This window comes from Sceloporus occidentalis, unplaced genomic scaffold (assembly GCF_023333645.1).
Source record: "Sceloporus occidentalis isolate IW3139 unplaced genomic scaffold, rSceOcc1.0.p SCAF_3, whole genome shotgun sequence".
NCBI lineage: Eukaryota > Metazoa > Chordata > Lepidosauria > Squamata > Phrynosomatidae > Sceloporus > Sceloporus occidentalis.
In genome coordinates, this window is record NW_028316983.1 from 146209004 (window position 1) to 146281092 (window position 72089).

The window sequence follows — 72089 nt, forward strand, 5'->3', positions numbered from 1 at the left end:
ATAGCCACACCTTTCTACCAGTTCAGACTGGAACTTCTGTAGACTGAAGGTCTTGGGAAGGTGCTAGTCCACTCATCTGGAGCTGGCAAAGAGGTCAGCTGGGATTCTGTAGGATGCCACAGTGAACTCCTGGAGTCCCCTCCCACTGTCAAATGGTGCTTGGACTCCTTTGGGACTTGTGAACAAGGTGTATAGACCAGAACAACCTGGAAGATGGATAGTTCCTTTTGGTGCTTCAGTCCACCAGCCATTGGAGGCAAGTAAACCAGAGCCTTTTTATTCCACAGTGTTCTGATCTACTCCTGAGGGACCATTGGCCTGATAGCTCTGAACCTAGGGTGGACATAATGAAATGAGGTGACACCAACTCTAGTGGTATCACTGGCTGTAGGGTTTATACATATAGGGGTAGGGAGGAAAGTTTTTAGGTGTAAGTTTTATCCTGAAAACGTTTTGTCTCTAGCCAGGCTTGGGAAGTTATTTTTTACAACTAACTTCTTAGCTATTTACATTATTTTAAAATATTATTTTACTCATTATGAATAATTTGTTATGCTAAATTAATAACATGTTCCTATTTTTTTTAAAAAAAAAATGGGTCTTAATCCCTGCCGATGGTCCTTCCAACAATATTTTCCTAATTACACATAAATATTATTTGTTATGAAAGTATAAACTAACATTGTTTCGTTAACGCACTTCTAGGCCTGTGAGATAGCATTACAAGTAACACCATTACTTATAACACACTATCTCTAAGAGTTGGGCCCTGTCCAGATGGGCCCTTTGCGGCGCGTCCACAACAACCCGCAACCCTAGCACATCATGCACACACCACAGTTGCGCAGTGCCATACATATGGTGTGCACAATGATTACGTTGCAGCTGCACCACCCCTAAACAGCGCGGTGCAGCTGCAACGTAACCACACCATCTTTGGTGCTTTGCAGTGCTGCAAATAGGAGCCACTTTTCGGAGCTCCTCCTTTGCTGTGCAGCAGCGCTGCGCAATTTGTATGGTGCAGCGCTCCTGCGCAACAGAGAGAGGCGCTGAGGAGGCACCTCTTTTTGGCAGTCTGTACCCCACCTTAGTCTTTACTGCTGACCTATCTATATACTTCTTAGAATCATAGAATCATAGAGTTGGAAGAGACCACAAGGGCCATCCAGTCCAACCCCCCTGCCATGCAGGAAATCTAAATCAAAACATCCCTGACAGATGGCCATCCACCTGCGTTTAACGACCTCCAAGGAAGGAGACTCCACTACATTCCGAGGGAGTGTGTTCTACTGTCGAACAGCCCTTACTGTCAGGAAGTTCCTCCTAATGTTGAGGTGGAATCTCTTTTCCTGTAGCTTGCATTCATTGCTATGCGTTCTAGTCTCTGGAGCAGCAGAGAACAAGCTAGCTCCCTCCTCAATATGATATCCCTTCAAGTATTTAAACAGGGCTATTCTTGGTGATGGGCCCATGGTTAGGGCTTCAAAGGTCTGTCTCACAGGTGCTAGTGTTCCTTCAAAGAACTTGATCCCAAATCATTCAGCTGATTTACAGGTAACAATCTTTCAAATTGTTTTAACTATCAGAGAAGTAGTGACTACCATTTTTATATGTCTGCTTTTTTTTCAGGGGGTGGCACTGGTAGAAGAATTTTTCACCCTCTCTTTTGGCTGGTTGTGTTACAATGGTTTCAAAGTCTGCATGGAAACATCTTTGTTTTGTTTGTTTGTTTTACTGATCCTCTTAGGAGAATGGGGCATTAGATTGGCTCTGTCCCTGAAAGAGTATATATTTCTCAGACATGACACCTTCTCTCTCAAGTTTCTAGTGGTCTTTCTCACCTATAGCTCAGTTCAGAAGGTGGGAAAGGTGGGTGCATTCTCTCTGAAATGTTGAAAACATATCAGTATGTTGTAGTGATATTCTCATAGTGATGTTCTGCTTCATTCCTTCATACTGGAAGTATATCTGTTCTTATCTTGATTGTACTTCACAGCAAAAGAGGAGGGTCTAGGGATTACTCAAGTGTGTCTCACATTTCTTTTCAACTCAAGCATTCCTTGTTCAGGGATTTTATGGTTCAAAGTTCACTGAAGAAAGACAGTTACAGAAGAGACTAGATAACTGAGCTTGCATTTTTTTATTTTCTATTTTTTTGAAATGTTTCTGGATCACTTTCTTATCAAACATAGTCCCACGAATATTTGACACACCGCTCTGCCACAGCATTGCAACTATGCTTGCCAATTTATGGCAGTAACAAGATGCATTTACCAGATGAAGTCATTCATCTAGTCAGGCTAGAGAGGACATGAAATGATAGGGAGAGCATTTAGTTGCAAGGGTACTGCTTGCCAGGCTGCTGGTAAAGGCACAAGAGTCTCTCTTGCCCAGTCTTCTGCTACCTGATCTCTCTTCCTCTTACTTCCTTGTCACCTGATCTCTCTTCCTCCAGCCTCTACACCCCACATTCTCTCTTCATCTTGGTCAGACTGATCTGCACACCCAAAATAAGGCAATAAAGGGGAGGAAGCAGGGCATTGCATATAGTAATGCACCATATCGGAATTGTAGTGGAGGTGCAATAAAGATTGCCTTAATGCTGTTTTCTATGTGGTTCAAGTATGTGATTGCTGTGCTGTAGAAGCCTTGCATGATAACCCTCTATGAGAATGAATTTCCTGGTTTTCTCTAGTTTATCTCTTGTTTAAATCCCATTTGCCTTAAAACAACAGTAGTTTCTTGGTTTTCTCTAGTTTTACTCTTGTTTAAATCCAGTTAGTCCACTAGTATGATAAAGCATCTAGAGAACATTAACTTATCCCTGAGAGGCATAATATGTAGAGAGGGGGGATACTATCACTCTTAAGTCTCCATACCAAGTAGTGCTTCAGTGTGTCAAAGCATAATATCAGAATAGTACAGGTTGCGTTTCCCTTATCTGAAATGTTTGAAATCAGATATATTTTGGATTTCAGATACAGTAGGACCTTGGTATACATAGGGGATACGTTCTGGACCCCTCCCCCCCCGCGCATACCAAAATCCGTGTATGCTCAAGTCCCATTGTCCCCAATGATGGCACATGTGCATGCGCACCACCATTGGAGACAAAAGTCCCCCTACTCCCCTCCTCTCCTCTTTCCCTCACTTCTTCCTTCCTTCCTTCATTGCCTCCCTGTCTCCCTTGTTCCTTCCCTCCCTGCTTACTGCTTCCTCGCTGCCACCACGGAAGCTCATTCTTGCCACTGCCACCACCTCAGCCTTCTCACTACTGCTGCCACCATGGGAAAGGCCGGGTAGTGGTGTTGGACGCAAAGAGGCCTCCAGGCCACCACCTGCCCCTTCTGTGGTAGGGAGGGAACAAAGGGAAGGAAAGAAGAGGAGAGGGACTTTTCTCTCCAATATGGGTTTGCCATCCATGGATGCTCAAATCCACGCATGGCAAATCCTCGTATAAGGAGGGCTCGCTGTATTTTGGAATACCTGTATTTGCATATACATACATAATGAGATACCTTGAAAATGGGACCCAAGTTTAAACACAAAATTTATTCATGTTTCATGTATGCCTTATACACAAAGCCTGAAGGTAATTTTATACAATATTTTTTAATAATCTTGTGTGTGAAACAATGTTCATGTATACTGAACACAAAGCTGTTTAAATCGTGTTTGCCTTAAAACAACAGTCTGAGCCACCCATTTAAAAAGTTTTGTTTTTTGGAATATTTTGAATTTTGCAATTCCGGATGAAGGAGACTCAACCTGTAGTAAAAGAACAGAAAATCCTCCTTTCTTTTGGCATTTCTGTAATCTTTTCCAAGGAGTTTATCGCACATACATTTAATCCGACTGCACCCTAATGGGATGCAGGTGGGACGTGAGATGCAGGCAGGAATTATCGCATGTAATTCACCACCGATTCCACTGGCTGAGTACAGCTTGGCTGTATCTCGGCTCCCAGGTGCATTTCAGAGGCCACTTTTCAAAGCCCGGAGCTTTCTGACTTGGAAAAGTGGCCACTGAAGCATGCAGTCAGGCTGTACTCAGTTGGTGAAATCAATGGCAGATTACATGTCCTGGCTGCATCCCGTTTGGGTGCAGTCAGGTTAAATGTGTGTGTTACCTTCTAGTTCATTACACATGAACACACATAGTGTATCCCAAAAACAGATACTCTTTTCATTCAAGAGCTCTTTCCCATTTTTTGACTAAATATGTGACTTGTTTTGTAAAAAATAAATGCATTCTTTACTTTGTATATGCTTATTATCAAAAATTCCTATTCCCATCTTACAGAATGTATGTTATATAGAATGTTACACAGAGTAACTCATATCAAATTGAATGGGACTTACTCCCACATAAATATATCTAAGATGACAGTCTTAAAGAACTATTATAGATTCTTCTTCTATTAATCCTCAATTACATTCCAAACAATGGCTCATGTGTATGAGCTGCAAGGAGTGGGTGGGTGGGACATTCTCCATTAGATGCTGAGAATGTCTTCTACCTGCAAGTTAAAAGAACAAAAAAAGTTGCACTTTAAAGGGTTGTTTATCTTCTCAAAGGGCTGCAGGAGGCAGCTTTGTGGAAATTGTATAGAATTTCAAAAAGCTTGTTTTAAAAGGCTTTTTTTTTTTTGTACTGGGACTTTGTCCTACTGGTTCCTTTATGTAGAAAGGCTTGTTTAAAATAGAAGAAAGGGGACTTTTTAAAGGTTTTATATGTAGTAGGTTTCACTTTTTTTCCCCATGGAGAATTATATATATATATATATATATATATATATATATATATATATATTACTTATTTTATTTTTATTTTTTATTTAGCTTTCCTCTCCTACCCAGTTGCATTGCATGGTCCCTGGATGATATCAAAGAAAGCTCTGAGATGACCAGTCAATGCTAGGTCAGATGGTTAATGGGAATTAGACTGAGACTAGATTTGTTGATTATCCTTCCTATTTTGCATTTATATAAGATATTTTTTGGAAAGGCTTGTTGCCTAATTGCAAGCTTGTTGACTTTGAAAGCTTTTTGGGGAGGGGGAAGCTGAAATGATGATTGGTTTTTTATCCCATCCCATACCCAACTGTACACATAAACAAGATGATTTTTCTTAATTGCTTTCTGCAGAGTAGCCTACTGACTCCAGTGATCTACTCGGCAGCTTGCATTTTCAGACTCCATCCAGCTGAACTTGATGATCTTAACTAATTGGGCCTGTAATGTTTCCATATTATAGTCAATCTTTTTTAGTGAGCAAGAGAAATGTTTTCTATAAACTCGGCAGTATTTTTGAACAACTCTGTGTGAAGACTTTCATTAGATCATCTGCAAAAGTAGTAGCAACATGATTGAGTGAATATTAGATGTAATTAGGAAGTGCATTATATGTATTCCTGTTAATACTTTCTAATTGATCTCTGCCAAATGAAATGCAAAATGCAGTGCCAATTACAATCACTCAATTACAGATGCATTCATTGCAGACACAAACACATCCAAAAAATGCCATTGTGATGACATACTCATCTGACATTATGATTATACAGTTGAAGTTTCACATGTTAAACATTCCCAAACTGGGCTGAGTTCCAAGTATGTTAAGCTTTGAACACAGTGAGATATAATTTTGCTTTCAAAAATGATATGGAAATGATTGTAGTTTTCTGCACAAACTCAAGAAAAGTTCTGTTTATTGATAAGATAAACATAGAAGATGAGTGCAGATTTTGTTATCAGTTTTCTACATCTACTTTATTTACAGCAGGAGTGGCCTCCACATACTATTTGGTTGTACCAGCCATCAGCCCTAGTCAACACAGTGGATAGCGACGGATCATGGAAGTTTGAATCAAACAATATATGATAGGCCACACACTCCCCTCCTCAATTACAGCTTTAAGTCCCTGCCATTCTTAAGAGGTAAGCAAAATTTAATGTGAAGTCGAAGGTTTTCATGGCCAGCATCTATAGTTTTTTTGCGGGTTTTTCAGGCTATTTGAAGGACCATTTGTATGAACCCCCAAGAATATTGAAGTCATCAAGAGAGACCCTTCTCTTAGTCCCACTATGCTCTCAGGCCTATTTGGTGTGAACAAGAGAGAGGGCCTTTTCAGTGGCTGCTGTCCAGTTCTGGAATTCCCTCCCTAGGAAGGCAAGGAAGACTCCATCCCTGCTGTCCTTCTAGCAACAGGTAAAGACGTTTCTATGCTGCCAGGCCTTCGCATGACAGGGATGCTGTTTTGTTTTGTTTTGTTTTGTTTTAAAGAGTTTTAAACTTTAAATTTTAATAATGTAATGTTTTTAATTGTTTTATTTGATTGTTTTTAAACCTGTATTTTATGTATTTATAGTGTTTTAACTTGGATTGTTTTAGATCTGTAAGCCGCCTTGAGTCCCTGTACTGGGAGGAAGGTAGGATATAAGTAAACATTATAATAATATAATAATAGTAATAATTAACAGGGAGGTCCCATGAATGGCCCCCCAATCACATTTGCTAAGAAAATAAAAGCTGCTTTGCTGTGATTGGGCAGTCATTAGGTGCCAGTCTCCTCCTCACTTGCTCTTCCCCGTGTTCCCAATAATCCCAAGCAGCCTCTTCTTCTTCTTCTTCTTCTTCTTCTTCTTCTTCTTTTGACTTTCTTTTCTCCCCCCCCCCCCAACCACATCTGTATCACATTGCCATAATTGCTGAATTTAGTAAAAAGTGGAAATAAACAGGAAAAAGGGGGATCATTGGTAAGTCAATGGCAAGGCAATGGAGAAAGTGGGAAAGTGAATTCATACCAGGAAACAGCTTCAATAACATTAATGGAGGACATGTGATGAGGAAAACTTCCAAACCGGTATGTATCCTGTTCCTCTCGCTAACATGGTTGCAGTGAGATTGTAGTAATATTGAAGCTTATGCGATAAAGTCCTTAAAACACAGAGATTGTTTCTCTGATTCTTTTTATCACCAGCATTGCTAACTAAAGTTTTGGAATATCAATGATTTAAAAGCTGTCCAAGAATCTAGTAATTACTAAGTTATTATTGGATAATGTGGCATGTTCCAAGCAGTGCCACTTTTTGTAACTTTAGTATTGTGGTCTTATCTATCAATCTTATTTCTCTGTCTAAGTTCCTAGTTGTGGTTGTTCTGGCAGTTGCTGTTTTTACTATTGCCTCTATTACTATTACTACTAAAACTATAGTATGGCAGCAGTGCCAAATATTAAAACTAGAGAATAGCTTGATGTCATTGTTGTTAAAACTCAGCAGGAAATTATAGTTCTCTTCTTGGCCATTGCTAGGTTCCTGTCATTCAGCCTGGCAATCTTTCAGTTTTAGTAAACTCCAAGTTAACACCACAGTTTTTTGATGAGAGATAAAACAAGCATTCCTTTTAAACAATCTAGGAATTGCAAGTGGCCCATTAAGACTTTGCTTTAAGTGACTTCATAAATTCATTTGTTCTTTTAAAAATAAGAAAAGCTTGGAACAAAAATGTGGATCAAAACTGAATCCAGAGAGAAGTTTATGTGTATGTTGTTGTTGTTGTTTTGACAAACAGACATATACACAGTTGATCTTGCAATGTCAGTATGTACTATAAAATAAAACACTGCAGAAGGAGAACATGCACAGTGCTTACATGAATAATCACCAAGAGAAGTCAGACTCTTTTGTCATTGTGGATAAATAGAACAAAGACTGCTTCAAGAAGGGCAAAATAAAATAGGTATTAGAAAACAAAACATCAAAGGGCATAAGCAGTAAAAAAAAAAAGCAATTCAGCCATTTACCATCCAATAAAGGCCAAATAATACCAACAGTGAAATGGAAATCCATCAGCTTTCCAGACAAGAACATTGCAATGTGCTAATTTCTATGGAGCAAGATAGAAAGTGTACCTAGTCCTCCTGCTCCTTGGGGAGACAATATATTTATTCATATTTCCACTGGTATTTTTATTGGCCAAAACAGTGACACTGCATGCTAGGGATATTTACCTGTCAAGTAAGTATGTCATTTTCACATGTGTGGGATTTTCTGAATGGTTAATATGCATTGCAGTTTTCACAGAGATAACTTTTTTGGAATGATTAATAATATCAGCACTGGGGAAAGTTATCTTTGGATTAAAGTTCCCATAATCACCCAGCAAGCATAGTCAATGGCCATGCTAGCAAGACTATTTAAGGAGGTGTAGACCAAAATAAACTTTTCCAAACTTTGCCGAAAGTCCATGGTTATTCAGCACCCTACCATAAGTGTACACTGTCCCATCTGTACAAAGTCCCGATGGTTTGCTATTATGGCAACATATGCATGGAAATGTACCATAGAGAATGGAAAAGATGATGGCATCTCCAGCTTCGCCAAAATATGCTGGCTGAGCTCATAAGGCTTGGAACAAGCTCTCCTGGGGCACTGTTAGGCATACCTAAGTTGAAACACATCCAAATTAATTTCTCTCTCATCTCCCACATCTCTCACAAGCAATAATAATAATAATAATAATAATAATAATAATAATAATAATAATAATAACTTTTTTTGTCTCTTGATGCTTATTTTCAGTGTGTCATAACCTAGGGTATATTGTCTCCAGGCTCCATTTACTTACCTTGGCCAATAGCCATCAAAAGACATACATCCCTAAAGCATCTGTGGGGAAGTGGGAAAGCCCTGAAGATGTTTTGGACATCTTCGACAATCCCACTGTCTGTGCTGTGTGCATTTGATGGAAAATGCAAGTAGCTGATGGGGACTTTCTAGAGGGACAAAAGTTCTCCAACTTGGCTCTGATAGGTAATGAGAAAACTATCTCTGTGTGAGAAGAAGGGCAGAGATTGTTTTCATATAGGTCAAGCAAGTAATAAGCAAGAGGTGGCATTATGACATATAATAAAACCCAAATACCTGTACTTTATATTTTCGCTTAACGATTTAACATTCTGTTTGCTTTAGTTCTTAATGTGTTCATCCCGAGAGCCAGGATGCACTTGAAATTCTTTTTCTTGTTGCCTCAAAGCAGCCTACATTATTGCAGGACTTGACTTATTATTGTTTGATCCTACAAACCCCTTAAGGCCAGCATTAACAGTTGGTGTCAGGAAATCCCAGCTGCCAATGCCAAGGGGTTAATTGTATTTTACTGTTTCATCTTTTCCTATCCATTTTAAATGCTGCTTGACCCTTTTCCTTTTCCTTTTCCTCCCTCCCAATACTGTCGGAAGGAGGTGCCTATACTTCCTTCTTGGCCTAGTTCCTGAATCCCCTCATGGCTCTCCCTCAAGGCTGGCTCTACGGTTTCAGTATTCCTCAATACCCCCTCGAAATGAGAGATGACCTATTTTCTTACTTTTTAAAAACATATTCCTCCACATATGCACAGCACCAATACTATTAAATAGTTTAGATGGCACTTACAGCAAGTACTCTGAAAGGCATATGTGGCATATAAATGATATACAGCTTTGAGGTCAACCAGATGTATGCTCAATTGTATAGATGTTCCCCCAAGGCATGTCCAAGGTACAGAAGTGCCCATCTGTCAAGTCTACTCTGGTTGAAGTTCTTAGCTTCCCAGCACTGGTTTTATTTTTCTTTCCATCCATATCAGATTGTGACCCTTATTTCCCTGCATGAGAATTCATACATATTTCTCTGTGTATCTTTTCCAATATGAGCACATTTTTAAAATTCATATTGTTCAGATATGCATGCTTCTATATATGTTTGCCCACTGGCCAAAGAAAGTTTGTATGGAATTTACCACACAAATTTTGCAAAAATGCACATATTTAACCTCACTTTTATTTTGTTTTGAGAACTGTATTGCAATTGCATGAATCATGTTCAGGTTTACAGGACGTACAAACTGAGTAACCTCAAATTAAAATTTGAACAAATTGTTCACTGATCATAAATCATATGAGAAAATCTAAAGCACTGGTTCCCAGACTTGGGTTGTCCAGGAGTTTTGGACCTCAACTTCCAGAGGTCTTAGCTAACCTGGCCAACATTCAGGAATTCTGGAAGGTGAAGTCCAAAACACCTGGGCTGCATCCATACTACAGTAAATAATCCAGGTTGACACTACTTTAATTGTCATGGCTCAATGCTATGAAAATCTGGGAATTGTAGTTTGTTGTGGCACCCGAGCTCTCTGACAAAGAAGACTAAATATCTCACAAAACTACAGTTCTCAAAAATCCATAGCATTAAGCCATGGCAGTTAAAGTAGTGTCAACCTGGATTATTTCTGCAGTGTGGACAACCAAAGTTTGGGAACCACTGGTCTAAAGGCACATGATATTGAAAGTTAACAGGTCTGAGTCTTGATAATTGAGTGCCTGGAGACCTGGTCTACTCAGCCTTGATGCTGTGATTTGGGTTGCAATTCCCACTACCGATAGTAAGAAGAGGCATGCTGGGTGTCATAATCCGACAACATATGAAAGAAACATAATGTTTATTTCCCAGGAGTTCGCTATCAAAAGAGCAAAAGAGATGAGGAAAGGAAAGAAAGTTAGCAAATTGAAAATTCAAAAGACCTCAAAACCTGTACTTGAAATGTGTGTGAAGACCAGAGAGGGAGAGGGAGAGAAAGAGATGCCTTAAGATAACTTTAATTTCAGACAACTTTATTCACTGCTTTACAAATTCTCTTCTGTTTCAGACACATTTATTAAGTATTCTACGGCGGGTTACACACCGCCATGAAAGTACGCGCGGAGCACGTATTAGGGTTAGGGAGGTGCGGTGCTTCCGCACCTCCCTAACCCTAATATGCGCTCCGTGTGTAAAAAATGACGGCAGCCGTTCCAGATGGCCGCCGCCATGAGGACGTCATGGCCGTGCCGCCTCTATACGGGGCGGCGCGGACGTGACATCCTCGCTCCGCGCCAGGGTGCCTAGGGTGCCCTTAGCGCGAACCAGGAAGGAGCTCCGTTTCAGAGCTCCTTCCTGGTTTGCGGCGCCGCTTTGCTTCGCTGGGCACAGCTTTCAGACGGCTGCGCCCAGCGAAGCAAGGGAGAAAAGGGCCAAGCGGCCCCTTTCTCCCCCTCCCCACCGCTGCGGGGTGTCCTTGAGGCTTGAATCCCCAAGGACACCCCTTTTCAGGCTGCGGGGAAGTGGCGTTTTGCCGCTTCCCCACAGCCTGGAAAGCAGCAGATCAGGGCCTCAGCGGCTGCCGTTCTAGCCACTGAGGCCCCGATACACTGGGGAAAGGGGCGGGTACAGCCCACCCCAAATAGGCGGTCTGTAACCCGCCTTAGTCACTGAAATGTAATTATGAAAATATAACATTCTAGGTTAAACTGAGCTAAATATTCACTGTGATATATTTAATTTTAGTTACTATGAAAATGGAAGAATCACTACGACCTGATTTACTAAATCATGAAACAGATGGCTATGAACAGGCAAAATGAAATGTGTTACAAATTAGTTTTTGAAATGTGTTTATTTGATGTAAAATAAAATTTGGTAATGTTGGACTCTGATATAGGACATCCAGGCTCAAGCCCTGAAAATAATTGGGTGAGCTTGAGAAACTCAGCATTTTTCAGCTTGATCTACATTACAGGGTATTTGTGAGTGAGGATGAGTAAAACAGAACTGCGCATGCCACCCTGAATTCACTGAAGGAAAAAGGGTGTCTAAATATAAATAATAAATACATTTTAAAAATTCTCTCTAATGGAGACTTCCAGTGTGAGAGCTCTGTAGGAGGACGCAGGCACGAGAAGTTCATGGCCTTAACCTATCCTTAGCACAAATCTCCCATATTTATATTTAATATTTAAATTATTGTGCTATTACACTTGATAAAAATAATTGTTGTACCATGACTGACATTAGATCAAAATATTACTTTTGGTAACATTTTCAATGCCTGTTTGATATTTGAAATGACAAGTTGCCCCCTGCATGGAAGAACCTAAATAAATGGAAGACAATTAAAGTGGCTAATTTAAAACCTCTGGGGCTGGACATCTGTTTAATATATAAGCTACAGCCACAGTTTGGTAATGGACCACCTTAAAAGTGGCAAAGGTCTAAGTTAGCCTGTTTAAACAAGGTAATTATGAAGAATTGTGATATGGATGTAAATTTGGAAGCTTTCCAAATGGAGACATAAAATGTGCTAATTGGTCCTGAGAATTAGAATGCTGTAAAAGTCAAATTTACAACACAGACTGTTTTAGAAAGAAATTAACTTATTGACCCTAGAGCTTTTTTTAATGCACCTAGCCAGTAGGAAGGAAGTCACAGCATAATGGGAATTTTGTATGAACACCACGAGAGAGTGACAGATCCACTTTCATTGGCGGAGATTAATATGACATGTACAACCTAATTAACAAGTATTTAGTTAACTGAGAAGGTCTATACTATGTTATATATCTGGGTAATTGAGAAATACCTGTGGCCTTGATTGAGCATTTGTTGGAACTCTACCTGAATCTGAAGTAATGATTTAATTAAGCTATGTACTTGCTAATAGGTGAAATTATAATTAATTAGTTGTGCCATGTTTACTTAATCTAAGTGAGTGAGTTACTTAATAATATTAAATATCTGCACAACCCTGGCAACATAAGGGAGTCTAGCATGTGCCATTTAATCTTTTCAAAACTGCTCTATTCTTTTCGATTTTAAATCATAGATATTTTTGATGGCCTGTATCCAACTGCTGAGTCCCAACTAGAGAAGACTGGTTGGAGTAGACTAGTAACTATGGTTGGATTTAGGCTAGCAGGTTTTAGAAAATTATATAGGAAGCATTTTTAAACTCCAGATCTTCAAATAACTCATATTTGAAAACTACTAATAATGTCTCATGATGTACTTTGCAATTATATTGGCTGAGATCCTGTTTGACACTGATGTAATATGAAGGTCCATCAGTGTACTTACACAGAACTTCAGGAAGAGAGTGCCTACCATCCAGCTGATAGCCATGGTGAAAGACTTCCCAGAACTCTCAATGATCACTCAGTTGCCATTTTAGCCAGGGTTCAGAGCTGCATTCATCTGCCAATGCACAACATCAGGGAAAACCCTGTTGCACAGGAAGGTACTATGTACCTCTTTATGCAATGTTGTTAAAGGCTGTAGACACATAAATCACCAACAGATTACACCCATTGAGTCCTGAGAAAAACTTGTGTTATTTTAGTCAAAAGACTAAAGGCAAGACATGGCCTTTGGAATATTTAGTAAAAGTGTTTTTGTTAAGTTATTGTGTTACTGAGAGACAGTGTTGTGTCGCAGTTTGATCATTGGACTATGACTCTAGAAGCCAGGGTTTGAATCCCCATTCAGCCATGGAAATCTGTTGGGTAACCTTGAGCAAGTCATACTATCTCAGCCTCAGAGGGAGGCAAAGGCAAACCTCCTCGGAATACCTCTTTTCAAGAAAATCCATAAATTCAATCTAAGGTTGCCAGAAGTTGGGAATGACTCAAAGTCACAAAACAACCAAAAGCTATTTTGTTGATATTTTTAAAATTTCTTTTGAGAATTTTCTTTGGTAGTTCTGGATATACCCTTATGATTTATACATTCATTTCTTTATTTTCCACCTTCTACCCAGCATGGAACTCAAGATGACTTACAGCAGTTAAAACAAACATAATTAAAATTCACAGTATACAAAAATTTGCAAAAGCAAATAAACTATTATAAAATTAAAGCCAATTAAAAACAGCTACCATTTCAAGGCCAGGGAAAGTCTAAGCTTTCTGGAAAAGAAGTTCAGAGCAAAAGGAGCAGCCATGAAGAATACCCTTTCTTGTGTTTCCACCACATGTGTGTGTGGTGAAGGGAGAGAGAGAAATATCTCTCCAGAAGATCTCAAAACACAGGCAAACTCATATAGGAGAATATAATCCTTCAAGTAACCTGGACCAGGACTTTGAACTGTGCCTTGAAACCGACCAGTAGCCAGTGGAGCAATTGCAACAAGTACCAGTTAATAATCTGGCTGCAGCTCTTTGAAGTAGCTGAATTTTCTGAATACTACTCAGACAGTTCAACATAGAGCATATTACAATAATCCACATGGGAGGTATCTATGATATGTGTCACTTCAGCCCCCTCTAACATCTCAAGAAATGGTCCAGTTGGCATACTAGTTTGAACTGTACAAACTTGCTCCTGGTCACAGCTGAAATCTGGGCACCCAGGCTCAGTTTGGATTCAGGGGATGGAGCAGACAGAGGGGAAAAGCCAGTTTACCTCCAATTTCTCAGTTTGCTGGGAGAACCCGGTGACCATACCACTAGTTCCCACAATGGGCCAAACATCAATGGGCATTCTGCACCGTTCCTCTTTTCTACAAGGATAGACCTGTCAAAATGGGCCATTCATGAGTACAGGTTGCAATACCATTACATTTGTTTCTGTTATGCCACAAGCACATGTGCATGAGCACATAGACACACCACTAGTGGCCACCAATGGCCAACCTTACCCTGCCCACCTACCAGCCATTCAATGCTGTGTGAACCAGCTGTGTGAACAGTCACTTGATCACACAAGCAATCAACTGCTCATATATTGGATTGGCGTGTCTAGTGACACTCTGTACATTCCCCCTTTCCTGCCATTTCCTCTGTTGGACTGGCCAGTTCATTAATGCTGTATTTAAATCTACTGTATTGTTGGCAACATCCCATGTGCCAACATCAGTTTCACTTCATGGGATGTGTAATGGGTCAATGATGTGATGGATCGATGGTGCAGCTGATCATTCATGAACAGGTGCAAGTCAATTCATGGGAAGATGACAAAAAACTGGGTATAGAATCATAGAATCATAGAGTTGGAAGAGACCACAAGGGCCATCCAGTCCAACCCCCTGGCATGCAGGAACTCTCAATCGAAGCATTCCCAACAGATGGCCATCCAGCCTCTGCTTAAAGACCTCCAAGGAAGGAGACTCCACTACACTCCGAGGGAGTGTGTTCCACTGTCGAACAGCCCTGACTGTCAGGAAGTTCTTCCTAATGTTGAGGTGGAATCTCTTTTCCTGGAGCTTGCATCCATTGTTCCAGGTCCTAGTCTCTGGAGCAGCTGAAAACAAGTCAGCTCTCTCCTCAGTATGACATCCCTTCAAGTATTTAAACAGGGCTATCATATCACCTCTTAATTTTCTCTTCTCCAGGCTAAACATCCCCAGCTCCTTAAGTCGTTCCTCATAAGACATGGTTTCCAGACCTTTCACCATTTTAGTCGCCCTCCTTTGGACACATTCCTGTTTTTCAACATCCTTTTTAAATTGTGATGCCTAGAACTGGACGCAATATTCCAGGTGAGGCCTGACCAAAGCAGAATAGAGTGGCACTATTACTTACCTTGATCTAGATACTATACTTTTACTGATGAAGCCTAAAATCGCATTAGCCTCGTTAGCTGCCGCATCACACTGTTGACTCATGTTCAACTTGTGGTCTACTTGGACTCCCAGATCCCTTTCACACGTAGTCTCATTCAGCCATGTGTTCCCCATCCTATATCTGTGCATTTTATTTTTCCGCCCTAAGTGCAGTACCTTACATTTCTCCCTGTTGAAGTTCATTTTGTTAGCTGTGGCCCAACTTTCTAGTTTATTCAGGTCATTTTGAATTTTGATCCTGTCCTCTGGGGTGTTAGCTACTCCTCCTAATTTGGTGTCATCTGAAAATGTGATAAGTATGCTCCCAATTTTGTCATAACAATGGTGCCAGTCCCTTCCCCCATATCCACACTGGCATGCAATCAGCATGCTGGTGCAATAGTTGGCACTTTCCAACTTGAACCAGAGCAAACTGGCAGTTATTTTGCTCTGGTGTTTATCTCCGTAACACAGCTTGTTCTTGGATTCCTTCCATTGTAGCTACATGTATTGTTTAAACAGGTGGGTTATAAAATGGTGTGAAACCACTCATGCTGACAGCCCCCATGAGTACACCCAAGCTGTAATTTCAGGGAGAATGTAACCCCTTGCAGCAAAGGCTGAATCCTTAGTCTCTTATCTACCTTGCAACTGACAAGGAGCATAGTTTTTTGTGGGGTTTTGGGGCTATGTGGCCATATTCTAGAAGAGTTTCTTCCTGACATTTCACCAGCATTTGTGGCTGGCATCTTCAGAGAATGAAAGCGCGCTTCTGTCTTGCCTGGGTGAAGTTTGAATCTATTTGCCGTCAGCCAGTCCATTACTGTTGACAGATACTGGTTTAGGACAGAAACATCTTCCTTGGATTGAGTTGGAAAGGAGTAATAGAGCTGGGGGTCATTCACATATTGATAATACTTCACAAATATGGAAAATCAAGGGCTAAATGTTTATGTTGGGGACAGAGGGACATTTCTGTTTTGAGAAGGAGGAGGACTCCTCCATGTTGCATGCTTTGAAAAGAGCACATACAAATGGTACTGAAGCACCCCAGAATGAAATGTCTCTCTTCCCTGCCCTCCCCACACATACACAGGGCAAATAGAGGGAGGCAGCTGCAGCACATTTCCGTTGCACATTCTCCTGTGGAAAAAGATAGTCAATTTGTATCAATTTCCAACAACACAGGGTATCCACTGGTGGAAACTGATGCAAATAGCACTGCTTATCCACCCAGGATACTGGGATTTGTAGTCTGGTGTCTTCCTCTGCAGGAAAGATTGCTCCACAGCAGGCCCAACTTGACCTGAATATATTCACAGGACATCAAATAGGGGGGATTTTTTATATGTTCACCTTTTCCATTACTCAAATCATCCATAGTTCATGGAGATATGTTTTTTGTTTTGTTCTGTTGTTTTGTTTTCAAAAATAGGATTAGAAGAGACATATCTTTCAAAGCACCCAAATCTTACTCTTACAAATTATGAGTTGCTTTTCAAGATATAAAAAAGAGAAAAAAATAGATTCCATTATATATGGATTAAGTTTTGAGATTTGCTTTTGTAAGATGGACAAATAATAGAAAAATAACAGTAAACTATAATTACCTCAACAATTCACAGTCTAAACAGGTGTAGCTTCAACAGAATTTAAACTGAATTGGGAAGGATGGGTGTTAGCCTAATATCAATCAACAGCTGTGAAGCAATTGCCCTTTTAAAATTTAGTTATAAAATTGCTGGTAAGGAAAATATTACAGCAACTCTATTACAATGTTTGCTAATTTAATAGCTGAATCGCTAGCAGATGCTCAGCAAAACACATCTTTCATTGATAACTTCCCTTTCATTTTTCTTCCTCTCCATAAGCAAAACGGCAGAAGTGACCAAAGTGTCATGTATATTATTATTTTCTGCATAATGTGAGCATATGTTTATCTTGCAAAATTACTAAACTATTAGGAGAAGCATAGCTTTTAGAAAAAATGTACAAATTAAACAAAAAAGAATGTGCTGATCTTTAAAGAAATGATGTATTTTCTTCTTAATATTATACAGCCAACTAGGGTTGCATGTTCATTTTATAAAAAAATGACAAATAGAACTGAATAGATTCCTTTTGGTTGAATGTTAATTTAATTTTTAATTTAAATAAGCACACAGAATTATAAATGGGTACGACTTCCATTCTTACCTGTAATGCTGGCATTCAGATAGCTGAACTGGCACTGGGCAGAATGTGTGAACCACCATTTCTTTTTCTCAGAAGGGTCTGAAAGATACATCACGTGTGTGTATCATAGTCGCTACCAGCTACTGAATTTAGTCCATGTGTATTTTAAATTGAAGAAAGGGAGAGGGAAAATCAAACATGAATACAAAAGTCCAGTATAAAGTCTCCAAAGTAATAATAAAAACACATAATTTATTGAAATAAATAATACAAATCATATGAAAATAATAACATGAAATATATTATTAATTTTTTAGTAAAGAAAATGTGGGAGTCTACAAAACAAAATACAGTTTTGTCTTACGAAAGTTATAGCTATCTTGAGAGCTTCTAAACCTGCAATTCCAAAAAGCATGTCAGGGAGCTAGAGAATATTTCCAGAGTAATCCCATTCTGCTGGATGCATCCCACACTCAATGGCCATGGAGGATTTCTGACAGTAGCCATTCATTCTTGTCTGACATTCAGAACCTGTCAATGACATCATCTCAAGGGAGGCAATAAGAATTCACCTGTGTCACCTGATTCTGCCCCCACACAACAAACTGTGGTAATAGTCCTGCTTTTACTATTCTTGCTCAGAAATCAGTGATCAAAGAAGAGAGTAGGAGTTTGCAAAACAATTCCTCACTATCTGCATATTCTAAGAGCATACAAATTCTCATGAGAATGAGTAAATGAGAATGGCATATAAAATCCTATATGCCTCCAGTTTTATTCCAGTTTTTTAAAAATATTAGATATTAGATTGTGACCTTTATCCCTCCCCCTAAATGACCTGATAATGACCGGGGACAAGTTCCCATTTGCCAGCACCATGGAAGAACCGGGTTTTCTGAAAAGAAATGGGAAAAACCCTGATATCGCAAAACCCATGCTGAGGGGGATTTGCTCCAGTTTGGGTGTGCAAAACCCTGATCCAGGCGTGCAAAAATTGGTGCCAGTGGAAACAACCCACTTATAATCCAGTTTGAAATTTGGTCTGTACTGCAGTGTGAATGGCCCCAGTGTGGGTTAAAATAAGGTGGGGGTAATTCACAAAAGTCAAAACAAAACAAAAAAGTCAATGTGTCTAGCACAAATTCATCAGCATTATTGCATTTGAAACAACTTCCAGAAGAAAACTAACACATAAGAACAGTTTCTGATATATTAATTAATCACTAAAACACTGATTAGAGTGTCATGGGAAGGCATGTCCTGGTTGGAGACTTCACTGTCAGCCACAAAGCTGCTTTCTTTTCCCTATGATCTGGAATTTTTCATTTAGGGAAAACTTGGGGAAAGTTTAAAACATGTAATAACTGTATAGGGGGGAAAAATGTTAAGGAAAAGCTCACTTCACTGTAGAGACGTTCCAGATGCCCTCAAAGTGGCCAACCTCAGTTTTAGTTTCATGTTTTATCTAAAGCAGATGGTACACCTTAGAAGCTGCAGACTGTGAAATATCACACTAATGTGGGAGCCATCATTAACAATGGGAACAAAGGATTCAGATCAATTTAGAAAATATTCTGCTGCAATATATAATGCTACCTACCCTCTCAAAGCATATGAAATCTCAAATCTTAATACCAAGTCAAATATTTGTTTTGTTTTTATATAGCAACTCTGTGCCTAAGCTACTAATCCAGTTGCAAAGCACAATCTTTGCATCTGGATAGGATGCCTGCTGGGGAAAGAAGACTTTTTAGATAGAGCACTGTTCTCCCTTTCTTTCTCTATTCTTCTTTTGTTTCTTGTCCTTCACTTTCTATTTAAGAGCTGATTTCCTTACTGAGCTCCAAAGACTATGGGGCAAAATTGTGCAAACTAATGAAGATGAAATCATTTGCAGAAAAACACTTTCTGTCTATTTAATCAAACGTTTGCATTGTGGAAAAGAGCACTTTAATAACAAAGTTGTTAAAATATAACTTACATACTTGACAGCAAACTTGTGCCATGTTTACTTCCAAACATGCACCTTGAGGGTGGAAGAACATTTGCCAGAAAGAAACGGGAACAAGTGATATGAATAAGAAAGAATCAACAGATGGGGAAGAATTACTTAACCTTCTACTTGCCTCTCTCTTAAGGATGGTCAAACTATGACTGCTGACATGTTGCTGTGCTGCAACTGCCATTGACCCTAGACTGCATAACCACCTGCAAAGGATGGTGAACGTTGCAATCTAACCATTTTTATGTCTTTTCTGTTGCAAATCTTCTGTGTTTCCTACTTGGAAAACAGCTCCAAGAAACCGAACTGAAGAAAAATCAAACAATGGTTAGCTCTTAACCTTGATCCCTAGAAGATAAGTACACTGACAAACATGAAAAGTTTCCAAACAAAGTAGGATTCAGGCTTCATATCTGCACTGCAGAAATAATGCAGTTTCACATCACTTTAATTCTAATGGTTCCACCCTATGGAATCCTGGGATTTGTAGTTTGTCACGGCACAAGACCTCTCTGACAGAGAAGGGTAAATATCTCACAAAACTGCAAATCCCAGAATTTCTTATCATTCAGTCATGACAGTTAAACTGCTGCCAAATGGCATTATTTCTGCAGTGCAGATGCAGCCTTAGAAGCCAGCAAGTTCTTTAGTTTGGATTAAAACCAGAGATGGCGAAAAGGATGCATATCTTGAGTTGGTTCATATACACTCAGTAAACAAGACAATACTTACCTATGTATATCTCTGTTTTATCTACTCATTATGAGACTATGATTCCTCCCCCCACCCTGTTGTTGTTGGTCTCCCAGATATTTTGTATAATTCTGCAAAATAACCAACATAGAGAAATGTGATAAATGACATTTTGTGGAGTAGTAAGGTAGGAGCTTTTGAGATTTACGGCTGTGTGGTCAATCAGCTGCCCTTTTGCACTTTCCCTGTGTATTTGTAGTTAGGTTCACAAAAGAAGCATTTTTTGTACAAATTGAGGAAAACTTGACAAAAAGAGGAGGGAAGCTTTAGTATTTCAGTCTTGCACTGTTGATTAAATCTTGAAGGTTGTTGGGAGAATCCTTGGCAAAATATCTTGATATATTAACACAACCCATTCCAATCCAAATCAAGACAAGGAGGAGGAGTGTGCTTTCCCCCATATCTCTAGACAGAAGAGAACCTAAGACCGCTCTCTGTCTCATTCACTCATCTGTTCACTTATCACTTCTTCAGGGCTATTCATGGCTTCTTCTTTCCTTTTTTTGCTGTTCCAGTAGTGTAAAAAGACAAGCATGTCTCTATCTTAAATGCAAAAATATATTTTTCTGGGGCTGTTAGTCCATGTTAGTAGTGCTGGCAAAATATTATCTAGTCCTCTTTGTATTTGGCATGTAGATTTACCATTCAAAAGCAGTATATTGAATCCTTACTTTGCCCTTGAATGGACTAGATCTGGACTAATTAACACTATACTGAAATCTTTCTACCCGCCTCTCTCTTTCAAAAAAACATACCCTGACAACTTAATTTAATAATAGGCAAGTGTTCAAACCTTTAAATAAAATGTTTAGGACTCCTGTATCAATTTATACTTATCTTACTACCTAGGTAAGTAACTGCCTGGCCCAACCCTTCCCCTGAACCTGGCAAAACATCATTCAACCATGTTCTGATCATCAGTAGCAGGGGTAGGCAACCTTTTTGAGCCGGGGGCCGGGTTTCTGTCCCTCAGACAACTGGGGGGCCGAAGCCGGGGGGTGGAGCTTCCACCCTCCGGGGGCGGGGCCACACACTGGGGGTGGAGCTTCCACCCTCCAGGGGCGGGGCCAGTGCTGGAGGCCTCGCCCTCTTTCCGGGCCCCTAACGGGCCCCAGGCCCTGTCAGGGGCCCGCAAAAAAGCCAACGGCGGACACCAGCACTAGAGGCCTGGCCCTCTTTGCCAGACCTGCCACCCCCCATCTCACATTCATTCTCTTTTCTTCCTCCCTTTTCCTTCTTCCATCTCCTTTTCTCATTCTCCCACTTCCTTCCCTCACTCCCACTCTTTTTCCTTCCATCCGTCTCTCTCTTCCTCCCTTTTCCTTATTCTTCCCTTTCTATTTCCCTTTCACCTTCTTACTACCCTTCCATGCCTTTCTTCCTCCATTTCCTTTATTCCCTCTCTCACTCTCCCTTTTACTCTTTCTTTCTTTCCTTCCATTCATCTTTCTTCCTTTATTTCCCCTTTCTTCCTTCCCTCCATTCCACCTCTTCCTTTATTTCCCTCTCCCTTTCTCTTCCTCTTTCCTTCTTCCTTCCCTCCTGTCTTCCTAGCTCCCTTCCCTTCCCCCCATCTCTCTCTCTCCACACCTCTTTCCTTCCTTCCTTCTTTCCCTTCCTGCTGGAGGCAGAGGTCCATCCCTTCTTCCTTCCCATCTCCCCTTCTCTTTCTCCTTCCTTCCTGCCCTATGTCTCCCTTCACATCCACCTTTCCCTCATGTCTGTCTTCCTCCCTCCCTTCCCCATCTCTCCCTCCACACATATTTCAATCCCTCTTGCCTTCATTTCCCCCTTCCTTTCTTCTTTCTTCCTGGCTCTCTTCTCTTCATCTCTTCCTCCACACAGCTCTTTCTTTCTTTCCATCCCTTCCACTCTCTCTCCTTCCTTTCATCTCTTTCCTTCTTTCCACCCATCTTTCTCTTCCTTTTCCTTCCCCCTCCCTTTCTCATTCTCCCCTTTCCCTTTCTCTCCCTCCACCTCTGTTCCTTCCTTTCTTTCCTTCCATCTGTCTCTCTCTTCCTCCCTTTTCCTTATTCTTCCCTTTCTATTTCCCTTTCACCTTCTTACTACCCTTCCATGCCTTTCTTCCTCCATTTCCTTTCTTCCCCCTCTCTCACTCTCTCTTTTACTCTTTCTTTCTTTCCTTCCATTCATCTCTTTCTTCCTCCCTTTCCTTTATTTCCCCTTTCTTCCTTCCCTCCATCCCACCTCTTCCTTTATTTCCCTCTCCCTTTCTCTTCCCCTTTCCTTCTTCCTTCCCTCCCTCCTGTCTTCCTAGCTCCCTTCCCTTCTCCCCATCTCTCCCTCCACACCTCTTTCCTTCCTTCCTTCCTTCTTTCCCTTCCTGCTGGAGGCAGATGTCCATCCCTTCTTCCTTCCCATCTCCCCTTCTCTTTCTCCTTCCTTCCTTCCCTATGTCTCCCTTCACACACCCCTTTCCCTCATGTCTGTCTTCCTCCCTCCCTTCCCCATCTCTCCCTCCACACATCTTTCAATCCTTCTCGCCTTCATTTCCCCCTTCCTTTCTTCTTTCTTTCTGGCTCTCTTCTCTTCATCTCTACCTCCACACAGCTCTTTCTTTCTTTCTTTCTTTCTTTCTTTCTTTCCATCCCTTCCACTCTGTCTCCTTCTTTTCATCTCTTTCCTTCTTTCCACCCATCTCTCTCTTCCTTTTCCTTCCCCCTCCCTTTCTTATTCTCCCGTTTCCCTTTCTCTCCCTCCCTCCACCTCTCTTCCTTCCTTTCTTTCCTTCCATCCGTCTCTCCCTTCCTTTTCCTCCCACCCTTCCATTCTCATTCTCATTCTCCCTTCTCCCCATCTCTCCCTCCACACCTCTTTCTTTCCTTCCCTCCTTTCCACTCTCCTTCCTTCCATCTCTTCTTCTTTCCCTATCTTTCTCCCTTTCTTTCTCTCCCTTCCACTCTCTCTCCTTCCTTCCTTCCTATCCTCACTTCCCTCACCTGCTGGAGGCAGAGGTCCAGGAAGGAGGAGGCCAGCGGCTCCCCAAAGGCCCCGCCCGCTCGTGTGAGAGACCTTTGGCCTCTTGCGCGAGCGAGCGGCGCTTGCGCGACAGGGAGGAGGCCGGCGCCCCCCCCAAAGGTCCTGCCCACTCACGCGCGAGACCTTTGGCCTCTCGTGCGAGCGAGCGGTGCCTTTGGCCTCTCGCGCGAGCAGTGGCTCGCGCAAGAGGGAAGAGGCTGGAGGCCCCCCCAAAGGTCCTGCTCGCTCGCGCGAGAGACGCCTTTGGTCTCGCGCAAGCGAGCGGCACCTTTGGCTTCTCGTGCGAGAGGGAGGAGGCTGGCGCCCCCCCAAGGGCCTGGTGCTGCCGCCGATTGCCGCCGTGGCGGCAGCAGCGGCCGCGGGCCGGTCCCCTGGCCTTGGCGGGCCGCACGTGGCCCGCAGGCTGGGGGTTGCTGACCCCTGATCAGTAGAATGGACCTCCTACTCCCCATGCAGCTAATGCCTAGTAAAGTATATTGGGAGGCAAATTATGGCATGACAATAATCATAACATTGCCAAAACCTTGACTAAGTAAATATAAAATAGTTAGATAATTGTTTTGCATTCATGAATACTACTTACACATGAATCACCATCACCATGATTTTGACAAGCTGGAGCGTGTCCAGAGGAAGGTGGCAAAAATGATGAAAGGTCTGGAAACCATGCCCTATGAGGGGCAGCTTAGGGAGCTGGGTATGTTTAGCCTAGAGAAGAGATGGTTAAGAGGTAACATGATAGCCATGTTTAACTATTTGAAGTCCTATCATACTGAATATGGACCAAATTTGTTTTCTGCTGCTCCAGAGAATAGGACCCAACACAATGGATTCCAAATGCAGGAAAAGAGATTCCACCTTAACATTATGAAGAACTTCCTGACTGTAAGAGCTGTTTGACAGTGGGGCACACTCCCTTGGAGTGTGGTGGAGTCTCCTTCTATGGAGGTTTTTAAATGGAGGCTAGATTACCATCTGTCAGGGGTGCTTTGATTGTGAGTTCCTGCATGGCAGGAGGGTTGGAAAAGATGCCCCTTGAGGTCTCTGTTAATTCTATAGAGATTATTGCACTGTTCTTAAATTGTAGGATAGAAACAGGATTGTAACTGTAATGGTGGGATCCTACCACACAACCTCATGGCTAGACAGTAGGTATGCTGTAGCCAATCTGTGCTTCTCACACTGCATACACCCCACTCCCAATGAAGGCTTTACTACTTTACTTATTTATTTAATCTTCGATAGCTGATGAGTAAACAGAATGGTGGTGCAACAAAATGCATTTACCAGTTATCAATTCATAACTGCATGGTAATGTGAAAAGAACTGTTGCTGATTCAGGTGTTTAAAAAGCCACAACTATATCAGGAGGGAAGCTTCATGCCATAATCTCCTATGATTCTAAGATTCACAAGACTATAAAAATTGAACCTCAGGGTCTTTTAAAAAATGTTTACTATAGGAAAAAATGAGAAGACAAGCTGTTGAAGTTCTTTCTTAATGTTGGTACTAGGCCACAGACATGAGGGACACAAGTAAATTGGCTGGAGGAAAGCCATAAGTAAGAGGGGCATTACGCAGCCTGAGAACCCAAATTCAAAAGTGACAACTGATTGCAGATAGTCTACAGCTGTGTGTGTGTGTGTGTGTGTGTGTGTGTGTGTGTGCGCGCATTCCCTTTAAACCTAAAATACAATTTATTACAGTAGCTCAGAGAAATATGTTATTCTGTTTTGTTGACAGGAAATTTTATTGCTGTATGATTTTAGAAGAATAATAATATATACTTTATGAGGAGAAAATTCTGGCTTACATGTTTCACTTTTAATTCTGAAACAAAATATAGCACGTTATTGACAGTGTTTTCCGATTGAAACTGACACATCAGTGATGTCAATATTTCATAACCAGTGCTGTGTCTAGCCATTTTTATAAATAAAGATGGAGTTCAAATCATTGCCAGTCTATATATTATATTTTATTTAGAAGATGAATAAGCAATAAGCAAGTGGAGCCAAAAGTAAATAATTACTGTGCCCATTTATATGGGTCTACAAGAAAATCAGTCCCGTTGATTTTATGGGATTGTATCCAAGAATTATGATCCTAATTTAAAGATATGGTGATTGTAATTGACTAGGATTCAGGGCTATCTTCTTTTGCCAGTGGAAATGCCCCATACTTGCAGAATCCTCTTTGCCAACTAATTCAGAGATCTGCCAACAGAAGAGCAAAATAAATAAATAAATAAAGAAATAAGCGAGCAGAGAAAGGATGGGTAAGGAAGAAGCTAAATTATGTAAAATCCAAACTTCCTTCAGGCTGGAGACACAGCCTCAGTGGTGGAACAATAGTTAAGCCATGGGCAAAGTAGTTGAAGTGATTTCCAACACCCTCAGGCTTGGAATGGTTTGAATTCAGAACAGTTTCTGCTGTCCTAACATTAGCTAGTTAGGATGAGCTTTTAATTCCATAAATATGAAAGCAAAATATAATATAGTTAAGTATATAAACCAATAATAAGAACCAAATATTCTCCTTATTGGGAAAATATATGTGAAAATAATATTATTTTCTACATTTTGAAAGAGAATTAAATAACGGTTCCTTAACAATTTGATTTATTTTCTACATTGATTGTTTTGATTTCATTATCTGAGACAACATACTATATTTTCAATACAAAATAGGAATAAGTCCATTCATCAGGATAATTATATTATCACTGTGACATTTAGACAAAATGTGTCCTCCAGTTGGAAGACAGCATGATAAATTAGGATGGGAAAGCAAGTTGTGATGTTGATGAATGCTGACAATGATAATTAAGGTTGTTGTAATATTGTTCAGTTAGAATTCAAAGACATAGCCGTGCTAATCTGGATCTGTATGCAAAAAGATTCTATATTATCTCTGAAACTGAGGGTGTATCTGCACTGTAGAAATAATAGTTTGACACCACTTTAAGTGCTGTAGCGCTAGTGTATGGAATCCTGGGATTTGTAGATTTACAAGGTATTTAGCCTTCGCTGCCAAAGAGTGCTGGTGCTTCACCAATCTACAGATTCCAGGATTCTATAGAATGGAGCCATAGTAGTTAAGGTGGTGTCAAGCTGCATAAATTCTACAGTGTAGATCCATCCTGAGAGAAAGAAAGAAGTTGGTAGCATAAGCTTTCATAGACTTAAGTCTGCTTCCTCAGATGCCTCCTCTTCCTTTCTCTGTTATTCTCAAATTTGTGCAGGTATGGTAAGCATGCATACCGCCTCAAGCATTTAAGAAGACATGCACAAAAAGGATGGACAAATCTGTCGATTTCATTTTCTCTTACATTCAAATTTCTAATCTAATTTCCTTCCATTCAAATTATGAAAACAATTGAAAAACATTCTGTTTTGGGGGAATAGAACAAAAATGTCAATCTTCTGTGCTTGATAAATTCAATAGGTGTGTCTCTTTCCAACATGGAGAGAACCATGTTTTCTATATCTGCCAAGTAGCACCAATGAAAGAAGGGGGTTCTTTTTATTCCCCCTGGAGGCTGCACCATTTGGTTGGTGTGGCCTTCATAAGAGGCAAAAATGGGCAGCTGTAGGCTGCCCCTTTGGGGTAGTCTGTACAGCCCCTTTCTTATTTACTATGGTCCAAAACAGACCAGCAGTAAGTGGCTGCTTGGATTCAGTGTGAGGGCATGCCATTTAGATGACACACACACCGATGCTGCCCCCAAGCTGGCGTTACATTGCCCATCTGACCAGACAACGGGCAGCATTGTGAGACTTTGGCAGTGCAATGTTCACACACTGCGTGCTGCTGGAGCATAGAAGAGCCATGGCCATGGAGGAAAGGGTGGCTTTTTTGCCCAAAAAAGGAGTGTGGTTGGCGTGCCCTGATCCAGTGCTCAAAACGATGGCATCAAGCCACCCCTGCAGGGCTGTCCATACCAGGCCTTACTTAATCAATTAATTACTATAAGCCATTTCAACTGAGGATTGCCTAATTAAAAACCAGTATAGTCAGGATAAAGTGCAATTCAATTAGTGATATTGAAATCCAAATTACTCTTTGATGCTGGACTGTAGAATCCAAGGAATCTGTGTTGGACTGAAACTCAACTCATCAGAGTAAGCAATTTCCCTTCTGGCATTCTCAATTTACTTACTTTCTAGTAACATTTATCACTTCTTTTTTTCTGAGAGCTTTCTCAGCATTCATGGCAAATAATGTTTTACAAATAAGTTGCAATTACATCTTGTTTCCAATAAGAAAGCTATTATTCCATCATGTTGTAACTCACTGAGAAGTAACTCCAAAGGTTACATCTATTGTAGCACCTTTTGTGTTAGAGTAACTTGTTACTTATAAAGTTACAAGAGTGTGGACTCCTACATGATAAATCACAGATATTATGTGGTTTGAGTACAATTCATGTTTTACCTCTTGCTGTTGCCTCATACTCTGTTGTGGGTACTGAGTCAATCACAAGGTAAATGGGGAGGATAGTGTATTTCACATCACAGGCTTTTAGCATTCAAAGCAAATCCCCTCTCCAAGAAAACCCCATAATAGGTTTAACTTAGGGTCACTATAAGTTGGAAACAACATGAAGGCACATAACAACAACAACAGCTAAATAGAAGAGGAGGAAAAATGAATTACAGGTATTCATAATAGTAACTTCAATAATTGCATGTATAAAACAAAGAACTACTTTTGTCTGGAAGTTAAAACTATAAATGGGACAGTTATATTTTTAAAATAAGATTCCAATTTTTGTTCTTTTGAATATCATTGAAACAATTGTTTTGAAGCTACAGTGGAAATTGAAATGTTTAGTCATTAATGTAGCAGCTGCTGGTTGTTCCTATTTAAATTCCCTGTGGCTTTTGATAAGATTTGGGACACAGCTAGAAGTCAAACAAATGGTTCACCACCTGGGCTACTTACCTACATGATCTGCTAGTCCCAGGTCTGCTAACTGCATTGCATTGTCAAACTGTATTGATTTCCTGATTAATGTACCTCTCTTTTATTGGCATTTTCTACAGGAGACATAATTTTTAATGTTCATATGATCAATAGCTCCACCAGCAACAAGAATTCCTACAGTTAGCTCACATGGCTCCAACTATAGTGAAGTGTGTGTGTGTGTGTGTGTGTGTGTGTGTGTATTACAAATGCAAGAAGGAAGTTGTAAACATTGCCCAACCAAAGGAAATTGATGGGCTGCATGGATTCCTATTGTATTTTCCCCTGGGAGATAATATAAATTTAAATATATTTTTTTAAAAAAACATGCATACATGAATCTTTCAAGCAATTCTTTATGGAAAAAGAAAAGCAATGGGCATTAATGGTTTAGGGTTGACTATAAATGCATGGCAAGCAATTACTTTTAGCATTCTCATTGAAGAGTTTTACTCATTGAAGAGTAAATACTCATAACCAAAATTATTTTTATTCCATTTTAGATTATGAAATGACATTTTAAACAGCCTGGTTAGTTAACTTTGTGTGAGTAATGGAATTCTGTGGTTGTCATGGGTGTTTCTAAAGTTAAGGCAATCCATAAATTACACACGGCACCTGAAGGCAGCTGCTTAAAGTGCAGATAAAGCTGTTCTTGTTCTTTGAATTGTAATGCACTTTTAAATAGAAAATAAAATCCTATTTGTTGCCAAATAGTTTACTTTCTCTTATTATTCTTTAGGTAGGAGGAGAGTCAAGATCTGGTTTTCACACTACAGATAGAAAAAGTATCATGAATTTTTGTTGCCCACAAGGAGTTGAGCCATACAAACAGGCCTCTGTCTCCTTCCTTGCAATGATACCCCCTCCATGCTATGGGTATAGCAGAGTCCTCACTCAAGTAATTTCTATGCCATAACTACACATACAGTAATTCTATATATATCGGGAAGAAAGATAGCTTGAAGGGCAGCTGAGGAACTCCCATCTTTACTCCAGTTTGGTTCCACCCTTCAAATATCTTTACTTTGGAAGGATATCTGAATGGAGGGCCTATGCTTGCAGATTTGTTTGGTCTGCATTTTAAAGTGAAGAAATCATAATTCCCAAACAAGCCAATTATTGGCTTATGTACCTTTCTAAATATTGTGATTCAGCTTCAAATGGTTGTGTACACATGTGTGTATGCACACATACAAGGCACATACACAGACCAACCACATTACATACTACCCTCTTATAGTGCTGCTATTCTACTTTTACTGCTATTGATGCCTCCTGTTGCATTTTAAGGTTTGTAGTTCAGTGAGGCCTAACAGTTCTCTAGCTGAGAATTCTAAATACCCCTCCTTAAACTGCAAATCCCAAAATGCAACAGGAGGTAGCCAGAGCAGTAAAAGTGGAATAGCTGCACTATAAGAGTGTAGTGCGGTAATCTAGAAGGCTGCATCTTATCACCCTACCTGTTCAACCTTTATGCAGAACATATTGTAAGAAAAGCAGGTTTGGACATAGAAGGAGGAGGAGTAAAAATAGGAGGAATATCATCCAAGATACTCAGATGATACCATAATACTAGCAGAAAACCTCCCAGACCTGGAGTAACTACTAAGGAAGATCAAGGAAGAAAGTGAAAAGCAGGCTTATTGTTGCACATAAAGAAAACAAAAATAATTACGATGGAGAATCTATACAAATTCAACCTAGAAAATGAAGAATCACAAATAGTAAAAGAGTACTCATACCTGGAATCAAACATTGATAGAAATGGGGACTGCAGCCTGGAAATCAGAAGAAAATTAAGAATGGGAAGGGTGGCTATGAAAGAACTAGAGAACATCCTAAAATGCAAAGATATAAAACTGAGCACAAAAGTTAGACTCATACAAGCCATTGTATTCCCTATTACTATGTATGGATGAGAGAGCTGGACAGTTAAGAAATAAGATTGGTAGGAAGAAAATAAATTCATTTGAGATGTGCTGCTGGAGAAGGGTACTGAGGATCCCATGGACAGCCAAAAAGACAAATAAATGGGTCCTAGAGCATATCAAGCCAGAAATCTCCCTGGAGGGAGATTGACTCAGGGCAGTTAGCAACAACAAAATATGTGTGCGTGTACATACCAAAATTTCTCTTTGTAAAAATATGTATTGAGTGAAGGCCATAATCCTGTTGGTTCACCAAACCAGTGGGCTGTGAGCAAGTGAGTACAGATGGACAGAATATTTGAAAATATTTGAAAAATCAAAACAGTTCCTGAAATGACAAGAATATTCACAGTAGTTATTCTGACCAAAATTTACATGTTGTGTGTGTGTGTGTGTGGGGGGGGTACAATAGCAAAGAGTATTTTCTGCATGGGAAATAACAATTTCTGCTCACTTCTAGGCAGAAACATTATTTTTTGTGCAGAAAAGTTTGTTTCTTACACAGAAAAGGCAGTTACCCATGCAAAAAACTGCCTATGAATAGTGTGGTCAATAAATCCTGAACTAGTAGTGTGAGGGGGGGGGATTTCTAAAATCACTTTAATAATGACATTAATAAATAATCACAATCCTGCAAGTGGGGGAAAGTCATGGGTGCAGCATCTGTGAAGAAAGAATGATACTGGAGAAAAAGACTATGTTGAGCTGGCAGATGTTGTCTGTCTTCACTTGCTATTGCTGTACAACCCTGGAAAAACTCATTTGTACGATCCTGTCATATTCCACAAATAAAAATAATCATATGTGTATTGGATTCCCTTCTCAGAGAGGTGGGACGCCTTCTCCTTACTATTTTGCCACAAGCAGATAAAACCTTTTTTTTTTATTCTGGAAGATCTCATTGAATTGTTTCTCTGGCCTTGTTTTTAAATATTTGCACCTTTAACTAGTTTTAAATTTTATGATAGTTTAATTCATTTTAACTTTTATATGCTATCATTTTTTAACTAACTTTGTTTTAACTGTTGTAAGTCACCTTGGCCTCATTCCCACTACCTTTTAAACTGCATCATGAATCAGTTTGAACCGATTCAAATGGGCCTGGTTCCCACTTAATCCGAATCACTGAAGCAATTCCGAGAGGAGAGCCATGCGCTAGATCCATTTAACTCGCATCTTTTTAATGCTGATTTTTTTCCGCTTCTTTTTTGGTAAACTGAATCTGCGCAAGTGTGAACCAGATGCGGATTGGAATTGATTCGAATTTCCCCTTCAGCCAGCTGGAACCGAATCATTTTGATTCAATTCATTTGTGAATGGTAACCACAAGGGGATTATTTGGGAGGGAAAAAATAAGATCAGGGCAAATGTAGTGGGGAAAATGTGATTGGGGCAAATGTAGTGGGAACTATGCTCCACTGTCAAATTAATCCATCAATTCAGATTGCACACCGATTTATCTGTAAGGGGAAATGGGGCCCTTGAGTCCCAAATGGGGAGAAAATTGGGATAATAATAATAATAATAATAATAATAATAATAATAATACCAACTAAGTTGGAGTGCAAAATGACACTCTCATTCTCAGCTAAGTTAATCTGCATAGCATCCAAATCTAATCATGCCATTTTAGCTCAAGAGGCAGAAAATCTTCCAAGCACCTGTCCCAATTCATTTTAGTAACACATTTATTTAACAAATGAAATTATTAGCATTCAGCTACACCTTCACAAATGCCAAAACTAGAGTCTTAAGGCAGCAAGTTAATTCATTCTAACATTAGGGACAGTCCTATATTAGTTATTGGCCTTGGATGGACAGATCATTCTCTTCATGATCTGTGTCCCTTTCATATGAGTTCACCCATAAATCTATCTTCTATTACATCTGAATTAATCTCCAGATTTAAAATTGGAGCAACATAACTTTAAATATCTTTCTCATAGAACATGCTTTTCTAAATTTTATTTCAAAATATGTATTTGAGAATGCAATTTTATGTGGGGGGTGGTGGATTTGAGCCAAGAACTTCATCAGAAAGCTAGTGGGCAATGAATTTTTAGTCTGCACATAAGTCTCAGAGGTAAAAGTTCATCTTGAAGTCTGCAAAGATCAGATCATACCACCATCCTTATATGAGTTTTCTTCTTTGTTCCTTTTCAAGCCTACATTCCCTGTTTTTTCAGCCATGCTGAATTATAACAGCAATATTGTGAGTGTCAAAAGGAATGTCATCCCTTCAGCCACCAGACCCAGAATGAAAACTACAGTATGGAATTCTGTTCTCCTTAGAAATCTGAATCATTATTTTACAAATCTAAATAAATAACAGTTGTAACACAAGACATAACTACTTTAGTTTGATAAGCAGATCATACAATGTGGGTAGAGGCCAATGAGTTGTGATTAGCTGGCACACTTGTGCACTCACAAACAACGTCCATGCAGTTCATCTCCTCTGCCTAGCAAGTTTTGTTACCCCGTGCTTTTAATGGAACATATGAAATCAATATCAACTTAGCAGAGGCAAAATGATCTATGATTCAAACAGCATGGGTTTGATTAATACCCTTTTAAAGGTAGATCTGGAGTTCAGTTAAAAAAAAACACAACAGTTTGCCACCAAAGCAAAATGTACTCACAAAAGAAAGAGCGAGCAAAAGGATCTGACTATACCTAGGGCACCAATTCAGCTTGCTTTCCCCATAGAATATCGCTTCCGTATTTTGTTTTGATTTTTCCTCAAGTGATTGAAATTGATTTGGAAACTTTTTAAGAATAAACAATGCTGAAACTTTCAAGCATGATTTGGTGTTACCTTGGAAACAGCTTGTAATTAATTTTAAGCACCAGCTGCTTTGTGATGAACATGAAACCTGACAAAGGTTCTCGGAAGGATTGTTTACCCATTCCATTTCCTTAGCTACACCCAGAAAAGTACTGGAATTTCTCTCAGTACCATGAGCACATTACACAACACAACAAAACAAAAAACAAAGTAATGCTGTGGGTTCTTGAACCATAAACCAGGAAGGAGTAAAAAAAAAAAAATAGGGAAATAACTTGGTGGTGTTGGTGGTGACAAAAACAAAAAAAGATAGCATAATTAGTATTTTAGAATATAAGGTGCTAGACCACTGTATCACCCAGCTTCATAAAGTATTTAATTACATTGGAAGAAGAATTTCAAGCTCTCAAGCAAGTCTTTCTGAGACTAGTTACACCAGGGATGGACATACACCACCTGATTCTGGACTCCTTTAGAGATATAGAAGGTCATAGCAAACTGTTGTAGCTCCCATTTTGGAGCACTGAACACCACTCAAGGTTTCCTTTTGGGCCATTCTGGAACCCCAGAAGCAGCATCTTTAAGAGTTTTAAAGCTGTTTTAGTGTTTTTGGATAAAAAGGGGTGATTGGCCAAAACATTGCAGTGTTACGGCTTGAAGGGTTGAATGGGGTACACCAAAGGACCAAATAAAGCTTGCATGCTGCATAATTCTTCCCCTGCTTAAAACACTGGGCCCAGACAGGCCACAATAAAGCAGCTTTGGGTCACTTTGGTGTATGCTGTTTAAATGACACACACATCTTAAGAGGCCAGAAGCTGTGCCAAAGCCATGCTCCAGTCCTTAGGAATAGAGCATGGCTTTGGCATGGCTTCTGGCCTCTTATGCATCGTTTAAACAGCATAACTCCAAAGTGACCCAAAGTAGCTTTATTTTGGCCTGTCTGTTCAGGTCAACAGTCTACTCAGTAGTCTATAGTTCATAGTTCCACACACAGATGATATGTAGGGTTCCAGAGGCAACAATTTTCACCACACATCCTTCACCTTTTTTTCACACAAGGGCTCAGAATCACAGAATATGATATGATTTTATATGATATGATATATTAAAATGTTAAGAAGTATTGATGGGAATAAAAATACCTTTTTCCATTTTATAAGCTTAATAAGGGAGGGTACAGGATAACAGGATGATTCTAGGGGAAGAGCAGAAGGATCAGGATGGTGGAACAACCAGGACGGTGTGTAGTGGGGGAAGAAAACAGAGAAACAGAACCACAAAAGACAGGGTAGTAATGGAATGTGTGTATAAAGGCGTGCATAGAATAGCATAGATAAGGGAGCAGTTGGGAAAGTGTGAAAGCTCATTGAAGGGTACCTTCCATACCTTCTGAAGGGTAGGTTTGAAAGGTATCCTCTGAAGGGTACCTCTCAGCCTAGTAGCAGTACTGCTGTTAACTATTAATACTAGGGTTTAGTAGCTCCTTCTGGATTAAATAACTTTTGATGAGACTTTGAGACAAACTGGGGAAAGGGTTCTTAAAGGTGGGGTGTGTATGGGAAATCAAGTTGCCTGTTGACTTATGGCAAGCTCATGAATTTCACAGGGTTTCCTTAGGCACAGAATACTCAGAATACCCAGAGTTCCTTTCTCTTAAATATAGCCCATAGCACCTGGCATTTATTGGCAATCTCTTATTCAAGAATTAACCAGGGCTGACAGTATTTGGCTTCCAAGATGAGACAGCATCTGGCATCTTTAGGGTATTTAGGACATAGGTGTTTGTGTGCGTTTGTTTTGTTTTGTTTTTTGTGCCGGTGTAGTGGTTTGAGCATTTGACTATGATTCTGGAGACCAAGGTTCACATCCCTACATGACCATGGAAACCCACTAGGTGACACTGGGCAAGTTGCACTCGCTCAGCATCAGAGGCTGGCAATAGCACACACACACCCATGAAAAATCTTGCCAAGGAAACAAGATAGATAGATTTTAGGGTCCCTATTAGTCAAAAATGACTGAGAGGCACACAACAACAACAACAGTTTTTGTAAGCAACATACTTGCAGTAAACATTTTATACAATGTTTCCTATAAGGTTTCTTTTCAAGAGGGCATATTTAAGAAATAGCCATAGAACTTAATTTTGTACACTGCATGTTTAATAATATGGGTAATTTTAAAACCTTACAGCAGTTCTTATTTTTAATTACACTGCCTTGTTCTGTTGTCCAGTTTGCTTTTGTATGCTTTACGATTACCTTCCTCCACATTAGAAATATGTGTGAATTGAAATAAAAAGTTACCAGCAAATGTGGTAGCCAGAAGGCCAGAGGAGCTTGGGCTTCTTGTCCCTTCTTGACTTTTAACTTTTATATGCTATGATTTTTAACTATGCCCTCTGGGTTAAGGTGAGGTACCTCCCTAAGGGGCATTATTCTTAATTCTTCATTATGCTTATCCATAACTTCTCCAAACTTATGTTCTAACTTTCCAGTGTGATTATTGGTTTTAGCTAGCTGCTCAAAGATAGATATGACTGTGTAGGCACTGAGAAGCTCTACAGATGGGCAGGAAGGGGTGGCGAGACACCGCCCCTTTCTGCCCCAGATCGGTGTTGTGGCAAACACATGCCATGACAACAATCTGGCCTCCGTAGAGCACAGAAAGGAGCCAGAAAAATTGCTCCTTTTCGTGCCCTCAAAGGGATGCCACAGCTGCTTCCATGTGTCTTGATGACACCCCTTTGGTGCAGCACTTTTTGGGTGCTGGGCCAAAGGGGCATCATCATGGCATGCACTGCACCAAGATGGCACACAGACAGTGCAGTGAGGGCTTTGAGCTTGGGGACACTCAGCCCTCACCCTGCCCACACTTTTCACCGTTGTGTAAAAGGCCTGAGATACCCATTGTCTAGTGAGATTTTTAAACTATGTTTGTTTTAACTGTCACCTCTGTTATTCAGTTTGGTTTTGTGTGCTTTATGTTACTTTCCTCCAGATTAGAATGGAGAAAGGTGAAATATACACAACCTCACTTATACACAAACTCCATCACATTTAAGGAGCTCTGGTTGTGCAGTGGTTAAATGCCTGTAGTGCAGCCATTCACTCACAAACCACAAGTTTGTGGGTTCAATACCAGTCAAGGGCTCAGGTTCAACTCAGCCTGGCATCCTTCTGAGGTCACTAAAATGAGTATCTGGCTTGTTGTGGGCAATTAGTTTATACATTGTGAACTGCTTAGGGGGGTGCTTAAGTGCACTGATAAACAGTATAGCAATGTACTTGCTATTGCTAATGCTATTTCAATTATACAATGATTTCCTAGGAACATTGGTATTTATCTATTTTGTTATATACTGTTTTCCTACCAAGGAACATATTATATTATAATATATATTATATTATATTATATTATATTATATTATATTATATTATATTATATTATAAGTGGTTGCCAGACCTGTCCTACCAAAAACATGACCAGCTCATCAATAATCATCATCATCATCATCATCATCATCATCATCATCATCATCATCACCACCACCACCACCATCACCATCACCCTCAGACACAGCTCTAGGAGAAAAACAAGAAAACATTGGCGGGATACAGACCGCTGCTTTGCGGCGATCTCCCACCGGCGCCATTTGCTCCACGCGGGAGCTGCAGCAGCCAAACCGCGCGGCTCCCGCGCGGAGCAAAAAAGAAGCTCCATTTCGGAGCTTCTTTTTGCAGCGCCTTTATGACATCGCGAGGCACTGCTGGCGCATTCGCGACGTCATAGGTGCCGCGACACGTCTGGACGCTATGCGTCCAGTACGTAAACATGGCAGCCCCCATGTGGAAGGGGCGCCGCCATGTTGTACGTATTCTATACATACTAGGGTTAGGGGGGTGCGGAAGCACCGCCCCTTCCTAACCCTAGTATATATAGAATACGTACTATATGGCGGTTTGTATCCCGCCATAGGTTCTCTAGCAAATGTAGTCACAAATAAGTTCTCAGTTTATGGTTTATGCAGCCAGTAACAGTCACATTAGTTAAGATTCATATTTCATCTCACAGTTTTATTAAATGCAAACCCAGTCTAATATTGCTTCCTGTCATGGCACATTTGGTGCGGAAAACTATTTCAACATCCCTGAGGACACTTCTCCCCTGTTGGAGTCCTTTAGAGCCAGTTTTCCAGGAGAAGACTGCTAATGGTTTCTCAGTAAATTCTCCTTCATGGTTCTCTTCAAGTAGATATGCCCTACCTGGTTGCCAATGCCTCCATCCTCACTGGACTTATATTTATAGGGGGTTTCTTTTGGGTCTTCCATCAATAAAGCAGGTTTCCAGGTAAAATAAATAATACCTAACTCGGGAAAGGCACTTTTGTACCACAACTCCAAAAATCTTCTAGTCAGCATGACTACTGCCAGAAACATTCCTAGCTATGGTGGTGGTGGTGGTGGGGGGGGGGGATATAAGGGAATTGTAGTGCATAAAGTATGTTTTCCATGTTTTGTCCTGATCATGAGAAGGCTTCTATTTTTATGCAAAGTATTTCACCATCAAGAGAAGATGACTTATTGCTGTTGGGTCAGCAGTGTTGGAGGCAGGGCTTGCATAGGGAGTTGACTTCTAACTGGCAGAAGCTCACCAGAGTTTCAGGAAAGATTCTTCCATAGCCTTCTCTGGAAATCTTTGTTGGCCTCCCATGCAAGTACTAACCAAGCCAGGCCTTGAACAGCACCAGTGTGTTCAGGGTGGTATGGTTTATGTGTGCATCCACTACCCCTCCCTACTTTTAGCCTTCACATGTACAGGCTGAGTTTTCCATTGAGACTTAGAACCTTGCACTTTACCATGGTTCTCAACCCCAATCACACTCCAACCTGAAATTAAACCCCTAAAACTTTCTGTATGAGTAATGGCTGGGTCTATCATTTTCCTGGTGGCAAAAAGGAGTCCATCTTCCGTGGGGTATAAAACATCTTCATTCCACAAATGCCAACAAAGCTAAAAAAAATGATGGCTTGATTCTTAGTAGATAATGATTACAGAAGACACACCAATACTTAGTGAATATCAAAAAAAAAAAAAAATCAGCATGGTATGTGTTGTCTCTGTCCTGTAATACATTATTTAAAATGGATGATATTTTGTTAATAAATATGAATGCACGATTGTTTGAACCTTAGTGTGAGAATCTGTCCTGTTGCTAAACAAAGCATTCATATAGTACTGAAAATTTTGAAGGATAATGTTTGAGGACTCGGAGCATTTGCTGCCTCAGGCTATGCTCTGAAATAGACTTGGCATTACTCTGCCCAGGAATCCACAAAACAGTTTTAAAGAATCTTTGGGGAAGTGGGGGGGGAAAGCCTGCTTAGAAGTGTTTTGACTTTTAGTATTTCTGACTACACATAAGATGAAAAGTATTAAAATGGACTATTACCATATCTAAACCAGTTCTGTGTCTGTTTTACAAAATCTCTTTAGGGTTTTTTTGTGTGTGCATGGTTTTGTTTTTTTTAGGCTTTAATAAAAGAAAAGATCATGAAACGATCTGGGAAAGAAATACAATTGCCACATTAAAACATAACAACAGAAAACTGTTTAGGGTTGATTTAAAATTGAGTAGTTTATCTGAGGATAGTAATAAAAAAACTTGAATAGGCTACTTTCAAATTTAATGATACATACTTATAAAATCGCATGCAGGTGAAACAGAACATTACGTTTGGTTATGGTGAATTTATTCATGCAACTGAGTTGCATTCCCTCCAAATTTGGTTTTTAAGTAGATTCATGGCAGCTTCGTTTTCTTTTTACCCAGGAGGCTGACTTAGAATGATTGCCTCTTAATTGCCCTCCGATTGGAGTTGTTTATTGCAAGCCATCAGACATAAGCCATAGGACTATAGATGCCAAGAGAAAAACAGCCCTTTCAATCTACCAGCATAGTGCCCAGCCATTTCCTGTTCCTACAACCTCTGGACTCTGTATATCAAGTATGCCAGAGACACTATAGAAATCAACACAGCAAAAGTGGAAGAGACTACAGCTATATTTAATATTAGAGTACAGGGTGAAGTAACAAATAATAGTTATACTTTAGGACTGCCAAAAAAAAAAAATTACGATGTTTTTAGCTGAGGCATTATCTACATTTTGTACCAGTTCAAATACTGAACATGGAATATGTAAAATGTGAGTTGGCTGAATGCATGTGAACTTCAGCTTGTGCTGAAGAGACTAAGGAAAACAGAAACCATAGGTTACTCATGCTTGTCCCATTTTCCTTGTATCTGATTTATGTCTGAATCAGTATTCAAAGGGGAGCTGAGTATGCCACACCTTTCCTTTTATTCCAGATGAGGAATGTAGTTCATTACAATACATAAGAATGAAACATTTCAATTTTTCCCCCTCCCTACTGGGAAAGATCACAAGAGGCTTTTCCTCCTCCTCTCCTTCTCCTCCTCTTTTTTTGCATTTCAGGATTATTTGGGAAAAGCCTTTATTTCTAGCAACTAAAAACCTCACCAAATTGTGCAAGGAGGTCAAAACATTATTTTTTAACAATATATATTTTTGTAATACATTTCTGAGAAAATATAATGGCTGGAATCCTGGTGGTACATGCCTTGGTTACATCCCATTTGGACTACTGTAATGGGCTCTACATTGGGCTGCCTTTGAAGAGTGTTCGGAAAATTCAGCTGGTGCAAAGAGCTGCTGCCAGGCTGTTAACAGGGGCAGATTACAGAGACCACACAAGGCTCCTGTTGAAACAGCTTCATTGGCTACCAATTTCCAGGCACAATTCAAGGTGCTGGTTATTACTTATAAAGCCCTGCATGGCTCACAACCACACTATTTGGCAGACTGTATCTGCTGGTATGAACCGGCCTGGATCCTTTGGAGAGGCCCTTCTGTCCATTCCAACACCATCAGAAACATGGTTGGTGGGGACGCAAGAGAGGGCCTTCTCGGTGGCTGCCCCTAGACTCTGGAACTCCCTACCCAGGAAATAGATCAGAAGGGCTCCCTCCTTGATGGCCTTCTGCCAGCAGGTGAAGGCCTACCTGTTCACACAGGCATTTAAGGAATTGCTATAAGGACAGGCTGGGATGTTGTACCATTTCAAAAATTTGATATAGTATATGTGTGTGTATATAATTTTATTTTTTTCACGTGTTTTATTCTTTTAATAATGATCTGTTTTAATATTGTAACAATTTAATTCCTTTTTATTATACTTTTTAATATGTTTTTAAATGTACTGTTTTTAATGCTGTAAAGCTTCTCTGAGTCCCAATTCTGGGAAAAGAGCAGGATACAAATAAATAAATATAATAATAATAATAATAATAATAATAATAATACATAACTCTCTTTACACATGTCTCTTTACACATGCAGGGGGGTGTTGTTGTTTTCACTTGTTTTGTAAGATGAAACTTTCTTTAGCTCTTGACAATATTTGGATAGAGTGTTTCTACATGGAGTCTCCCATTAAGAATGAAAATATTTGTGAATGTGTTCCTATTCTAGCTCCCGTAACTACTGTGTTTACAGGGCTACAGAAAGGACACACTTTGGAGATGATCAAGGCTTGTGAATTTCTCTAAGCTCCCTAATATTTCTTCCATGAAAAATGGGAAACTGGAAATATGCATCCAGTTATATTTGGGGCCCTTTCACACTTATAGTACTATGGTTCCATTTAAACTGCCATGGCTCATCTACTTCTTTAGTTTTAATTCTGTGGTCCCCTATGCAAGGCAGGCAGGCCTTTGGAATCTTCATGTTCTGTGAGAACCATTGGCAATAAAAAAAAGTCTTTGAGGAGCATTACAGATGTGTCTATAGTGTGTGTTAGGATTAGGAAGGGGTGTATTAGGGTTAGAAAGGGGCATCACTTCCTGACGCCCCTAAACCTAGTATGGACTGAGTCCGTACAAAATGGCGGTGCCCTATGCACATGGGCACCGCCATGGGGACGTCACCACCGTGCTGCCTCCAAACGGGGCAGCGTGGAAGTGACGTCCTCGCACCGCGCAAGGGCGCCTGGGGCGTTCTTTCAGCAGCCCCGGAAGGAGCTCCATTTCAGAGCTCCTTCCATGATTTGCATCACTGGCGCAGCCTCTACACAGCTGCACCAGCAACGCAAATGAGAAAAGGGCCAAGCGGCCCCTTTCTCTGCATCCTCGCCGGCGTCGGGTGTCCTTAGGGCATGAAGCCCCAAGGACACCCCTTTCCAGGCCACGAGGCAGCGGCCTTTTGCTGCTTCCCCGCGACCTGGAAAGCAGAGGATTGAGCCTCAGAGGCTGCCGCTGTGGCAGCTGAGGCCCCGATCCGTCAGGGAAAGAGCCAGATACAGGCCACCCCAAACGGGTGGTCTGTAACGTGCCAGAATATGATATTCTCCTTCAAATTAGTAACTGTCTAAGGCAGTTATTTTGCTGACCAGCCCGGGAAACAATGAGACCAAACACAGCAATTGGGTTGAAAATGGACAATTTTGTTTAAACCCATGTATCCTTTAACCTCTAAGAGTTGAAAGAAGGAAGGAGCTTTGTTCCTATACAGGCTAACACAAAGCGCTGGCCTGTGGGTGGAGTCAGGGCTAAGCATCCTCATGCTAGATGCCCTAACTCTGCCCCCAGGGTGCCATTTTGACACACACCGGTCCATATAGTGTACGCCCTCATGACACACGTCCGGTGCTGCAACCACATGATGCCTCATCAAAGGGGCATCATAAAGCTGCACCATGGTGGGTATGGTGCCCCTTGGAGGGTGCAAAAAGGAGCTGCTTTTTGTAGCTCCTTTTTGAGCTCTCCAGAGGCCGGATCAGGGCTGCAACATGAGGTTGCCATGGCCCTGATCCAGCCAGTAAAGGGGTGGCTGCAGACCGCGCCTTGGGGAAAGTCTGTATAGCCCCTTAGTGTGGGAGCCACTGGGGTAGGTGATCTCACACCTTCTCCTTAGTTTCCCCTTCCTGCGTGAAACATCTGAGCCCCAAGGATAATTCAAGAAAAATTGGGTTGCTCCCCAGTTGGACTGCAACTTGAATTCAGATTACTTAAAGTCACATGACTCAAAGTGAGGCTCTAGCCCTCAGGCCAGCCCCAGGGAAATTCTCCTTCCCTGCCCCCTAGTCACATGATCTAAAGAGGCAGTTCCAGAACTCTCTCCTTCACCAAAAGGTGCTATAGGTGTCCATCAAGTTCCTCCCTGCCTCCACCTTCTACCTTCCACAGATAAGGAGCAAGCATCTTAACCCCATCCCTCACCAAGATGGCCAAAATGATAACTGCAGGCCTAGCCCAATACTATGGCTGCGTATAAGGACATGATCTGTAGTTATAACCTACAGTCTGAAAGAACCAATGAAAGCAAACAACATGCCATATTAATAGTGAATAGAATGAACATATCTTATGCTGAAAATGTCCAACAGCCAATCTTCTAAATCAGTTGGTGGTCCGTGCCCAATGCTGCTGCACTAGATGCAGCCCCAATCCTAAATTAATGGGTACCAAATTGAACCCCCTTTAAACCCAGCAGGGATAAGGACCTGGGGGTGACAGATGAGAACAGATGCTTTGTCAGTGGTGATAAATCCGCATGGCAAAACAATGTGTCAGTTCATGCCCCCCCAACTTGAACATAGTCTTGCAAAGGTCATAGTAGACACAGGAGGAAATCACTCCAAATCTGCAGCCGCAAAAAGATCCAGCCCTGTGTTGATCCATCTTGAATGAATGGATGGTGAGGGTTATATATTAACTTTCTAAGGGGTCGTGCAGATGGGCCCAAAAGAGCTATGAGTGGCTGTGCCAGTGCCAATCACACTGGGGCTGAGGCAACCGCAAGTGCCTGGCCCTGATCCAGGCTGCCACTGTGATCCTCAACCTTTTGTGGTGACTCCTGCTTTTTTTAGCTTTAAGTTCAATTGATTTTCATTTATTTTCTTCATTTTGGTAGTCAAATTTTAAAGTGCAAGAACAAATAAAGCTGAACTTCTACATGATCATGAGTGTATTTTGTTTTTGCAGTAGTTTAGATATTTAGGGGTGGTTCTTTTGCTTGAAAAATATTTTTGAGGCCTAGGAACTTGGAGGTTATCCTGGATGGCTCATGAGAACCACAAAAACAGGACAGGGTGTGCCCTATATAGAAACCAAACACTGAAAATGTGAGGAATAAGCCAAGGATGAATATTAGAAGCAAAAAAATGGGAAAAGCAGGTTGGGTGTTTCTTATCCTTTAGCAAAGTTCATCAGTTATCTCTTCTGAGCATATTAATTTATACTCCTGAGGTCAATATATTCATATGTTCATGCCAAAAATGCACAAAACCCTTTCTCTATAGGACTGAATGAGTAATTCACCCATTTTCCTGTATATTTATTGACATTTCTGAATATATTATTGGTAATGAGTCATGAATGAGAGATTGCAAAAACAAAAACCTTGGGAGGGTTGCTATGTAGTAAACACTATTTGGTATTCATGTAACAGCTTCTAACTGTTGCTACTTTTGAGACCTAGGTATAAGTGGTGTGGGAATAATGAAATGTTACTGGGTGGAGGGGAGAGCAAAATGATGATCTGGTCTAAATTCTATTTACATATCATTCAATTTCTCTCTTTAAAAACAAAGAAAAAATGGCCTTTAATTGTCCTTGACAAAGTTACACTCACCTCGAGGATTTTTTTCTAGTTTTATCTGAAATAAGTCCAGCAACAATTGGAGTAGGTCAAACCATGTACTTAGTAAGGGAAGTATGGAAAAGTGAAGTATTTATGAAGCAGAAACAGTAGTTCATCCTTTTATTTACTATTAAGCTATGAATGTCTCAGAGCGAGTCTGACTGAACTCAGGCTAGAGCTCATTGGAAGGCCTATGCCATGGCAATGGTGGCAGCAAGGAAATTATACTTCATTGCCACCATTGCACCTGCACAGTATCGTCCAGCAGAGTTGTTCCAAGTGGACAGGGGGCGTTTACATTCTGGCTCACAAGAAGAAAACAAAGACAACTTAACAGGTTACTATGAATAATTTGCAGGACACTTTGCAGATAAAATCACTCAGATTCACTCACTCAATTAATCAATAGTTTTTTCGGTCATTGATAAAATATAAATACTGAGATAATAGTATGATCAAGACAGTACAATTATTGGAACAAAAGTCAGAAGGCAAAAAGGCAAAATCAGATCAAACCTCACTGACTATCAACAGATTCACTCTTGGATGGTGTAGTTGATACAGGTCCAGTGGATGTAATCTTGGCATTTGCTTATCATGTGTTATTGGATAAGCTTCAATTTATGTAGCCTGAAGATGTGGACAGGAACCTTGGAGAAGTGAGGGCCACCACATGCATTCTGGATCCTTGCCCTTCCTGACTCCTGAAAGCAGCTAAAGGGGGATTGGCCTAGTGGGTAAGGGGAGTGGTGAATGCTTCCTGCAGCAAGGCAGATTTCCATTCTGCTTGAAGGAGACTATGATGAGGCCGTTACTGATAAAGAACTCCCTGGATCCCACCATCCTGGATAACTATTGGCCAGTCTCTAAAATTCCATTCTTGGGCAAGTGAATGGTGGCCTCCCAACTCCAGAGGTTTCTGGATGAGAATGATTATCTAGATCCATTTCAATCTGGCTTCAGACCTGGTTATACGACAGAGACAGTTTTGCTCACCTTTGTGATTGACCTCCACAGGGAACTGGACAGGTGGAGTGTGTCCCTGTTGGAACTGTTGGACCTCTCAGTAGCTTTCAATACCATTGACCATGGTATCCTTGTGAGCTGCCTTTCTGGGATAACACTTTACAGAAGGCCAGTCTTTCTGATATTTTCTGGAGAGGCAGACTAAGTAGGTGGTGTTGGGGGATTCCTGTTCAACCCCCTGGCATTACCCTGTTGGGTCCTTCAAGGTTCTGTTCTGTCCCCCATTTTATTTAATCTATATGAAATCACTGAGAGAGGTCATCCAGAGTTTTGGAATGTAGTGTCACCAGTATGCAGACGACACCCGCAGCCTATCAAGCAAAGTAGGTCTATTCAGCTGCTGGTTGGGGCACAAGGCAGATGTTGTTTCCAGCTTTCTCCTGTCAATGAATCAGGCTACAGCAAAAAAAACAAACAAACAAACAAAAAAAAAACAAAAAAAATTGCAATCTATGCTCTTCTATAATTGTTGCAGCTTCACTTGCTGGTGTTAAGGAGCTGGAAATGTAATCCTTCTTTGGTTCAAATTGGCAGCTGAAGAGTAAAGACACCTCATTCATTTGTTGTGACTTATAGTAGTTAAGGTGGGTTTGGAAGGGCATCCTTATTAATGCAGTGTCTGCATACATTGTAAGAAGGCATGCCGGAAGGGTAGGGCAGGAGAATTTGAATCCCTGTCTATCTTGGAGAGGTCAAGCCTCATTTTAAAGTACAAATTGGAATTCCCCCCCCCCCCCCACACACACACACTGACAAGGAAATGGCCTCAGCAAACATTAATTAGAACAATCAATGTTTAACTGTTTAGAATGGATATTCTGCCAAATTGTCTCAGACTCACATACCCACCCCCGGTTTGTAAGGTACTGTGTAATTTCCAAAGATGTGGGGCAATCCTATCTGGATTTTAAAGAGGATAGATACCTATACTTAATTGGCTTTGTCCCAGGTATGCACCTCCATTGTTTTCACAGACCATCTGAGCATCATTACCAGTATCCAGATGTCACACTCTGCACAGAGCAGCAACCTCTGCACATGAGCACAAACTTTGCACTCATGACTTTAAACACATGATTTTGTTTTTGAACCCTCTATAGTACAAGATTTAGGCCATGTTTTGCTCCACTCAGGTGTCCCCTTCACTCTAGGAGACAGCCCCCTAGTTAGGAACAGGTTAAATATAGGCAAAGGAGCAAAGCAAGACAAGACAGACAGAGATAGAAACAGATAAAGACAGATGGACACATATAGACACAGGCGGGTTACAGACGGGCAAAAAGGGATGTACTCATGACGTCATGAAGGTAGAGCCTTCAGACGGGCTTTCCCTGAATGCCGTCATGAACACGCCCCCCGCACGCCTCAAGCGGGAAGAAGCGGCATTAAAAAGGTGCTGCTTTTTTCCGCTTCTTTTTGATTTGATACGTACGTGCGCATCTCCGTCTGTAAGCCCCTGCACCGATACGTCAGAATTGCTACGCCGCAAATATAAGTTGCCGGTTTAAAAGCTCCGTGTCAGCTGCGTCCCATAATGGGTCGGGGTCCCGGGACATGCGTGGTTTGCAGTCAAGCTTAAATTGCAACGTCCGCTGCCATGCAGCTGTGGAAGCTGCGGCACAGCTGCGGCGCATTTTAAGTCTCGTAACCCTAACCCTAGAGCCACTTGTGCGCATGCGTTGCTAGAATCGCGGGAAGTTGTAAGTTTTGCCGGCGGATGTTTTGGTTGTAGAAAGTGATAAGGGAAAGTTTGGAATTTAAAGTGACCCCCTACACACATTCCTGCGCCATTTTCACCTGGGAAAGGGCACAGTTCGGCTGCTCCTGGCACAGCTGTGTGGCGGCTCCCCTTTGCCACCAGGCAGGATGGCACAGCCATCCACCAGCACCCCGAAAAAAGGCAGGGGGATGTCTTGGTCTCATACTGAGACGGCTGACCTCATAGCTATATGGTCCCAGCCAAATATTTTGCAGAAACTGGAGCAGTCCTACCTGAATGCTGACACATATCGAGAAGTGGAAGAAGCCATGAAAGTCAAGGGCCACAACAGAACCTTGGAGGAGTGTCGCCGAAAATGCAAGTCGCTGAAATCTCAATACAAACAATACAGAGATGCCCTGGCTAAAGGTACTACAAAGGGCACCCCCCCGCCCTTTTACAAGGAGCTGCATGCTTTCATCAAAAGTGATGGAAGCATCAGACCCCACAGACTAGCCACCAGTGGGGAGCGCGTGAGGGTCCCGGCGGGCCAGCCAGCCAGAGCCGAGCCTGTGGTGGTGGAGGAGGAGCAGGAGCAGACCCCGGAGCTTGAATGTGCCCAAGACCTTTTGATGCCTCGTCAGGGTAAGATGTGCCAGGGCCCCTGGGGGGAAGGCAGGGGGGAATGGGACAAGGGGAAGATGTGGCCCCAGGGTAGGCACAGGCCAGAGATGACCCTTGTCCCTTGTCATATAGGTGAGGAGCAGGAGGAGGAGGAGGAGGAGGAACACCCCGACTCAGGTGATTCCTCCAGCAGCCAGAGATTTCTGGACCCCCGTGCCGTGCTCAGACGAATGTCTGCTGAGGCTGGGAGCTCCAGAAGGAGACCACCATCTCGTGCTGGATCCTCTTCCACGACCAGCAGCTACCGTGACCGTTCACCTCTCTCTCGGGCCAGTGCACCCGCCAGCGATGGCAGTGAGACCGAAGAGAGTATGCAAGGTAAACCTTATATTTTTGTTTATAAATGCATGGCTCAACTGCGCAATTGTGGCATGTCTCATTCACTGCTTACTGTGCTGGTATGTTTGCAAGGTTGCTGTGCAAGTAGGATTGTGAGTGTCCCTGGCATGGTCATGTCCTGCATGTGTCCCACATTCCTAAGGCACCCCTCCCTTGCATGTAAATCTGTCCTTTCCCAACGCCCTTAGTTTGAAGCTCCACCCTTTGCCACAGCTTTGAGTGAGAGTTCCTGCATGGCAGAATGGGGTTGGTCTAGATGAACCTCAGGGTCTCTGCTAACTGTAGGCTTCTATGACTGTCTGCTTGTATGTCCCATAGTAGGAGGACGAACTGAAGCAGAACAAGAAGAAGAAGGAGAAGGAGAACCTCCTGCAGCTAATCCCATAGCTGCCATGTCAGCAGAGGAGCGCCTTGCCACCAAGAAGAAAAGGGTCCGTCCGTCAGCAGCTACTAGAACTGTGGCAGCTGTGGATGTGCTCAAGGTTTGCTCAGAAGAGAAAATGACAGCACTGATGCAGCAGGCGCAGCGAGCCTGTGATGAAAGGGAGAGGAGCAGACAGTCCCGCAGGGAGCTCATGGAAAGGGCACTGGAAGTTCAACTGAGGGGCGTTCAGAACCAGGAGACAGCACTAGAGAGGTCAGACCAACATCATGAGACCACAGTCCAGGAGCAGAGGCGACTCAACACCAGCATGGAAGCGCAGACTGTTCTGATGGGGCAAATGCTGGAGGTCATGAGGGGAGGGCAGGGTGGCCCGAGACGCAGAAGGGTACGTAGGGAGCAGGGTGGAAGAGGCAGGGCTGCTGTCCCCAGGGTCGTGGAGGAAGGGGTTGAGCAGCAGGAGCCCCCAGCAAGAGGTGGAAGAGGCAGGGCTGCTGTCCCCAGGGTCGTGGAGGAAGAAGTAGGGCCACAGGAGCCCCCAGCAAGAGCAATCCCTCCAGCTGAGGAGCAGGCAGTTGCCATGGAGGTGGAACCGGCTCAGCAGCCTCTGGCTGGCCCATCCTCCAGCCTCTTCAGTCAGTCAGTGGCAGTCCCACCGCCCACACCCCGCCCCCAAAGGCAAAGGGCAACTAGAGGGGGCCTGGGCCTGGGATCAAGGGGCAGGGAGCACTGAAAAGGCACTAGGTCCCATGATGTCCCATAAAGACATCATTTCGCCTCCCAGGGCATGTGTTCCCTCCCAGCCCATCTACCCTATTCTACCCTTCCTGTTCTCTCCTCCCACCATGCCTGGCTCACTGGTCCCCAAACCAGCAATCTCCAAACTCTGTCCTCCCAGGCGTTTGGACTTCATCTCCCAGAATCCCCAGCCACCTTGCCCTGTGGTCTGGGATTCTGGGACATGAAGTCCAAATGCCTGGGAGGACAGAGTTTGGAGATTGCTACCTCACACCACTCCTGCTTAGCTTTAGACTGCACAGTTGCGCCTAAGCTATCTCATTCACACTCACAGCCACACCGCCGCAGTTGCGCATAATTAACCACACAAATTTTTTTTTTAAAAATAAACTTTTTTATTAACAATAACAATAAATTTTTTTCACTATGTACATATATACAAAAGGAAGGGGGAGGGTGAAGGGGGGTGGTGAAGGGGGGATGGCAGAGGGGGCAGGGAAGGGAAGCTGCTTCAGGGAGGGGGAGGAGGCGGTGGGGCGGGCAGCCGGCGGAGGAGTTCCTGGAGAGTCTCTTCCATGGAGGAGACTTTCTCTGCCAGCTTCTCCACCTTTGCTTCGATAGCAGCGAACCTCCTCTCCGTCCGGTTCTCTGTGGGGGGAAAAGAAAGAGGATGGTTAGGATCAGCCTGTGGAGCCCATCACCCACTCCCACAGGCAGGGTTTCTGGGTGCCCCCGCTCCCTTCCCTGGGTTCACCACTACACTTACCTTGCTGCCGGGCTTGGAGGACACGATCCAGGGCACTGGCATCGAGGGCCAAGTGCCCTGGCTGTCCTGGCAGGCGGCGGCTCGGCCCAGGCTCCTCTTCCTGCGCGACGGCGGCAGCAGCAAGGACATGAAGCCCTGCAAAAGGGGAAGGAAAGGCCCAAGTTACCATGCTGGCATGGCAGATAAGGGCACAAGTGTCGTGGGGGCTGCAGGCAGGCAACCCCCACCCCTCACCCTGGGGACCTACCTTCCGCCAGAGGAGCCTGCTCTGGCTGCGGAGGGGCCACAGCAGCTGGTCCTGGCTGTGGCCCACCCTCGGGGACATCCTCGTCCCCCGAGGATGGTGGAGAGGGCGACCTGGCAGGGTGCCCTCCCTCCCTCCGCCTCCGCCTCGGCCGCACGCCTGCAGAAGGGAAGAGGACGGATGGCATTGGCACCATGCAGGAAGGAGAAGAGGGCAAGGGAAGGGTCAAGGAGGGGAGGACAGGGCATGGCAAGAGCTCTGGCTTACCTGGAGGACGGCGATCTTCCGGTCTGGGCCGATCTCCCCTGATCCACAGGTCCTTCAGCCGCGAGAAGAATGGTGGCTGCCTGTCAACCGGGGGCGCCTCTCCGAAATCCTCAAGGGTTTCGAAGAACGCTGCCTTCAGAGTTTTAAATTTAACTCTACATTGGTGCAGCGTTCTTTGAAACCCTCGGTTTCGGAGGGCACGAGATGCCTCGAGGAAATGCCCCCGGTTGGGCTTGTTGGTGCTGGCCATCACCCTCCTCGCGGCTGCCTGTGGCATCAGGGAGTCCAGGAGGATCCCGACCTCTTCATCGGTCCAGTAGGCGATTCGGACCGGGACCCTCCTGCGTGGCTCTGCCATGTTGATCGCCGTCCTGGGGTCTTTCACAGTTGCGCACGGGTATATATGGGCACCTGTGGCTCTGGGCCGTTAGGCCACGGTGGTCCTAGGCCAATGAAAGCTTTCAGAGGAGCAGTTTGAATCTTTCCCCCAATAGATGCCCTCTGAGTACCCCATTGATACATTCAAATGGGCCATTAGGAAAGCTTGAATTTGAGGGAGATTGATACATTGTCAAAGGGGCAATTGGCAGTTGGAGCTAATGTATCTTTTTGCCCCAGGAAAACAGGCGCCAGGAGACCTTTTGTATGTGTGTGTTTGTGTGTGTCCCCCTCAGGCACGTGGCAAAACATGCCCACAGCACAGATCAGGAATGATAGGCAGACTCAAACTGTGGATAATGGGATACATTTATTCATGTGCTTATGCTATTACAGTACAATGCACTCTGACATCACAGATGATGGCACAGGAGCCATCCTTCAGATTCTCCTTGTCAGGAAAAAATCTGCCAGGGCATCCCTCACAGCCTCCCCTGCTGCCTTCTTGGCATTCTCTTCATCCCTTGTGATTGGTGCCGGGGCGGGCAGCACAAAACGGCGCCTATATCGCATGCCCTCATCCAGGACCCTGCCCTTGGTCTCACAGATGTTGTGCAGAATGACACATGATACCAGGATGGGCACCACGTTCTCCTCTACCACCAGGAGTGGGGCAGTGAGACAGCGCCATCTCGCCTTCAATCTGCCAAACGATCTTTCCACGGCCCCCCTCACGCGATTCAACTTCTTGTTGAAGATCTTCTGTCTGGGAGTGCGTGGGGTCTTAAAGGGTGTCATGAGCCATTTCCGAATGGGGTAGGCAGAGTCAGCCAGTATCAGGGGCCCGATCTGCTGGCCTCTGATGTTGATGCTGGGGTTCCCTGGCACATAGATGCCAGCCTCCATGGCCTCGTAGATGAGAGAATTCCGTGCCACCCTGGCATCGTGTGCTGACCCATGCCACCCGAGCTCCACGTCCACGAATCTTCCTGTGTGGTCACATGTCCCTTGCAGGATGACAGAATAGGAGCCCTTTCTGTTGACATAGGCATTCCTCAGCCCCAAGGGTGGTATGATCAGGCAGTGGCACCCGTCCATGAGGCCAACCACTTGTGGGAAGCCGCGGCGACCAAAGGCATCCATAATCTGTGGGGTAAAGGAAGGGAGAGAAACAGAGGAATTGAGATGACAAGTATGTTACAGGTGCGCAACTGCACCATAGCAAGAGCAGCAAATGTACAGTGAGGGGGTGACACTTGACACAGAATACCACAGGGCTGCCAAAGATTAAAGGGAAGGTGGTGTGGCTGTCCCTACCTCGCGTGGGTTCCCCAGGTACACGGTCCTTGACAGCAGCAGCTTCTCCATGGCCAGGGCAAACTCCACCACGATCTCCCCCACGGTGGCAACGCCAGTCCCAAACAGCGCTGCCGTCACAATATAGGTGGATTTGTGTGCCAGTGAAAAGACACCAATGGCCACTCTCTTCTCCACCGGGATGGCTTTCCTCATCACTGTGTCTGCCTTCTCCAGTTCTGGGCGCAGGATGCCCACAAGCCTGTGGAAGAGGGCACGGGGCATTCGGAAGAAATGCCTCCATTGCTCGTCAGACCATATGGTTGAGACAAAGTTGTCCCACAAGTCGTGCGATGCAGGGACCTGCCAGCATCGGCGGAGACGTGCCACTCTGGCCAGGGCCATGGCACCGCCAACAGTAGCCATATGAAGCGCTATGGCAGCCGCTGCCGTTCGCTGTTCTGTGCCATCATCATCATCACTGCTGCTGTCATCCAAGTCTACAGCTGTCATGGTGGTGGATGATGGGACCTCCATTGCAGTGGCAATGGAGGCGGAGGGGGCAGAGGAGGCAGGGAAGACGGCGGTGGCAGCGGCGACAGCTGTGGCTGTGCATTGCAGCTTCATTAAGACCACAGGGAACAAAGGAGAGGAGGCATCCATGATGCCAGTGGTGGCACTCGCAATGCGCAAGCGGGCAAGGATGCCAACACCAGCTGATCACCAGCTGGCAGGAGGCCACCTTTGTTCTTGGGCAGGGTGGGGAAAAAAGTTTAAAGGGGCCTGGGCGCTTTAACGGTGCACATGCGCACTTTGCAGTTGGGAAAAGGGAACTTGCCGGCTGCTGGCTGACTGCCGCAGCTGCGCACTTCTCATGCGGCAAAAGAAAAAAAAAAGCCGCGGTTTGCGCCGCCCGTGCGGAAGCTGCTTCTCTTTTTGCAGCGTCCTCCGAGGCGGCCGTATGAAAGCTCCGGGTCCGAAATGGACCCAGGTGGGGCGTCTTCACTGCCCCCCGTGTGGAAGCTCCAACACCTGAAGCACGCCCCCGGGGCGGGCCGTCTGGAGGCTCCGTATTCAGCTGAATACACATCCAAGACGTCTTTCCCTGCCCGTCTGTAGCCCGCCTAAGATAGTTTCAGATACACACAGAGAGAGACACATATAAACTCAGATAGTCACAGAGACAGAGATATAGACAGAGGGAATGTTCAGAAGTTTTCTATCATTTTGAACATTTCATATGGCCTCATTTACTATCATGCTGCTGCCTTTTTCGTGGCTAGGTATTTTATTCCGGGAAGGCCTGCCAGAAGAGATCCATCTTAATGGCTTTTTTGAAGCTCTCTAGATTGGTGATTTGATGGATCTCGTCCAGCAGGCCATTCCATAAGTTGGGAACGGCTGCAGATGTTCTTTCCTCCTATCTTCACTCCTCCTTCTTCTGAATCTAGCCCTGCGCTTTGTAAGATATTTTCTGTGTACTCATTGAACAAGAATGGTGATAATATGCAGCCTTGCCTGACTTCTTTGCCTATTGGGAACCATTCCATTTTTCCATATTGTGTTCTGACAGTGGCCTCTTGTCCTGAGTATAGATTTTTCAACAGAACTGTCAAGTGTATCAATGTTCTCATGTCTTTGAGATCATTCCATAACTTGTTGTGTTTGATACAATCAAAGGCTTTGCTATAATCTATAAAGCACATATTGATTTTCTTTTGGAATTTTTTGGGTACATTCCATTAGCCATTGTATGTTTGCAATATGATCCCTCAACCTTTCCTGAACTCTGCTTGTACCTCTGGAATTTCTCTTTTCAGATGTAGTTAGAGCCTGTGTTGCAGTATTATGAGCATAATTTTCTTTCTACTGCTTTTTTTTTCTGGCTTTAATAAAGAAATAATTGTCTTTGCTGCAAAATCATCTTGTCCTCAACCTGTTTTCTTCCTCTCTACTTCATTATCACTTGGCATCACTTTGACTAACAGTCTGATTTTAAAACATTTAGCCTTTAAGGTCCTGCAGAGGGTTAGTGCTAGGGGAGATTTTCCCCAAACCAGTAGACAGCGTGCCCTGTTAGTAATGATAAATCCATAACTGTAATACAGACTTTCAGGCCAAAATTCTAAGCAAACCAAGAAAGATAGGGTGATTTCTATTCTTGCAAGTAGAATGATTACAGGAAAATATCAGAACAAGCCATGGAATGGACTTTCTTACACACTTCTACAAATTTTCCTTGTAGTACCTTTTTGCAATGATACCTGAATCCTCTGATCATATGAGTTTAGTGTGTCAGGAATATGAATTATTACATTAGCTATTCTTGGAGTAAGTAATGCTGACTCATTCACTGATTTCATAATCTACATAATATAGGCCCGTTACACACGGGCTTAAAAGTACGTGCAGAGCGCATACTAGGGTTAAGAGGGGGCGGTGCTTCTGCACCACCCTAACCCTAGTGCACACTGTGCGCACACAAAATGGCAGCGGCCATTCCACATGGCCGCCGTCATCGATACGTCACGGCCGCGCCGCCTCCAAACAAGGTGGCGCAGTTGTGACATATTGGGGGCGTGGCAGGGAACCTAGGGCGCCCTTTCCGCGACCCCGGAAGGAGCTCCATTTCGGAGCTCCTTCCTGGTTTGGTCTGCTGGGCGCAGCCTTCACACGGCTGCGCCCAGCGGACCAAAGGAGAAAGGGGCCAAGCGGCCCCTTTCTCCTTCTCCCCACCGCCGCAGGGTGTCCTTGGGGCTTGAAGCCCCAAGGACACCCCTTTCTAGGCTGCGGGAAAGGGGCTTTTTGCCGCTTCCCCGCAGCCCGGAAAGCGGCGAATCAGGGCTTCAGCGGCTGCCGCTCTGGCCACTGAGGCCCCGATCCAGCGGGGAAAGGTGCGCCTACAGGCCGCCCCAAAGGGGCGGTCTGTAACGCGCCATAGCTACAAAGATGAACAATATATTTTCCCTAGTGGTATGATATTCCAGAACTGTTCTTTTTCTGCATTTTTTTTTTCTGGAAGAACTAAATATACAGAATCATATCTCACAGCCTCTGACAAAGTTAACACAGCCTCTGACAAGGAAGTTCCAGTTTACAAAGTCCTTTTATATTCACCCAGTTTATACTTTCCTTCCTTGTCTTCTAACTGGAAGTATTTTTAGAAGTATCTGCATTGGCAGGATAGTGAAGAAGGGTGAAAGAAACACAGGCTTTCAGTGTCCGGTTGCAGCCACATGTGTGAACCAAAAAAGAAGAAGAAGCGTTAAACAAAACTTGAACTGAGAACTACTCTAGCCAATTTTATTTTATTGCACATCAAATGTGTAGAGGAATACAAAACTGTAGGGTTCATACACAGAGTTTGTATGCTTACCTTTTGCATGTCTGAGTTTGAATTCCTGTGTATACAAACACTGTGATGCTGATAAGAATGGATGCCATTCTTTTTCATAGATTCTGCATCTTTTAACAGCTGCATAACAAACAATATATTGTCTGTGAAGTCGAAGGCTTTCATGGCTGGCATCCATAGTTTTTTCTGGGTTTTTTGGGCTATGTGGCCATGTTCTAGAAGAGTTTCTTCCTGATGTTCACCAGCATCTGTGGCTGGCATCTTCAGAGAATGCTTGCCTGGAAAGTAGTTGGGTATATATATTGTGTGACCTGGAGTGATTTGCATGTATATTGTTCTGTTGCTAATAGCAGCCCTCAGGGTGGGAGGCTCTGCAAAAGAGGATGAGTGGTGTTTTACAGACCGCCACTTTGCGACGGTCTGCCGGTGCTACTCTTTGCTCCGTGAGGGAGTCGCAGCATCCAAACCGTGCAACTCCCGCACGGAGCAAAAAAGAAGCTCCAAAATGGAGCTTCTTCCTGTGGCGCCATTATGATGCCACAAGGCACCCATGGCGCACTCGTGACATCATAACCGCCGCGACACGTCTGGGCGCTATGCGTCCAAGATGTAAAAATAGCGGCGGCCGTGTGGAACGGCCGCCGCCGTTTGTCACGGACTGAGTCTGTGATAGGGCAAGGGGCGTCTAGAAGAGACTCCCCCTTTTTAAAATGGGACATCCTCAGGACGTCCCTAGTGGCGGTTTGTAACCCACCATTGTCTGCTTGATTAGTGTTCACTCTCTGCTGGGAAACCTCTGACCCTGGGAGATTTCTCATTTGCATTTGTTGAGTCTTCATCTTGCTATTTTTCAGGACTGGTAGCCAAACTTTGTTTACTTTAAGGGTTTCCTCTTTCATGTTGAAATTGTCCAGGTGTTTGTGGATTTCAATGGCTTCCCTGTGCATCCTGACATGATAGTTGTTGGCATGGTCCAGAATTTCAGTGTTTTCAAACAGTATTTTCTGCCCAGGATGGTTTGTAACATATTCTGCTACTGCTGATTTTTCTGGCTGGCCCAGTCTGCAGTGTCTCTCGTGTTCCTTGATTCTTGTTTGCACACTGCATTTGGTGCTCCCTATGTAGACTTGTGTGCAGCTGCATGGTATGTGGTAAACTCTTGTGGCTGTGAGAGGGTCTCCCTGGTCCTTGGCTGAGCACAGCATTTGCTGGATATAATATAATAATAATATGATTTATTTGTATAGCGCTTTTCCTACGATCAAAGCGGTTTACAGCATACATATGCATATACAACAACAAAGCAAGTAACAAAAAAAAACTCTGCTTCTCTCCCCTCAAGATGGAGGTCGGCGGAGGGCTCTTCAACTTGGCAGGCAGAGGCCTGTTGTTTCTTGCCTGCTTCTCTCCCCTCAATATTCTTTATCAGTTTGTAAACCATTTGCAGGTTGTGCTTCCTCACCACTTTGCCTATTCTGTCTGTGACTTCTTTAATGTATGGTAAAAATACCTTCCCTTTGTGTGGTTTCTTGTCTTCACTCCTCTGGTTTTTTTCTGGGCCTGGCAGCTCTTCTGATGTCTGAGCTGGAATAACCATGAGCCTGTAGAGCCCAGTCCAGGTGCTTCAGTTCATCTTCCAAGAAGTGGGGTTCGCGGATGCGTTTTGCCTGGTCTACCAGTGTTTTGATTGTGCTTCTTTTTTGTCCTGGGTGATGATTGGAGTTCTTGTGCAGGTATCTGTATGTGTAGGTTTTCTGTATACTGTGTGACCGCAAACCAAACCAACCTTTGGGTTTGCTTGCTAAAGTTGCTTTCCATTGACCTGTCTCAAAACTCCCTTATTTTTAGAATATCTTTCTATGATCATTAAAATGTTACATCTTCCAGAGCATTATTGCCACTTTTTTCCTGGTGTATCAAGGATAGCTACATTTCCCAGGCATTATTAAAATTCTAATTCTCTTTGTCATAGAAGATTTCAGAGTTGGTGTTATTTGGAAGGAGCTCAAGAGGCTTTAGGGGAAAGGGGGTCGATAGCAACGAGGCATATGCAGCACAATTTCCAAAGATCTTCAACATTTCATTCCATTACAATCTAAATCATGTGTGCAACCTGATTAAAAAATGAATGGAAGCCTGGATGGATTTTATGGGATAGCTGTGGTTATTGTGCCTCATTGTTTTCATAAAAGGAGCACTCACTTCCCTCGGGAGCCCAGATGTTCAAAGAAAGAACAGTGCAACCTGTTGTAGGTCAAAAAGGCAATGGGCTTCATTTTGGCTTCATACCCAAATAACATTTTGTTTAGAATCCTCTTCACAGATCTGTGAACAGCCACATAGGAGTCTGGCATTTCTCCCCCATGAATTTTTTATTGCCTTCAAAAAGAAAAAAAAGGAAAAAAGAGCTTGAACTTGGACCAAGGATTTTTTTCTTGTGCATTAATATTTTCCATCCAATAAAATGGAGAGCAAAAGGCAATTATGCCCATAGTTGGTAAATATCATCGCCTAAGCCCATTATAATAACTCAACAAAGGTTTATTTTCTGATGAAATTCAATTTAACACTTGAAGTTTCTTTTAGTGAATCTGTGCTTTGGGGAGGAGGGAATATTTGATTTTGTCCTTTTAACACTCTGTCACTGTTTTTCATTATTACACATCCTGTCACCCGAGAAGCTACGGAAATATCTGATTAAATTGAAAAGGTGAAACATGGGCAGACTTATCGGATAGATCTGTGAGATCCTGTTAACTGAAACACCCATTTCCCTGGCCCAAGTCAACATTTTAAAATTTAATTAAAAATAATGACAACTGGTGCGTTTCCCCCCAAGCTTTAAAATAAGTTGAGCAAAGTTTAATGTAGTTTTGGAGGAGTGAAAAATTCAGATTCTATCTTTAGATAACCAGTGCTGAGCAATATACCTAGCAGGCTATTCTTTGAAAATATGTTTATTTTACAATGGCTGAAGTACCTTGTTCAAGCATATGTTACTACATATTCTTCCTAAGATATGGATTACAAAATATGTTAAGAAAATGATTTTAAGGAGTAGATAAGGAATAGAAACATACAGAGAGGCTGGAACAATTCTTCTTCAGCCTTAAGATAGCAACACTGACCAACTGGCTTTCATTTTAGACAACTCTGAGATTTGATTATTTATTTGTTTACTTATCCACTACATTTTCCTCAGTCTTGGGATTAAAAATTAAAATAAAATTAAACTCTCAATAACATTAAAAGTAATTTAAAGCATGCCCATTTGGAAAAAAGCAAATAGAGACAATGCAGGACACTGTTAAAAAGCTCTTTTCACAAGAGAAATTAGTCCTCAAAGATCTACTGAAACAAAACAAAATATATGCCTATGAAAGAATAAGAGATAGGGTGCCAGTCTAACATCCTAAGAATGAAGTTCAAGCTCCTGGGAGCAGATAGAAAATATGAAAGCTTGGCACAAACCAGTTAGATATATCCATCTTTGTGTCCTCACTGTCTATCCTCAAAGTAGATGACTTCCAGCAACAGAACCAGGCCATGTATCCAGTTTCAGAATATCAAAGGTAGAGGTTGTGAACCATGATTTTGCTTTAAAAAGAGATGCATAAAGTCTTTCAGCATAAAAGCAAGTTATGTGGTCCCTGTGTACATTTTTGAAAGCTAAGATTATCCTGCTTATTGATGAAGTAGGGCATAAAGTGTGGCAAAAAATGTGGGGATGCTGTATATAGTCCCTTATGTTGTCCATCCCAGTCTAGAGTCTACATAGAATAATCTATTCCAATAATGAGAGAGCTTTCTAAGTGTTTTAGACTTCACACCTCTGAACTTTATGTTAGATGGGGCTGATGGAACTGTATTCTAAAATACTTGAAAGCACCAGGTTGGCACTATTGGGGTTACTAGGAGAGTAATATCATAAAAAAGACACTGCCATGAGGCAAATCAGCATATCCAGAATTAACACCACAAAAAGCTCTTAATAAAAGACATGATAGAATGTCTATATTTGTAAGGCAATTTGAAAGTCTGAAATAAAAGGATCAGATATAATTCAGAATTTTGAAAATGTGTGACCACCATAACAAAAATCCTGTTTCTTGTATCCACTATTTTCTTTAATCTTGGTGATGTGCAGAAGAATTAAAATCCATAGCTGATTTTAACTAATAATAAGGCCATGGCTGAAGGTGAAGTTTTGAATAACTTGGGGCAGGAAATGTAAGGCTACATTGGTTAACACCAGCATTTTTAATTAGTTGCAGAAATGAAGCATCAGTTGAAGCAATTTTCTAAAGCAAACAGTGTAGAGGGGGCCATGGACAGGGCTGAGAGAAGCCATCACTTCTTACGTGTTGTGAGAGCATAGCAATTTTCCCCTCAATTGTCACAATGAATTAAATAATGGATTTATGTATAGCATGTAGTATAACATGTAGCATAGTCATGACTGGGTAATGAGTGATTAATTAATCTGAGATTAATTGCCTTCTTTCATTTTAGTCTGCCAGATAGAATTCTGAAATTAAAATAAATTAAGCCTTGAGTTTCTTAGCAGAAAGTTAGGATTAGAAGAATATTTGAAAATAAATAAATAAAAATTAACATATTTTTAAATACTTTAATAAAAACCCAAAAAATGTGTTTCTCAAGTGTCAAGAAAACCAGATGGGAAGAATCATAGACTGATGAGATGCTTTGCAGTTTGGGACTTATTTTGCACAAAATTCATATGTGGCATTTTCGCACTTGAAATAGCATTTTCTTCACAAGAAACAATATTTGCTATGCAGGAAATATTTCTGCAAACAACTATTGTTTCCTGTCCAGAAAACTGGTGAAAAGAAAAAATATTATTCTTCTGCACAAATATACCACGAAATATTCATCACAAGTTTTGCACAGAAATCCAAACTGCCAATCTTGGAAAAGTGAGTTTTTGAAAACTTTCTTACAGCAGGACAAAAATGGCTAAAGTTACTTTTTATTTCCCTCAGTAAGAAAATTAGAAAATAATTGCATTCCTACCAGAAGGGCAGAGATACTAATAAAATAGATTGTTTATAGGCAAATAAATATCTGTTCCCACCAGAGAAAGGGCAAGGGAAAGAAAATATAGACCACATTTTATTCTTTGGGATTATTGAAGAAAAATTACACAGGCCACATTTTGGAATTCAGCTTTCAAAAGAATATTGTCAACTAATGGGGAATGATAATGCCTCTCGACTGAAAAGAAGCCTTTCCTTGATTGGTAGTGGCAAGCATTGATGTTATAAATTTGCAGCCCTGGAGTTTCAGAGAACTAATTGTTACCCTGTGAATTGCTTTGCACGCTAAGTAGTACAAGGTTACCGCAATGTTCTCTCCCGCTCAGGGAAAATGCTTTAAAGGTCATCCTTCCTTGCCGTGCATGTCAAGTTGAGAACTTGACTTTCACAGTGGCTTTGACACCTAACTCAGCTAGCAGTTCAGAGAACTTAAAATGTCTCTCAGAAGTACTTAATGTTTCCTAAGAGCAGCGCTCCAGGTTAGTTGGAGAAGTATAGATAGCTTTGTATAGATAACAGGGTGGAGGTCATGCTTGAATGTTGCCTGGATCTTGCTTTTAGCATACCAACCAAAGAATAAGTAAATCAGCTGATGTTGCTGACCTGAATCAGGGGTGTAATATCCCCTTGCTAGCCTCCCAGTAAAATAATTTCATCTTTTCCCGCTTATTTCCTCTTTAGACAAGGTTTGGTTAAGAAAAAATTCCACAAAAAGTCCTGATCAAAAATGAGCAACTATTCTCACAATTTCACTTAGTGGGCAGAAAAGTTAATTTTTTTCCCCACTGAATGAAATAAGTGATGATTTACATTCATATTTTCTACTTTTATGTGAGGCCCATAGAGACATTCCCTTTCAAAACAGAAAAGAATTCCTAATGCACTTGTTAGCTTCTTCCTTGTATGCCTAAAGTAAGCCTTGAGTACATGGTATACAGATGATATGATTTGTTATACAGTGTTATGCACATTAACATATTTCCTCATACACATTTGTGTTATGTCATTTGGATTAGATTTTCTAACCAAATGTAAGCACCACAGAGAATGATTCAAAATAAGTATCTTTCCATGGGAGCTTGTTGTAGTCAAGTTCATTGTACTAGCCAAAGGCCATGTCAAAACAACCTTATCAAAAAGCATAAAGCAATTAAAACAAAAGGCACAGAATACAATTGTTGTAATTGCACACTGATAGTGTTTGATAACTTGATTTGGGAGGGGAAGATGGATTCTGAAGGTGAGTGAAATTAAGAAGGGTTATTAGTCTAGATTTACAGATAAGCCTTACCAAATCTTTTCTTCTTATAGGGGTCTTCCCCCACCCTAATTACATTATTTTATTTGCTTTACTATTGCAGCAGGTAATAATACAATTCAATGAACAAACACATTAATATGAATCCAATTAAAAGATCTCATAATCAAAAACAGTGCTAATGCTAATACTACTTAGAAAGTAACAAAATAGCAACACCACAGGTTTATATTACAGTTGGCTCTTTATATACCCAAATTTTGCATCCATGGATTTCACTTGAAAATATTCCACACCAAAACAACTTCCAAAAAGCAAACCTTGAGTTTGACCTTTTATATAACGGACACAATTTTACTATGCCAGTGTATATAATGGGACTTGAGCATCCATGAATTTGGGTATCCATTGGGGCCCCTTAACCAAATTCCAGTGGATACCAAGAGCCCACTGTCCCAGCCAAGCTCAAATATCTGGCAAATGCTTCTCAGAATAATAATAATTTTAAAAGTCTGCTTGAATGGTCAGGGAAAAAAGTTCCATTTTACTGGTGTCAATAAGACTCTGCTTTATGCTCTTGCTGTTGGATCAAAGTCACAGTCTTTTATGAACAATTTATGAGGCTTTGCATGATCAATCACAATCCTTTCTATTGTTATTCTCAACTTTTCTTAAAATGATGATTTTCTTAAAACGGCATGATTTTCCTCTTCCCTGCTTTATGCTGATATTACATCAGAGAGATAGTGACTGTCAAAGTTTTTTTTAAGAAGCAGCTATGTTAGTCTCTTGTAGCACAGAAAGGTAGAGAGGTAAGGAATGTAGAAGCACCTTTAAGATTAAAAGGTTTTCATTTTGGCACATCCAAGGCTGTATGGAACAATGCAGTTTTGATTAGACACCAGAATCTCTCCAAGAATGGAGTCAAGCCAAGCTCCCTTAAGAGAGAGCACTATCATTTTGGTGAAGCCATGTCTCATGTACACACCAACTTAACCTCTTCAGGTGGTAGAGCCTGAAACAAGATATCTAAGATTATGGACAGGAATGGGAGAAAGTGATCTTTCACACCAATGCTCTTTAAAGCTTTGTGGGATACCGATCTTGAACTGAACTAGGAAACATGTTTGAAAATAGTACACATGCCATTGTGTTAGGACTGCTGACACAAGGTCTCTGCAGTGCACAGCCACCAAGATTCTTGCCACTACATTTTGTACTAACTGCAGTAGGAATGAACAATTGCAGCAGGTATGGGCCCCATGTTTAAAATCTGCAGAGGTGTAGTGGGCTGCAGCACCCCAAAATTGACTGAAAAGTTATTGGAAGTCTACTTTCAGTTATAATGGGTGGGGTGGCTAGGGGGAGATTGAGTCTATTTTCTGACAAACTGCTGGTCATCAGTACCTACAGTAGTGACAACTGAATGCTTTTGGTTGTTTTCACTAAGAGTGTTACTTGGCTATTAAGAATTGGAGGTGCGGAAGAGCCAAGTGACACAAAAGGCCTTAGAAGCTGCATGTGACCCACAGGCTGTACTTTGGATATAGGTTACAAATATTTTTCAAGGACAGCCACATACAACATATTCCCTCTCACTGAGGAGGAATGAAGGCATGGATCACAATGGCCCAATCATCCTTTTCTAGGAAGAAACAGAACTGACAGATCAGTGTATGCTGAATGAAAGCACCCCTTGCTGTAACCACTACTTGGCCTTCCAGGATAAATTCTGTGTCCAAAAGAACCTATGAAGAAATAGAGACATCTCTTTTAGATGGAGTGCAACCCTTGAAAATCCAGATACAGTATACAGCCTCTAAAACCCTGTTTTTGAGTCTCATCTCATCCACAACCTAAAAGCAATACCAAAAGTAAGTGATAATCTATTATTTTGATACAATTTATATCATGGAAATATATTGTGGATATCTCCCTATCTAATTATGATTGTTGTAAAGTCTAGCTAGATGTGGGGAGATTTTTTAAGCAGAAGGAGGACTAAGACAATGATGATTGCATCTATAGTTCCTCATCAATGTAGTATTGGTTTATGAAAGGCTATTATCAGAAGTCATCTGAAAATTGTGAAGTTTGACTTTGATAAAATTAAATGTAATTCCTGAGAATTTTTGTGGCACTCTCAAATGCAAGTTTTGCCCCAGCTAACCACACACATTAAATAAGCTGTTTGATGCCACATATTTTAAAGGCAAAAACTTTTATGGTTTATGAAATATCCATAACCCAGATTATGAATGTTTTATATTATTAGCACACATATTCCCACACAGATATAAAAACTAATGGCTCTGAAAACACTCAAAGGCAAACATAACTCACTACAAATACATAGCATCATTTAATATTTAGTGAGTGGCAATAGGAGTGTGTGCCTCTATGTGTGCGTGCATCCTTCAAGACATTTGAAGTGTAATTGTCATCTATCTTCTTTAGTTATTGAAAGGGAAAATAAATTAACAGGAAATAATAAAATGATTAATTTCATCAATACCAGCTTCACTGACACTGGAGGAATGGCAAGGGAAGATTGCTTTTCTGCTAATAATTCCTGCAATGGTTCTTTATATAATTAAAATTATTATGACTCCAAAACTTTCTAAAGTCTCCCCAGTGTAAAATCATCCAGACAGGTGTGTTCATAAAGTAATATAATTCAAGCAGGTGTTTGTGCATGTGTGCCTCCGTATGCATTTATAAGTGCACACAGTATTTTTGTAATGATAGATTGAAAAGCTGTTCATTGTGAATACACAAAAGAGTCTGGAACCTCTGGATTTATTTATTCCCCCCCCCCCCCCCGAATTATAGTACAGTGAAATGAAAACCCTGTTATTTAAGAAACTGTCTGTTCAACTATAAAATAATCTCATCAATTTTAATGATATTGCTAAGATCACAGACACACACACACAAAACACATATACACATCCATAGAACAGATTCAGAAATTCCCTGGATCAGGTGAGGAGTCTTTGTAGGATGGCACCATGGGATGTCATTTGTTTGAAAGCATCCTTAAAGCAAATTTTGCCTTCCATTTTTGTCCTTGACTGCATTCAACTAACATGTTTTATAGTATGTTTTTTTACTTTATACTATTCTGGTTGTCTTTGTCTTGAAAGAAAAACAAAACCAGGTAAATGGAATCCATCTCTTGTCTAGCAATTTCAGTTTTCTATGTTTTGTCTATTACCAGGCTTTGCTGGTTACCTTCTGGGGCTAGCACAAACGTTTCCCGCCACATTATTGGAACATTGTTATTATTTTTTGCCTTCCATGGGGGGTACTTCTCCTCTTGCAACTGGTTTTTGGGGATTCATCTGGTTGATAATTGCAACATTGGTGAGATTGCTGCTATCCTGACTCTAGTTTTAGCTTTTCATTTATATCAAGGTTTACTGTTTTGGATGATGTTAATTACATTTGCTGCTTTGTCATAACTGGCAGGCATGGAAGGAATGATGAGGCCTCAAGCAGGAACTTAACTGGGAGAGGGGAAGACTGTGGGGACATACAGGGCAGATGAAAGGAGGGTAACCTGCAGCCCAAGAGAATGCCAGCCGACCTTTAAAGCAAGTCACACTGATTGGCTTGAGGAAAAATATCTACACAAATATTTTCCTGATAGATGTGAGTGGGACTCCACTTGATGATCATAGAATCCTTTGGTCCTGTGTCTCCTCAATCTGTACATGCATGCACCTTGTCATGGGTGGGAGATATTATCTTTCAAAGTGATTAATTTAGCATTGATTTATGATTAATTTATGACTGAATTGTGATTGATTTATGATCTTTGTAATTGCATTAAAGTTGTGGCCATACTTTTAACCTACAGTGTCTGGTCCCTTGTCCTGGCACAATCAGAATCCATCTTTTGACTAGGGATTTCATATCTATGAGGTTGAATACTACTGGTTAATCCTAGCTAGGGAAACCCCACTGAATCAGCTGTTCAATAATGTTTCAAGACATTGATAAATCCAATTTATTTGATGGGTCTACTCTAATTATATACACACCATAGTGTCCACAACACGGACATAGTGCCATTCCACATCCAGTCCATAGCCAGTAATTTCATTTTCTGTTTATTTGTTTGTTTAAGTCACTACATATCTTTCTGGAGTTCTCCTGTTGCCTACCTAACTGAAATGTTTTCTCTCTGTTCTCTAGCAAAACTGTTATGTGATTGCCAGGAGTAGTAATTCCTGATGGCCATATACATACGATAAACAAATAGCTGGCTTGATTCATATTGTATTAAATGTCTACTAACTGAACGCCATACTTATTCAGCTTCTATGCAGGAAATATACAAAGAGCAGGTTTAGACTCAGAAGGAGGAGGATCTAAGACATGTGGATCTTAGATATCTAAGATATGCAGATATGTAGCATAAAACATCATAGACTTGGAACACTTCCTAAGGAAGGTCACAAAAGAAAGTGCAAAGGCAGGCTTAGTGCTGAACAAAAAGAAGAAGAAAAAATGACCATAAAGGACCTACATAAATTCAACCTGCATAATGAAGAAATCAAAATAGTTAAAGATTTCCCTTACTACGGGTAAAACATTAATCAGAATGGTGACTGCAGTCAAAAAATAAGAAGAAGACTAGGAATGGGAAGGGCAACCACGAAAGAACTGGACTAAATCCTAAAGTGTAAAGATATACAACTGAGTATTAAAGTTAGAATCATCCAAGCAAATGGTCCCCAAATTATGTTCTTTAAGGGATTTTGGACTTCAACTCCCAGAATCCCAGACTATTGGCCAACATAGCTGAGGCTTCTGGGAGCTGAAGTTCAAAATCTCTTGAAGGGCACAGTTTGGGGACCACCGGTCCAAGCTATTATATTCCCCATTACCATGTATGGATGTGAGAGCTGGACAGTGAAGAAAAGTGACAGAAAGAAAATCAACTCATTTGAGGTGTGGTACTGAAGAAGAATGTTGAAGATACAATGGTTGGCCAAAAAGACAAACAAATGGGCCTTACCACAGAAGAACCTGATCTGTCCTTGGAAGCCAAGATGATGAAATTGAGATTTTTATTTTGGCTACATCATGAGAAGGCCACGTCTAATGAGTCATGACTAATAAGAAAAGACAATAATGCTGTGGGACATAGATGGCAGCAGAAAAAGAGGAAGACTACATGCCAGGTGGCTAGACTTAATCAGGGAGGTCGCGGGCCTGAATCTGCACGACCTAAGCAAAACAGTGAGAGACAGAGGGTCTTAGAGATGTCTCATCCACAGGGTTACCATGAGTTGGGGTCAACTCAAACACAGTTAACACCAACAAACTATCTAAAACTTTCTGTATAACTTCTGTATGGTCTTCAGTTCAAATGTTTCTTGACCACTTGTACCAGAACCCTGATAGAACAGGTAGATGGAAATACTTTCCAAGTACAAGGTTGGTTTTCTTCATGTATCCATCAATATGTGCCCTGTGAAGCTCAATGCACTCTGCTGGCCATATATTATGGACTGCTAAGAGTGTGTGTGTGTGTGTGTTAATCCACATTACCACGCTACACTCTTATAGTGCTGCTATTCCACATTTACTGCTCTGGCTGCCTGTAGTTGCATTCTTAGGTTTGTAGTTCAGTGAGGCCTAAGAGTTCTCTGGTTGAGAATTCTAAATGCCCCTCCTTAAACTTCAAATCCCACAATGCAACAGGAGGCAGCCAAAGCAGTAAAAGTAGAATCGCAGCACTATAAGAGTGTAGTGCAGTAATTGAGTTAGTCTCTGTTTTTGATTTGGTTTGGTAGGTTCAGACTACCTTTGCTGAAGGCCTACAACATAGGTTAGAACCCAGGTGAACAATTGTTAGGGACTAGGGGAACTGCATTACCCCTCACAAGTAATCCTGAAAGGCTGCATCCAATAAGAATGTCTTCACCCTTAACCTTTAAAACTTTATGGGGTAAAGGTGGCTAAAATTGCCTTGCATGCCCTTATTCTACTTTGATTTTTTTTCCACCTTGACTTCCATTTAATGTCCTGGTTGGAAAGAGGCCTTTATTTCACCTGTAAAGGCCCCAGAGAATGGCAAACAGAAAGGTCTAAGGAAAAGTAATAAAAAAGTAATACATAAGCAAGTTTTATTATCTAAAATATTCAGTAAATGTAGTAACAATAGTTTTCTGGCATCCAGGTAAACAGTGTGCGGTCAAGGCAATACACTGTGCCAGAAAATAAAAACAAGTAATGGCTATACTTCTCATATAAATACAAATAAAAAGTAAATATACTGCCAATGTACATAGAAGATTAGAAATATACGAATCTCAAATGACATACACAATGTAAAAATATCTAACGTTCAAAGTGCATGAAGGAGCAGAAGTATATGCACTTCCAGAGGACATGTAATATAAGAGATAACAATAAAACCACATGTATTTTGACTGAATGTCTTCCTCAGTGGAAAATTAAGATAAAAAACTGGGGAAATATAATATAGTTAGTATATTTATTAGCAAATGAAGACCATATTATAAAATAATGATCTAACAGCACAATAATTTGCCTATTTTCAGGGAGTCACCCAGTTTAAGTAAGGAGTTAATCAGGAAATAAATTCCTGTGGAAAATATATATAGACATATATATGTTTAGAATTTAATAAAGATATTCAAAGTTATTAAAGATGTTCTTTCCCCATACTTACTGTATCCTGGGTGCTCCAATAGATTGCAATGGTATTTTGGATATTTCAAATGGAGGGCTTTGTCTTTCCCTCCTAATTTGCAATCTATCCCACCTGTTACAGAATAATAATAATTTGCAAGGAGTACATATCCTGCAAAGCACTACACAAACTACAGCCTCAAAGAAGCCAGAAATGTGTCAAATTTCCTTCTATATGTCTAGGAAAAATCTCGCCAATAATTGAAGGCATGGGCCTGGTGTTTCTAGCATTTTCCCAACTGGAATATAGAAATGCATCCATAAAAGAGGATGATGTGGCCATCTCTCCTCAAATAAATATCGTGTCCCCCAAATGAATTTTTTCTTCCATCCTCAAAGTTCTAACATTTAAGTTGAACATTTAGAAATACAGTTCAGGCACTGAAAGAGAAGGATATGGTAGAATTCTGCAAAATCCCAACACTAGCACTTTACATACAGTACTTACTGAAACATTGTACGTGTACAAGAAAGGCTTTCCATGCCTGTACAATTTGTATGCTAAAGGATTCACCTTTAATGGTTCTATGGCTGTGTGTGAAAATTCATTCTCATCTTTGAGAAATATGTTGACACGATACAGGCATTCAATGTTTCATGAGGGAAAACACAAGTTTAGTAGTCTTGGCTTTTGGGAACGCTATACAGTCATCCCTCCACATTCGTGAGGGTTAGGGGTGAAGGACCCCCACGAATGTGGAAAAATCACGAATAACCCCTCCCCCCAGTTACAGGGTGGTAGGTTGAAGAGAAGCTCACACACTTGCCTCTCTTCCTCTCCCTACTGCCCCATTACTGGCTCATCTGGGTTAGTTACAAGGCAGCAGGGAGGGTGTCCGGGAAAGGAGCCAAGAATGCTGATAGCTAAACTTTCAAACAAATATAACTGTGAAGTCTCGTGCACACAAAGAAATTATAAAGCCAAGTCCAAGGTCCAAACCAGAGAGTGGTTGAGCAATCCATGTTCCAGGGTTCTAGCGAGACAAAATGATTAGGCAGTCTGATAGGCAAAGGTCCAGGCCAAGAAGACAAGGAGGGTCAGGATCAAATGTGCTTTCACCAGCAAACTCAGACAATCTCTGACAACTGGCTTGGAGTCCTTCACTTGTTTATATTACCAGCTCTCTTGAGCTCAGCTGTTTGCTGATTAATTGGTGTTTTTCATAAAGCCTCCTCAAATGTCAGAGGTGCCCTTTCAGCTCTTCGCTGGTTTAAGGTAAGTATGTTTACTCCATTCTCTTCCATGCCTGAAAGCTCTGCTGCCGAGATGCTTGGTTGCTGAGCCTCCTGGGAGACCACAGACTCTGTTTAAACCTCCTTGGAGGCCACAGACTCTGCTTGAGCTGGCATGGCAGAGCTAGGGCCTGGCTCAGCTTCAGGCTCAGGCTCAAACTAGGGTCTGTTACAGACAGCCAAAATAAAGCTGCTTCGAGTCACAGTGGAGGAATGGTGTTTCAATGATGCATGCATCCTAAGAGTCCAGAAGTCGCACCAAAGCCACGCTCCAGCCCTAAGGACTGGATCATGGCTTTGGTGTGGCTTCTGGACTCTTAGGACGCATGCATCATTGAAACACCATACTTCCACTGTGACTCGAAGCAGCTTTATTTTGGCTGTCTGTAACAGGCCTAGGACTCTAGCTCAGCCCCATCATCCTTTGAGTCCTCAGCCATGCTGAGCATAACAGAAGGGTTGGAGAGAAGCACACAAGTTTGCCTCTCTTGGGCTAGTTACAGAGTGGTGGTGAGGGGTTTGAGAGAAGTGCATGCACTTGTCTCTCTTCCTCTCCCTGATGCCAGATGACTTGTTCTCCCTTCCTTTAGGTGTTGCCACACTAGTCCTCCAATCCCCTTTACAGGACAGAGAGCTGTTACTAACAATGACAAGTTATTCTGTAAGGGGAAGTAGCAGTAGGACCAGCTTGTCCCATGTTAATATGATCATATACCTTTTTTACTTTACCGGGTAAATCTGAAAAAATAATCTTATACTCATTTAGTATGTTTATTACTACATTTCTTTGATGAGGAGTGTAATGACTGGGCCTCCAGTCATTTGAAGACTTCTGTCAGGCAATAAAGAGGTAAGCTGGGAGGGAGATACATGCAAATGAGTAATTACATCACAGCTAACAGAAGGCCCACTTGGCCAATCAGTGAGCAGAAGTGAGAGTTTCTTCTGGAAGCTTCCAACAGATGGATGTAAAAGGTTTCTGAGATAAGTTGGAGGAGCTTCTGCAGTGGGAAGTCTGAAGGGAAAGTATCTCACTGGTTGGGAAAAACTGCAGTGCTGAGCTTGTTTCAAGAAAGCCTACTTCAGGGAGGTAGTTTGTGCCAGGCCAAGGCTACATCTCAAACCCATCTTGGCCGGCAGATTCCATGTCTGTATCAGTACTTAGGAATGTGTCGGAATGGTTAGGCCTTATTAATTTTGTTTCTGTAGGCTTGTTTGGAATGAATATCTGATAACTATACGTATTGTACTTGGGGGAAAAGCCTGGCTATGGAGAGGCTTCTGGGCAATCGCTTGCCCAGCCCAGCCTCTCCAAAGCCAGGCTCTCTCTCTGGGGGAAAAGCCCGGCAATGGAGAGGCTTCTAGGCAAGCAATTGCCCATCATAGCCTCTCCTCAGCCGGGCTGTCCTTTGCAGAGTCAGCCTGACTGGGGAGAGGGCTGGGATCCGTGTATAAGTCAACCCAGGTTTTGGGGGTCAATTTTTTGATGTCAATTTCTCAACTTATGCATGAGTATATACAGTATAAATTCTTAACAAGTCCCAGTGTGTGTTAAGGAAAAGTTATTATAAATTCACTGGGTGGTGGCAGCATGATTCAAAGTTCTCCAAGAGTCTCATTCAACTTTGAGAACAGGAGATTCAGGGGAAAATAAACGATCTGCGGGGACTAATGGTCAAGACAGAGCCGCTGTTTGGACTGCTTGGACAACAAGGATCATCACAGGGAGTAATTGAAGAGTCAGGAGTAACCTTTTGTATCTTTTCTCCCACAACATTCTCAGGTTTCCACTTTGGAATGGTAATTTCTTCTTCACCAGTTTCTTTAACATCATATAACACTAAGTTTTCCCTTCTATGATAGAGTTTTAACATATTTACATGAACCAATTTACAACCCACATCACTTCCCAAGTCCACTATATAATTCATGCCATTCATCTTCTCAGATATTAGAACTGGACCTGTCCATGCATACTGCAGTTTATTTCCTCTTGTTGGTTGAAGAATCAAAACTTTGTCTCCAGGAAAGAAAACTCTAGTCCTCGCCTTTTTAATCATACCACATCTTCTGTTTACTTTGAGCTGCCTTTAATTCTCTCTTGCACATTGTAAAGCTTTATTTAAAGATGTCATCAAGTTCTGTACATAAGTCACAGCTTCTTCAGGTTTTCTTCCATCTAGATTTTCCCACTTCTGTTGAACAAGATTATTATTATTTATTATTATTATTATTATTAGCTTTATTTATAAAGCGCCGTAAATCTACACGCTTTAGAGAGGTCCTCTTACTTTGCATCCAAACATTAATTCAAATGGACTGAATCCAAAGCTTTCTTGTAGTACTTTTCAATAAGCGAACTGCAGAAGTTGCCGCTTGTTGTCCCAATCATTTCTGTTTTCAGCTGTATAGGTTTTAATCATTTTAACTAAAGGTCCATTAATTTTTTCCACAAGCCCATTACTTTCAGGGTGATAAGCTGTTGTAGTCAAGTGTTTAATACCACAGAGTTCCCACAGTGTCTGCATTATCTTAGAAGTGAAGGAACTTCCCAAATCTGATATTATTTCACTGGGAAATCCTAATCTACATAAGGTGTTCACTACGGCATTGGCTACTGTGATGGTTTCCATATTTCGTAAAGCTACTGCTTCTGGATATCTTATAGCAGAATCTGCCATGGTAAGGATATATCTGTTTCCTCTCTGCATTGCTTGTGGTAATGGTCCGATAATATCTATGCCTATTCTTTGAAATGGCTGTGATATTATCGGCAAGGGACAAAGCTTAGCTTGAGTCTTATCTCTGCCTGTGCCCACTTTTTGTCAAGTGTCACAAGACTTACAAAAATGTTTAATATCTTTGCCCATCTTTGGCCAATAAAAGTTCAGAGATATTCT

The 72089-nt window shown here is 41.7% G+C and overlaps 3 protein-coding genes across 3 annotated transcripts; 1 reads left to right on the forward strand and 2 right to left on the reverse strand.

Annotated features, from left to right (window-relative positions):
• Window positions 1–44627: 44627 nt before the first annotated feature.
• On the forward strand, window positions 44628–48965 carry LOC149316932 (uncharacterized). Its single transcript, XM_089518338.1, has 4 exons — window positions 44628–44826; window positions 46890–47105; window positions 47217–47462; window positions 47802–48965. The coding sequence occupies exons 1-4, from the start codon at window positions 44628–44630 to the stop codon at window positions 48596–48598; spliced, it is 1458 nt and encodes a 485-aa protein (XP_089374464.1). The 3' UTR covers window positions 48599–48965.
• Window positions 48966–49042: 77 nt separating this feature from the next.
• On the reverse strand, window positions 49043–50451 carry LOC149316933 (uncharacterized). The gene is made up of 4 exons (XM_089518780.1): window positions 49881–50451; window positions 49617–49772; window positions 49370–49504; window positions 49043–49251 (listed from the first exon to the last, which is right to left on the reverse strand). The coding sequence occupies exons 1-4, from the start codon at window positions 50236–50238 to the stop codon at window positions 49115–49117; spliced, it is 786 nt and encodes a 261-aa protein (XP_089374906.1). The 5' UTR covers window positions 50239–50451; the 3' UTR covers window positions 49043–49114.
• LOC149316934 (uncharacterized) lies at window positions 50308–52266 on the reverse strand. The gene is made up of 3 exons (XM_089518339.1): window positions 51576–52266; window positions 51349–51404; window positions 50308–50323 (listed from the first exon to the last, which is right to left on the reverse strand). Exons 1-3 carry the CDS (start codon window positions 52215–52217, stop codon window positions 50308–50310), a joined length of 714 nt encoding a protein of 237 aa, XP_089374465.1. The 5' UTR covers window positions 52218–52266.
• Between the last annotated feature and the right edge of the window lie 19823 nt (window positions 52267–72089).

Excerpts from the sequence above, each read along its gene's own strand:
- LOC149316933 (XM_089518780.1), bottom strand. The coding sequence starts at position 50,238 with ATGGCAGAGCCACGCAGGAGGGTCCCGGTCCGAATCGCCTACTGGACC. Across the intron at positions 49,773-49,880 it reads GGAAGATCGCCGTCCTCCAG|GCGTGCGGCCGAGGCGGAGG; the intron begins GTAAGCCAGAGC and ends TCCCTTCTGCAG. Across the intron at positions 49,505-49,616 it reads GCAGGCTCCTCTGGCGGAAG|GGCTTCATGTCCTTGCTGCT; the intron begins GTAGGTCCCCAG and ends CCCCTTTTGCAG.
- LOC149316932 (XM_089518338.1), top strand. The coding sequence starts at position 44,628 with ATGGTGGCCTCCCAACTCCAGAGGTTTCTGGATGAGAATGATTATCTA. Across the intron at positions 47,106-47,216 it reads CCTTTTGATGCCTCGTCAGG|GTGAGGAGCAGGAGGAGGAG; the intron begins GTAAGATGTGCC and ends CTTGTCATATAG. Across the intron at positions 47,463-47,801 it reads GACCGAAGAGAGTATGCAAG|TAGGAGGACGAACTGAAGCA; the intron begins GTAAACCTTATA and ends TATGTCCCATAG.
- LOC149316934 (XM_089518339.1), bottom strand. The coding sequence starts at position 52,217 with ATGGATGCCTCCTCTCCTTTGTTCCCTGTGGTCTTAATGAAGCTGCAA. Across the intron at positions 51,405-51,575 it reads ACCTGGGGAACCCACGCGAG|ATTATGGATGCCTTTGGTCG; the intron begins GTAGGGACAGCC and ends TTTACCCCACAG.